The sequence below is a fragment of the Mercenaria mercenaria genome, chromosome 14 (assembly GCF_021730395.1).
Source record: "Mercenaria mercenaria strain notata chromosome 14, MADL_Memer_1, whole genome shotgun sequence".
NCBI lineage: Eukaryota > Metazoa > Mollusca > Bivalvia > Venerida > Veneridae > Mercenaria > Mercenaria mercenaria.
The window spans coordinates 59999089-60071177 of NC_069374.1; the positions used below are offsets into that span (position 1 = coordinate 59999089).

The following is a 72089-nucleotide window of genomic DNA, read 5'->3' on the forward strand; positions in this document are numbered from 1 at the left end:
TTCCCTATTAAGAGTGGTGTTTACCAATTTGAAAAAAAGATACTGTCTGAATGGCAAACAGTGCAGGTCACAACCAAAATGTATGGATGGACAGGATGATCATGATTTACACTGGTCGCAAAGGCAGAATCAACTGAGTCCAGTATGATAAAGGTTAAAACCTATTGTTTCGAAGATACAGGTTTCCCTCTGAGGTGACGATATGTATTGTTGTCAAATGCTGTCAATCTGTTTACTTTGTCTACGTTTGCATAGTGTTTATCCTAATGTACATAACCATACTTACATTTTTTTTTAAATATCAAAAAATGGAAGGATTTTGTTTAATAATTCGCAGATTCAACCCATGACTTCGGTCAGCCACCAAACTCAACAAGGCTGCTAGACAACAGTTTACTGGTAGATACACCGGGAATAACTGGCCATGTGCATTGAAACACCTTGCGAAACGGACAAAGCATTAACTCATTCTTGGATTTGAGAACTAAACACACTGGGTCCCATTTTAAGTTGAACAAAAGCGACCGAAGTCACTCACCTGACCTTGACCGTGTATATATAACATTTTTAAAACCTTACATTCCGAGAACTAATCATACAAGACGTGTCTTTCAATGCGCTTTTCAAATAATAATGTGTATGGGAGAAAATCAGCCTACAATATGTTTTGTAGAATAGAACACTTTTGTAAACGTGTATGTACAATTTGTATATGCATCCTTTGCCTAAGCAGACTATGTACTGATAACTGTGAAGGTGCATCATACGTAAAACAAGCAAATTCGATTAAATGGTATCCCCCGCCGAAAGGGTTTGTGGTGGGAATGGCAAAAAAAAATATATCCGGCAAAAAGTTAAGGATGTTACTAAGAAGCAAATAATTTCAGTAGTCACAATCATTTTCAGAGAAAATGAATATTTGTGTGTGGTGGTGGGGGGGGGGGGGGGGGGGTAGAGGACCACAAGGAAATGCAACATACCAAATATCAAAAGCATAGGCCTTGTAGTTTCAGGCAAGAAGATTTTTAAATCTTTTTTCCTATATAAGTATATGTAAAACTTGAGACCCCCGGAGCAGGGCCTCTTTTTACCCCAGGGTTATAATTTGAATAATTTTCGTAGAGGACCAAAAGGCAATGCTACATACCAAATATCAAAGGCCTAGGTCCTGTGGTTTTAGACAAGAAGATTTTTAAAGGCTTTTTCTATATAAGTCTATGTAAAACTTGTGACCCCCAGGGTGGGGCCTCTTTTCACCACAGGGGCACAATTTGAACAATCTTCATAGTGGACCATGAGATGATGTCACACGCCAAATATCAAGGTTCTATGCCTTGCGGTTTTGGAAAAGAAGATTTTTAAAGTTTTTCCTTTTGGTTGCCATGGCAACCAGAGTTCTGCATGGAATTCAATTCTTTGAACAATTTTGAAAGGGGGCCACCCAAGGATCATTCCTGTGAAGTTTGGTGTAATTCTGCCTAGTGGTTTTCAAGAAGATTTTTTTAGGAAATGTTGACGGACGGACGACGGATGACGGACGCTGAGCGGTCACAAAAGCTCACCATGAGCCTTTGGCTCAGGTGAGCTAAAAAGGAATGTATTTTTTTGGAGGGGGAATGGGGTGTGACCAAGGCAAGGTGGTGACCAGCTGTGGGTACACAACATCACATGTTTATAATAAAATGTTCATGGAAAAGAATGAAAGAAGTTTAATGAAATTATACCAATTGGTTGGTTTAAATTGTTATGTACAAATCTGTGGATTTTTAAACAATTAAAGGACAATAACTCTAAGGGAAATTGAATAAAAAAAACAAACTTGACGGGCATCATTGCAGTATGCTTGTTTCAAGTTTTATGAAATTCTACCTGCTAGTTACTGAGAAATGGCTGCGGACGGACATTTCTGGGCATTTTGCATTAAATGAGGGGCAATAACTCCAAGGGAAATTGACCAATCCAAAAAAAAAACTTGACGGGCATCATCGCAGTATGTTGTTTCATGTTTATTCAAAGTTTCATGAAATTCTACTTGCTAGTTACTGAGAAATGGCTGCGGACGGACGCCATTTCAATACCCCCTCCCGATTTCATCAGCGGGGGATAATGACTGAGATGTTTCTTCTCTATTTTTGCAAGAAAGGAGACTTTATCCCGAGTCAGGGGTTCTATTTCTGTCAAGAAAAAAAAATAGCATGAATTGATCTTCCTTTCTTCATAATACTGACGCCGTTTTGTGGTAATATTATGGCTTCCAAACATTGGTAAAATTCTGCCAGTCAGATTTTTTTAATTTCTTACAGTTTGTCTCTGGTTGGATTTTTTTTTGCATATTTACAAGCCCGGACTAAAGTACATTTCAACTGTAAAGTTCTTAGTTTTTACCGATAAAGTTGGAAGATTACAAATAAGTCTGAACCTAACATACAAAACAATGGCTGTTTATAAAATAGGTATGCCCAAATGACGTCCAATTTTCACCCCGAAATCGCCATGACCGTGTCCAAATCCAAGACTCTAGTAACCTCCCCATTACCCCCCCCCCCCCCCCCCCCCACAGTTAAACCACAAGTTGGACTATGACATTAGCCTTTAATCTCCTATTCAGTTTTGTGGACTGTGGGCCAAAAAGTTCTTTTATTACAGAGCTGAAATTGTTCAGAGTATTTCAAAATAAATAAGTGAATCTTCAGAGCAAAGGCAATTCCTCTATGAAGTTTAAAGGTAGAAGGTCAAACATTTTCAGCCTTGACGTCAGTGTCCTTGACTTTTGACCTTCTATCTCCCAAAACAACAGGGGCCATTATACTGGCACAGGCATTGTCTCATGAAGATTGACGATCGTTTCGGGCACAATGTCACTCTTGGTATCAAATAGCACAGTTCTTATAGACAGGAATAAAATACAAATGCAGTCGGAAGTTAGTGTGCACAACTTTCTATTTGGGTTACACAGTGTAGGTTATATGGCGCCAAACGGGACTACAGGTTTTGGTTTCACATCTCAGTTACATCGAAATAAAAACGTTGAGGTATGGAATCAAAATTTGCATACCTGCTGGAATCACAGAGTTACAGCAAAACCAAGTGTTAAGACCCTATTAGTCGCCTCTTACAATCACGCAAGGGTAAGGCAGTGGTTCCAATTCTTACACAGATCGTCCCAGAACCACATGGGGCTCATTACAGGATAAAAAGCCACACACTCACATCATGACTTCACTGACCTTGTCAACTGTGTAGAGATACAGTCGTAGTACCTGTTATGGACTGTAGACTGCTCCTCAGCCAACATCATCAGCATGGAGTCCGCCGTCATCGGTTGTTTCGGCCCTGAAATCCATGAACACTCTCGTGGCGGGTGGGCCCACAGTGGTGATCAGTCACTGCGCGTTGGTTGATTGCTTCTATCTCTTCTCCTCCCGTCTCAGCCACAACCAGCTAGATGCACGTTCAGCAGATTGGCTAAGTCTCTGGATGGGCTTCCGTCTCTCTCTGCCAGTAGTTCCGATTGCTGCCGTCAGTCGGCGAACGGACTGTGAACAAAACCCTCTCACGCCTACTTCAACAGGGAACAGCCAAGTACACCAACCTTGTTGCCTGCAAAGGTTCAGAAGCTCTGTGTACTTTGCCTTCTTCCTCTCGTAGGCCTCCTCGCATCTTGTCTCCCATGGTACTGTAAGCTCTATGATGATGAGCTTCTTCCCCGACTTGGACCACAGGACGATATCTAGTCTCAAAGTCGTCTGGACAATATCTGGGAATACAAGTCTCCTTCCGAGGTCAACATCCATGTTCCATCCGGTAATGCCGTCTAGGATTGATGCTTGCTGTGAATTGTCTCTCTTCGCAGATTCATCCGGCTTGACAAAAGGCGATATGACTTTGATGTGGGTTACTTCTGCGTTCCTTCTTTCTCTCTCCCTCCAGCCAGTCTGCTAACTCCCTGAGGACTGAGTCATGTCTCCATCTGTATCTTCCCTGTGTCAGAGATGTTGAGCAGGATGAAAGTACATGCTCTAGTGTACCTGGTCTGTCACATAGGCTGCATTTAGGGTCAGCTGTGAGTCCCCATCGGCAGAGGTTCGCTGGTGATGGCAGATCATAGACAGACCTGAGGAGAAACGAGAGTCTCAGTGGTTCGTACTTCCAGATGTCTCCCCAGGTCAACTTCCTGTCTGTGGTGTTCCACGTAGTCCATGTTCCCTGTGATCCCATTTCCACCGCCCTCGCTTGTCTAGCATGCTCTTCCGCTCTCCTGACCTCTAACTGGATCATGGCTCGCCTCTCTTTCTGGTCTGACCTGCTCCACAGTACTGTCTTGGTGGCACCAATACCTTGACGTCCGACAGCAGTCATCCCGACAATGTCTTTGTGTCTGAGTGAGCTCTCTGCCTGGCTCACAGTCTCTGATGCTGACCATTTCCTGCCAGTACGAGTTACAATCCCTGCTTTACGGATAAGTTCATCCGGAGAATCTCTCAAAGTTAGCACCAGTCTTGTCTTGGCTGTCTTGAATTCTTCTACTAGGGCAGACAGTGGGAGCTGTAGTTTGTTGCTCTTTCCATACAGTCCTATGCTGGTGAAACTTGGGGTATTCCTAGCCACTTCCTCGGGTGACGGCTGGTGAGCCTCTCAAGGGCTTGCTCGTACAGCATCAATGGCCAAATCAGCCTTTGAAGTAAGGCATGCTGGTACAGCCAGGCTTTGAAGTTGCCGGGTAGTCCGCAACGGTCTATCTTCTTCAAGCCGTCCTCTACCTGGTTCTAAAGCTTTTTTTGACGTTGTCCCTATCTTGTAAACTAGCATCAAACCACTTGCCCAGGCACTTAATCGGACTCTTCACTATGGATGGGATCTCCTCGTTCTGTACTTGAAGTCTGAACCTCTCTGTTGTCTGTCCCTTCTTGATAATGAGAGATCTGGATTTAGAAGCCTTGAACTTCATTCTTGCCCATGAGGCAACGTCTGTCAGAACTGTCAGCATCCATCTAGCTTGTATGTGACTTGTTGTTGTCAACGTGAGGTTGTCCATGAAGCCTCTGCTAGATGGGAGATAGATCCCTGATTCAGTCTTTGGTCCACGAAATAATATGCATAAAAACATTAACCAGATATTCCAGGTAACAAGAGCTGTCCGTAAGATAGCGCTCTCTACTTTTCTCAGTGCTTGACTCTGAATGAGAGCTTTGCCAGTAAAAAAAAATCCAAGTTAAAAAGGGACATAACTCTGTCAAAATTCAAATCAGAGTTACGGAAATTGTGTGTCCTGGTGTAGACTTTAATAGTAAATAACTATTCTGAGTTTCAAGTAAAAAGCTTTAATAGTAACAGAGATATTTGACTTTATCAAAAATTTTAACAAAAATGTCTAAGTTAAAAAGGGACATAATTCTGTCAAAATTCAAACCAGAGTTATGGGGATTGTTTCTCCTGGTGTAGACTTTGATGGTAAATAAGTATTTTAAGTTTCAAGTCAATAGCTTTGATAGTAACAGAGATATTTAACTTTATCAAAAACTTTAACCAAAATTTCTAAGTTAAAAAGGGGCATAACTCTGTCAAAATTCAAATCAGAGTTACGGGAATTGTGTGTCCTGGTGTAGACTTTAATAGTAAATAACTATTCTGAATTTCAACTAAAAAGCTTTAATAGTAACAGAGATATTTGACTTTATCAAAAATTTTAACAAAAAATTCTTAGTTAAAAAGGGGCATAATTCTGTCAAAATTCAAACCAGAGTTATGGGAATTGTTTCTCCTGGTGTAGACTTTGATGGTAAATAATTATTTTAAGTTTCAAGTCAATAGCTTTGATAGTAACAGAGATATTTGACTTTATAAAAAACTTTAACAAAAAATTCTAAGTTAAAAAGGGACATAATTCTGTCAAAATTCAAATCAAAGTTATGGGGATTGTTTCCTCTGGTGTAGACTTTGATAGTAAATAACTATTTTAAGTTTCAAGTCAATAGCTTTGATAGTAACAGAGATATTTGACTTTATCAAAAACTTTAACCAACGGCGACGCCGACGCGAGTACAATACATGTAGCTCTACTTTTTCTTTGAAAAGTCAAGCTAAAAATGGGTTGTAATTCATGAATTTTGTCAAAGATTAAATCGACATTGTGTCATATGATGGCATTAAGATTGAGAAATAACCTAAAGCGAAATGTGGGACTTTGCTGTTTTGGCAATGTTTGTTTGTGTTGGGTTTAACGCCGTTTTTCAACAGTATTTCAGTCCTGTAACGGCGGGCAGTTAACCTTACCAGTGTTCCTGGATTTTGTACCAGTACAAACCCGTTCTCCGCAAGTAACTGCCAACTTCCCCATATGACTTATCAGAGGTGGAGGAAATTGTTTTATCAAGATTAAAATCTCAACAAATGTGTGCACTGCTTTTATAAGTACAACAAGCTTTGTGTAAGTTATTACCTCTGTGTCATATCATTATACAATGTACATATTTTAATGGAAAACAATCAAGATGATACACAGCATAAGAAGCAAGATATATTATTTTATTTCCAAAAAGCAATCATGATAATTAACAATGACATTTAACAATTCTAATACAAAACGTGAGCACCCTGATGTAAAGTAATCTGTACTGAAATATATCTGTGAATACAAAAGAAAACATTAATATCTGTAAAATGTGGCAGTGAAACAAAATGTTTTCTAAAGTTATTTTTGAATGTCATCTATTGAATACAATACAATTTGCTGCTCTATATTAATGCTTTTAATTTAGCTAGTGGATGCATATCAAATTTCGAAATAGAATTATTAACAATTATTACCAATTCAAGAAGTAATTAATTTATCAGACTATTACTTTTCTTTTTACACAATAAACACTGAATAAATTAATCATTCCCTTTCTATCATTATTGTAAGCATTTAATGCACATGTCAATAGACATTCAATATCTCACAACTTCTTCCTGTCTCACATAGCCTAATTTCTTGACAGTAGTTATCTTTGAACTGGAGTATAAATTTTCAGTCAAACTCGTTAAAAATGGAAAATTACGCATAAACGATCTTTGAGCTCTTACGAAATCAATAATCAATTTACTCAATTGAAATTTTCCTTAAAATATATGAACACATATGTTAATCACTTTTCTGATTTTTTCTGTCCAACAGGTCCAAACCTATGGCTTGTCCTTGTTCTACGTCCTACACCTGGCAAACTTTGTAGCAGAAGTTTTGTGCCGTCTTTCTTAGTTTGTACTTTCTTTGATGCTGCACGTGTTGTGCGGGTCATGATGCCCCGCCCCTCCTCGCCAGAATCACTTTCCCCCTGCATAGGGCTTATCAGCAAAATTTCCTCTCTCTCCTTGTATAACCTTTTTGTTCTGAAACAGGAAAACAAATCTTAGAAGTTCAATGATCTGTAAGGCTATTTAAACACCAACAGTACTCAGTTACATGTAGTTACAAAGGAATCCTAGTTTGAATAAAAAAAACTCCTTGAAAAATAATCTAGCATATCTTGAAGGCTCATAATGCATTTGTTTAAAATATGACTGCTGCATTTTCTGTTAAGAACATAAAGTACATTATTATTATAAAATCGTATTTCTGATTACTTTCTTCAACATTTGTCAAAGGTTTGAATATTGCTGAATATACTAGAATATTTTACTGAATCTTGTTTTTTATTACCTCCCTTTATAGCTCTTACTATAGCAGTTCATATGCAATATTAGGAGTAGTGCTTTTCTAACCATAAATTTCATAACATCTATTTGGAAAGCTATTTCATCTGTTTTTAAGATAAAAACTTAAAGCATTATGGATCTTTAATATGAACACACATGCTCTGCATCTATTGTAGGAATAGTTCTAGCACCATACATATACCAAGCTTAAAGACAGTTCCCTGGATAGTCAACTGCTGCCTGGGCTTTCACAATTATAAATACTATCACCGAAGTCACAAAAAATGAGCAGGCTAAATTCTTGTTTGTTTGTTTTATGTTTAACGCAGTTTTCCAACAGTACTTCAGCTAAATTCTTGAACAATTGGTTGGGTGTATGCAACCTTTATATGAACCCCATCCTCTACTAACATTCTAAATGTACATGTATGTCCAGGAACATGATTAGACAGGCCAGAAGAATAAGTGAAACAAGGAAAGGAAAAACATTTTGCATAAATCAAGCCTTACTTTCTTTTGGTCTTTTTCTCTGGTTTAGTATCTTGATCCTCTGTAACTTGTTTAACGGCTGGTCCTGGGGGCAGGAGTATTCCTTTCTCTGCTTCCTCCTTGATCACAGATCGTGTATGACTGATGGGTGGCGAGAAAATAAACGACTTCATCGGTGTAAATGGCTTTGGCGCTTCTGAATCTAAAATGGTGAAATATCAGAAGCTAATATCAGGGTTTAACCTGGTACACATGAAAATCTAGCTAAATAGGATATAAAAATTCTAGTATGTACAAAGCCTGTTATGTATATAACCTGTAAGTAAGAAGTCAACAATAGACAACAAATGCAAAACACAGATCAGAGTGCAATCAAAATAGCTCAACTAAACTCATTGTATCATATTCTATAGCAGAAAAGAGGGTGTGGCTCTATATTTTAGAGTATGGTTTGTAGATCCTGCTAGAAGGAAGTAGCAGTAACTTTCCATATAATAAAGTACAGAATGTCACTGTATTCACAAGTACTTCATGACCCTCACTGATTTTCATGTTTTTTTTTGGTTTTTTTGTTTTTCACAGAATCCAAATTTATTACCAATGAAAACTGCCAGCTGTACTTTTGTCTGTGTATATCTTTTTTTTCTTGAGTAACTGAACATTTTACTATCATTGAAAATAAAATGTGCAACAGCTTTTTCAATTTTTACTTATTCCATTCCTGGAGCCCATCCCATTTGTAAGCATTAGAATAAGATACTGGTTGACAGGGTTTAACTTTTTCGATAGCACTAAAATGTAAAACAGGTACCAAATAGAAAGTAACTGGTTTTACAATAGCCAAAACTACATCTATTTTAACAATCAATACCTCAACTGTTAAAATTGTCAGGAAACTTAAAACAAATGCATATTGACTAAAAAATTAAAGGAAACGGACAGTAGCTGGAATGTTGCTGACATAAAGACATTGGCAATCCCTTTAACAATATACTGTAACAGCAAAACTTTTCGCAGTCCCTAACCTCACGAAAATATTTTCCATTAGTATATACTATGTCTTCACTTATGCAAGTGGGTCTAACACCATCTAAAGGTAACGTTTTACCATGTGTAACTTTTATCAAACCAAACTTATTGAAAAGCCCAAATAAGCAGATTTATTTTATGTTTTCCAGTGAATTATAGAGTTTTCTCAGTGAAATAAAAGTGATAATCCACAGTTTTGAAACAGTAGATTATCATTTTATTTTTCACTGTTTTTGCCGAACTAGTTCCGGTCCTCCGTCGCGATTGAAGTCAAATTGTATACCGAGCGTTATGAATACTGGGGACCATAATGACGATGACGTCGTTAAAATGACGTCATTTGTGTTATGCTTTCTGTTGATCTTTCTCGCGATTTTCGACATTTAATAAATTACGCAACAAAAGTAGAGTTTTACACATGAAATAAAAAGAAAATTTGTTTGTGTCAGTGAAATATCAGTTTTATTTCACTCGTGAGTACGCCACTCATGAAAATATCAGTTTTTGATGCTCACTTGTGAAATAAAATTGAAAATCTATTTACATTTTTTACAATTTCGCGAATATAAAACCTCGAGAACAGATATTTTAAATTCCCAAATTTTTTTTTGAAAATTTTAACCCTGCGAAAATATGTGCTTTTACAGTAATCTATCTAATCGTCCGAAGAAATTTTATGCCCACAAAACTAAATACGGTATACCAATGACAGGAACATTTTCTTAACACACCTGGTGTATCCACTAGCATAGGATTAGAGAACTGGAAACTGCTACTTTGTATATCATACACATCTGTAAAATAACAGCAAGTGAATCATTAAATGCTTCAACAAATGATTTGATAAAACAAGAGGACCATGATGGTCCTGAATCGCTCACCTATCCCCACATGACCCAGTGTTGAACTGAGTATGACGTCATTATTTCTATTATTTGACATAGTGACCTAGTTTTTGAGCACACGTGACCTAGATATCATCAAGATAAAAAATTCTGACCAATTTTCATGAAGATCCATTGAAAAATATGGCCTCTAGAGAGGTCACAAGGTTTTTCTATTATTTGACCTAATGGCCTAGTTTTTGAAGGCACGTGACCCACTTTTAAACTTGACCTAGATATCATCAAGGTGAACATTCTCACCAATTTTCATGAAGATCTCGTGAAAAATATGGCCTCTAGAGAGGTCACAAGGTTTTTCTATTTTTCGACCTACTGACCTAGTTTTTGACCGCACATGACCCAGTTACAAACCTGACCTAGATATCATCAAGCTGAACATTCTCACCAATTTTCATGAAGATCCGGTGAGAAATATGGCCTCTAGAGAGGTCACAAGGTTTTTCTATTTTTAGATCTACTGACCTAGTTTTTAACCCCACGTGACCCAGTTTCGAACTTGACCTAGATATCTTCAAGGTAAACACTCTGACCAATTTTCATGAAGATCCATTGAAAAATATCGCCTCTAGAGAGGTCACAAGGTTTTCCTATTTTTAGACCTACTGACCTAGTTTTTGACCGCACGTGACCCAGTTTCGAACTTGACCTAGATATCATCAAGGTGAATATTCTGACCAATTTTCATGAAGATCCATTGAGAAATATGGCCTCTAGAGAGGTCACAAGGTTTTTCTATTTTTAGATCTACTGACCTAGTTTTTAACCCCACATGACCCAGTTTCGAACTTGACCTAGATATCATCAAGGTGAACATTCTGACCAATATTCATGAAGATCTCCTCTAGAGAGGTCACAAGGTTTTTCTATTTTTAGATCTTCTGACCTAGTTTTTAACCCCACGTGACCCAGTTTCGAACTTGACCTAGATATCATCAAGATGAACATTCTGACCAATTTTCATGAAGATCCATTGAGAAATATGGCCTCTAGACAGGTCACAAGGTTTTTCTATTTTTAGACCTAATGACCTAGTTTTTGACCCTACGTGACCCAGTTTCGAACTTGACCTAGACATCATCAAGATAAACATTTTGACCAATATTCATGAAGATCTCATGAAAAATATGGCCTCTAGAGAGGTCACAAGGTTTTTCTATTTTTAGACCTACTGACCTAGTTTTTGAACCCACGTGACCCAGTTTCAAACTTGACCTAGATATCATCAAGGTGAACATTCTGACCAACTTTCATGAAGCTCTTATGAAATATATGGCCTCTAGAGAGGTCACAAGGTTTTTCTATTTTTAGACCTACTGACCTAGTTTTTGATGGCACGTGACCCAGTTTCGAACTTGACCTAGATATCATCAAGATGAACATTCTGACCAACTTTCATAAAGATCCCATGAAAAATGTGACCTCTAGAGTGGTCACAAGCAAAAGTTTACGGACGCACGGACGCACTGACGCACGGACGGACGACGGACACCGCGCGATCACAAAAGCTCACCTTGTCACTTTGTGACAGGTGAGCTAAAAATGTATAACTGACAATCAGAAATAACAAAAGTGATATTATCTAAAGAAGAGTTCATAAGGACAAACAAACTACTGGCGATATATATAATCAATCAAATTTTTTCTAATGATTTGACCTAGTGTCCCAAGTTTTTCACCTAACTGACCATGTTACAAATTTATCCTAGATTTTAAAACAAGCAGGCATTATAATTATCACAAAAATCAGGCAGAAAATTTGGCTCTCCTAGTGTTACCTAGGTTTTTTTCTTTAATCTAATGACCTACTTTTTGACCAGGATAATCTAGTTTCAATGCTAATATAGATTTCATAGAAACAAACATTCTGACAAAGTTTTATGAAAATAAATGATAAATTGTAACCTCTACAGTGATAACAAGGTTTTTCTATGATATAACCTTATGACCTACTTTTTGACCTCCGGAAACCCAATTTTCAACTAGAGACTTAGAAGAGAATGTTGATACAGATATATGAAGATCATGCAGAAAATGCAATCTCTAGAGTGTAAATAAGGTTGTACTATGATTTGATCTAGTGACCTAGTTTAATAACTGAAATAACTCGGTTTTGAACAAGAGATAGATTCATAGAAACAAACTGACAAAATTTTATGAAGATCAAGTACAAATTTTGAACATGAGATTTCTATAATTAGACCTAGTGACCTAGTTTAGGACTTCAGGTGACCCAGTATTGAACTTCATATGTTTTATGGAGACATTCTGACAATTTTTTTAAAAGATAAAATGGAATATGTTGCCTCTAGATTGTTAACAATCTTTTCTATGATTTGACCTAGTGGCCTAGTTTCTGAGCTTGACCTCATCTTTTTTCCTCAGGTAATCCAACATATACTTCATTGAGACAAATATTCTGACAAAACTTTATGATATTCAAGTAGAAAATAAGGCCTCAAAGAGTTTTAACAATGTTTTTCTACCATTTGACCTACTCACCTAGTTTAAGATCTCGGGTGAAAAAGACCTAGATTTCACAGAGACACACATTCTAATAAAGTTTTATGAAGATCAGGTAGAAGAAACCAGATGACCAATCAAGTGAGTGAGTGAGTTGGGTTTTACGGCGAATCGACACAAAATGGTCATTTATCACCGAGGACCAATCAAAGATTGCATCTGTGACTTTATGTGGGGTAACATTCTGATCAAGTTTCATCAGTAAGACAAGGCCAAAATTGTGAATTCAAGAGTGTAATCTGAAAAAATGTATTTTTAAAACCTAGATGTTGATTTTTTTGTTACAAATATTACCAGTAAATTACAGGATCTATGTCAATGTCAAAACCTGAGAGTAGTGGACGGTTTTACAGTAAACAAATGACTTATTTTTTTCTTGTGTTTTAAGGCACATCAACACACTTGAGGTAAGGAAACTTTCCAGCTTTAATGTGAGAGGGAGACCCCAAGTGCTCCTCTAGAAATTATTTCAGGCACAGACAGACATCTGAGTAGAACCACCAACCTTCAAGAAATCAGCTGGATGGCTTCCTCACATGACGATTCAAGCTGAGCCAGAACCCACAGAGGTGTGCAGCAAGTGATTCAAAGTAAGTGACCTTAACCATGCGGGTACGGAATCCCCAATAAAACTATGAATGTATATACCTGTAGCTGTGGAAAGATCTCCACTTTTCTTATCTGTATCATGACTTCTTGTATGAGCTGCTGGAGATCCACTGTCTTCTTGTTTTCTTCTCTTATTTTTAGATTCTTCCTGTTTCGTATCTGCAAGTTTTTCTTCCGATTCCGACTGCACTTTTTTCCCCCGTCCCCTTCGAGGTGTTTTCACCTTAGCGTCATTCTCTGTTTCATTCACAGATTCTTCAGTTTTCTTTTGGCGACCTCTTCTAGATGGTGTCTGCTTTTCAGTTTCCTCTGATTTTATTTCCTTTTGAGCATCTTCTTCTGACATTTTTTCATCTTTTAATCTATCAGTACGACCTAAACTTTGTCTACGTGTTGGAGTTTTCACACTGACTAATTCTTCATTCAACTTACTATCACGACCTAAACTTTGTCGACGTGTAGTTACTTTTTCACTTTTGAATTCTTCACTGATATTAGAATCGCGACCTAAGCTCCGTCGACGTGGTGGAGTTTTTGTACTTATTTCACTACTGTCTACTTCACGTCCCAAACTTCGGCGCCGTGTAGGAGTTTTTGCAATTTCATTGTCTATTACACTTTTTTTACATGATCGCGATAATGTTTCCCTTCTGGAAGGTGTATTTTCTACATTTTCTATATCTTCAAATTCTACTGGAATTTCAGATCTACCAAAACTATCTCTTCTGGATTCAGCAGTATGTTCTTCTTGCCCCTTTGACTTCCTTAATGGTGTATTTGGTTCAACAGTGGATATGACTTCTATGATGGATTCCTCTTGTTTACGCCGTCCCCTAGTTGGAGTTCTTTTAATATGAGCACTTTGAACAATTTCTTTCTCCTCCCCTGATGGGGAAACTGATCTATTGTCATTTTTATTTTTAGCTGGAGAGTTTAATTCTGCATCCTCTTTTTTCTTTTGACCTCGTTTAGGGGTAGCAGCTTTTTTAGATTTCTTTGCAGGTGAAACACCTTTAGTTGTCTGGCTCCTGTCTGATCTACCAGGTGTCACAGGAGCATTTTCATCATTGTCTGTGTCTTCGCTCCTACTTCCTAACCTTGTAGACATTCTGGTTGGAGTAAGCACTTCTTTATCACCTCTTCTTGATCGTGTTGGTGTTCTGGCTGGCGAAGTTGCAGCTTTATCTTTTAATCTGGTCATCTTGCCAGGTGGTGATGCCATTCTTTCCTTCAACTCTTCTGATATCTGTATAAGAGACTCCTGCACTGCTTCTCTGGCCTTTGGACTGAACGGTTTTGGTGACTTTGCTGTAACTTCTACCAAATTTTCCTCAGGCTTTGCTTCAGTTTTCAGCGTTTTTCTTCTAGATGACCTGCTAGGTGTCACAATTTCCTCTGTATGTTTTGCCTCACGAGTTGGTGTCTCAGCTTCCTTTTTCTGACGGTGACGTAATGACCTTGTCGGAGTCACAGCTTCTTGTTGCCGTGATGGCGAAGCCTCTGCCTCTTTCTTCTGTCTACCTCTTGTAGAGCGACTTGGTGTCAATGCTTCTTCTTCATCACTCCCTAACTTTTTGGCCCTTCGTGAGGACCTAGTGGGGGTTACTGGAGCTTCAGAATGAACAGGTAACTCTGCCTCTTCATGCCCTGTTCCCATGGACGAGGTTGTTGGCTCCTGCTCCATCTTTACTGGGGACAAATCAAATTTCCGTCTTGTTCTAGTGGTCTTTCTATGTTCTGTATTTTCATCCTCAGATTCCAACTTAGCTTTGTATTTAAGATCAGTCTCTTCAGTTATTGGCGATTCGCCAAATTTATCATTTATTTCAGTCATAATGTTATCTATAAATGCTGGGGAAGATTTTTTCAAGAGATCACTCTCAACTGAAGTTGACTGTACACCATAGTCAGAGTCTGGCGGTGAGTCTTTCATTTTGAAAACAGGACTCTTCTGTTGTGCTGGTGGACTCAGACTCTTTACTGACAATGGAGAACCCTGAAACATACAGGAACAAATATATATAGCAATTCATGTTTTTTTTCTATTTCGAGCCATGGCAACCCTTAAGGGTTGAAGCGAAAGAAACTGATAAACAAGAGGACCAAATGGTCCTAGGTCGCTCACCTGAGAACAGCTTGATCAAATTTAATGAATATCCTGCTTAAAATGTAACCCATTTTGCATAGGCAAGGTATTTTTTTTATTTGACCACGTGACCTTGTATATAACCGTACATGACACATTTTTGAACTCGACCTAGCTTTCATCAAGACACATTTTGATCGATTTCATGAAGATCAACTGAAAAATGCAGCCCCTACTGCATACACAAGGTTTTCTTTGATTTGACCTAGTGACCTAGTTTTGGACCCAAGATGACCCATTTTCGAACTTGACCTAGATTTCATCAAGGCAAACATTCTGACCAAATTATATGAAGATCAACTGAAAAATACAGCCTCTATCACATACACAACCTAAATGTTGACAGACAACAGTCATCGAGCAATCACAATAACTCACATGAGCATTGCTGAGGTGAGCTAAAAAAGGAAATAACGGATGTCCATAAAACAGCGCCTAAAAGATCAGTTTTGGCAAAGACACATTAAGCCTATTATGAGAACAAGCTGTTAAAAAGATTTTTATTTTTAGTACTAGTGACCCCTAAAATGGGTTGAGCTAAAACATTTTGAACAAACTTGCGAGTAGACCACACAGGGATGTTACAGACCAAGTGGTTCTTAAGAAGCAGTTGTTTCAAGGTTCTTGTATTTTTAGCCCTGGTAGCCCTTAAAATAGGTGAAGCTGAACCATTTGAAAACTTACTACCCTTGCCTATTATCTATTCAGAGAGGACCTTATAAGGATGCTACAGACCGAGTTTGGTGAAATTTCACAAAATGGTTCATGGGAAGGTTCTTCTCAATTTGTAGCTCTGGTGGCCCCCAAAAAAGGTCAAGCTGAACCATTTGAAACACATGACAGAGTACTTTTTAAGGATGTTACATACCAAATTTGTTGAAGATACTTCCATTAAGATTTTTCTATTTTCAGCTCTAGTGTAAAGGGCAGGGCTAAACCATTGAATAAAACCTCAGAGAAGACAGTACATGGATGCTACAGAATACGTTTTGTGATAATACATCAAGCACATGGTTACAGGGATATTTATGAAAACATTTTTTTCAAATTTCAGCTTTAGCAACCCCTGAATGTGGTCAAAATGAACCTATTTATTTAGATAAAGTTAAAGGAGGACCTTACACGGACATGACAGACTAAAGTTTGTGAAAATCCATCTAGCAATTTAACAGAAATTGTTTCAATATTTTTTCAATTTTTATCTCTAGCAACCCTAAAAGGAGGTAAGGTGGAATCATCTGAATGAAACCGAGAAAGGACTTTCTCGGGATGAAACATATCAAATGTTATATGAAATTAGTAGTTTCAGAGATGTTAATGTAAATTACAGGACAGGACCATCCACCTATACTATAGTGGAGTCATTCTGAATCAATGGTTCATGCTGCTTAAAAGCACCGGTAAGTAATGTAAAATGCTTCTGATGGTACTTTGATAAAAAACAAAACCTGTGAGAGTAAATATGACTTGAAAAACATAAAATCCCTGCCAGAAATGATCGTTTTAAACTAAGTGTCTTACCAATCAATTTCATGAAAAGAATTTGATACATGTTGTATTGAGGGTGTTGCCGTCTTTATTACTACTCATGAACATGACTCAATCAAACCCAGTTTGCTATTATCTCGCTTGGTTGAATTCTGCACTAATAAATTATATTCTTACAGATTTATGTAGAGTCAGTGTACCCGGTTTCGCACTGTACGCGGTTTCGCACACCCAGTAAATTCATGTACTTTGTGAGAATAAAACAGACAATTTAACAATTCTTTGTTATTGTTTCACGAAACTGAGTTATTCCCTACATAATTTGACACAAGGGGTTCTTCCCCACTGGAGCCTCGTTCTGGTAAGTGCAGACGAAAACAATAACAATATCAATGGAGACCAGTAGGTCAGCTGAAAAATATTAAGTTTCATGAAAAAAATGACTATGCAAACAACAACAAGGTGCAAAATAAATTGAAAAATCACTATCTATCATACAGGTAAGTATTTACCTACTACTTTACCTAAATGAAAAATATTTCAACAGTTATTGAAGTTCTCCCAACTTGCAAAATGCCTTCAACTTGATTGTTTGCTTTACGTTTTTATTAAAACAGAGAACTTAATCGAATAATTAGAGTGTGGGGGTCTTTTGTGATTCAACAGCTTCTGTTGTTTTATGTTTGTTTCATGTATTCAGTTGTTTAGCCTTTTCTGCTTTTAGAAGTAAAAACATGGTTTGGTACCTAGCTTTCACTTTCATAACTGCTTTTAAATTTCACTTTCAGATGTTTTATTGGAAAATACATGTTTAAATTGAATTATATAAATGGTTAAAAAGTTAATTAATATTTTTCTGTTGAGTAACTGCATTGTTATCACCGAGTTCTATAAATAGCAGGGTGTGCGAAACCGGGTACACTTAAATGCAACAACTGGTCAAAATATGTTATCCGAATCAAGTACACTAAGATGTATGACGTCATTGTAGTGGGAAGTGAAAGTAGCGTGTTTCAAACCGAAATAAGTGTGTTTATTAAAACATATAGAGGTAAATTCAAATTTAATCATTTTAGCTAGATAGGAAGGTATTCTTAGGAAATGTGTGCGAAACCGGGTACACTGACTCTATGTTTAAAAAGTGAACAACGCAAGGAATATAATGTATTATTCTAACTACCTGATCTTCACTGCCACCAACAGGTGGTGCTGGTGGCTCTAAGTGTCGGACTGGTTCAGGTGGAGCTGTGAAAGGCTCATCTACAACTTCCTGTTTCACAGACTGGTTTAAAGGTGCTTCATCAGCACTTGATGACACAGTCTCCATTTCTTCTATTTCAGCTGGAGGATTTATCTCCTCATACTCTTCAAATATTTCTGTAGTGTTTTTAACATCAATTTGTTCTATATCTTTTTCTGACTGTTCAACTTCCATTTCATCTTCTGCTGTTAAATCAATATGAACATCCTGTGACCCAGTCTGATCATCAACATTTTCAGGCAAAGAACCAGTCTGAGCATGCTCAGTTGATGTAATTTCTGACTGAGCATGCTCAGTAGAAGAAGTGAACACAGATACTGGTGATTTTGAAACTTTGACTGTTGGTGAGGATGGATATTTTGTTGGGGATTTTTGAGGACTGAGAGCAAGAGGAGAATCTGGCTGATCGATCTGCTCCCTGACTGTAGCTACGGAGGATATGGAAACATCTCCTGACACAGACGAGGCAATGCCAGATGTGTAACTCTCTTCCATCTCTTCAACTTCCTCTGCAAAAAGAATCAAAACTGTATACAATATTCCTATCACAAGGACTTTTACTGACTATAAATTTCAGGACATTGCAACATCTGTAAAGTACTTTATTAGAACCAACATAAATTTGTATTAAGGATGGAGTTAATCTAATAATTATGTTTGTTTAGGTTTAATGCATTTTCAATAGCTTTTCAGTTCGAATGTAATGTCATTCAATTAACCTATCTGGTGTTGAGAATTTTGTATCGGACTGCCAGTTCTGATTTGTTCTCAGAAAAATTGACGTTTTTCATCACAATTCTCATTATGCCTTTCTCTGAAAATGTTTGTTTTAAATTAAAGCCTATTTTCAACTGTATTTTGAATCCATAAAAGAAGTTTGGTAATAAACCTGAGGTTTCTAAAATACTGTGCCAATACAGACTTTTTTCCGCAAATAACTGACAACTCCTTCATACAAGTCAGAGGTACCGGATGAATGACTTCAGACAAGTCCGTCAAATAACCAAAACATAAATGCTAAAATTACCATCACTGATATCATCATCACTTTGCTCTAAACGTAGTACAAGATCATCTTCTGTTTCAGTTGGTGGATTTTCTTCTTCAGCTGGTGCATCTACTGGCTGATCTTTAGGTGGAGTGTGGAGGGGACGTCTCTGTAACTGATCGAGGTTGTCAGCGAACTTGGGAGACTTTTCACTGCTACAAGAAACAATAACACTTTTCAAGTAGATAAAAAATTTAACAAGTCTTGAACTCATTCTTGGATAAAATGCAGTTCACAGTATTTGTTACATGGTGGCATCAGATTCACACAAACATGTTTTCATACAGTATGATTACTACATTACTATAATCTAAACTTGTGGTCTATAAGTTGACAACTTCACCACATGAAACTCTCATTTAATCCTTATCATGCTGGACATTTGCGACCAGTGTAGATCATGACCAGCCTGCATATCCGTGCAGTCTGATCATGATCTGCACTGTTCCCAATTTAGCAGTCTGATCATGATCTGCACTATTCCCCATTTAGTCAGTATCTTTTTGGTAGGCACCCCTTTTGACAGCTAACAGTACTGTCCAAATTGAAAGATGGACAAGTTAATTACAGAAATTCAGCATGGTAAGGGTTAACTTTAAGCTGGAAAACATTAAAACAAACATCAAACTATCACTGACAATATCTACTCTGCTTAGGAACAAAAGTCATACCTCTCAGGTGTTGGACTTCTATCTCTGACGGATCTTGGACTTTCTTGTGTCGGAGACTTGGGCAAGGCTTGCTTTGAGGATCCCTGAAGCCTTGATATCTCTAACTGTGAAAACCGAAGCTGTTTAGGAGTAGACAGGGGCTGTAGTTTGGAAGCTGACTGCATAGATTTATCCAAAAATGAGACAAATTTGGGGGTGGTTGGCTGTGACACGCGGCTCTGTCTTGGGGTGATTACTGGCTGGACCTCTGGCGAGGAAGGTTCAAGGAAAGATACAGACCTGAAAATAATTCATTAGGTTATTCAAATGATTTGTGTTACAATTTAACAATTTTCAATGTTTAAGGGAGTCAATGAATTATTAAAGTGAAAATCAGTGTCTTTTCAAAGGATTAGAAAGTCTGCAACACAGTGGGCAAGAACTGCATCATCAAAACACAGCTGTTAACAATTTATTACAATGATATCCTACAAAATCTCAGTTTTGACCAGAACTTTCTAGTATCTTTGTCTATCAGAAGTATTTCAGTTATATATGTAGCATCCATAAGTTAACAAAACCAGTGTTCCTGGATTCTGTACCAGTACAAACTTGTTCTCTTCGAATTATTGCCACTTTCCCCAATAGTTATAGAGTATTCTATCATATGATAAGCTTCTCTTGAGATTATACATGTGACCCTTGCACTCAAATGAGCTAACCAGGTAGGCTTTTTCTTGTAACAACTTTCTACATATTGAAATAATTCAAGGATAGCTTTCATTTAAGTTAGTTTCTTACATATTTTTTAAGTTTAAATACTGTGTCATATACCAACATTAGTTTCAAGGTAAATGATATATAGAACTCCTTTAAAAGACTTTTAACCAAAGGAAAGTTTGGTAACTTGAAAAGGATGCACTTAACCTGTTAAATAATGTCTTATTTTGTCTTAAAAAGATAAACATGTTTTGTTTTAGAAATATATCATATGGGAAACATTTAATTAAATATGTAAACTAACTTTGGTGATGAAGCCTGTGATCCTGGCTGACTTCTCTCCCCTGCCAAATGACGAGGTATACTTGACAGTGGTGTGGTGCCTGCACCATATCCTAGTTTCCTTGGCAATTTCTTACTACTGCCTTCCAGTTCTAAAAAAAAGATTACATAAATTGACTTTTAACACATCAGTAATTTTTAACACCCTATGTAAAGATATATAATAAAGACTTAACAGAGACACTAACTTTCCCACTATGCTTTCATGAAGAAATTTAATTTCGTATACCATCAATATTTTGCCAGCTCCAAACAGAACAATTTTTTTATAATTTTAACAAATAAGAGTTATGATAGTTTGCTTAAATTGATAAATCACAACAGCAACTAACAGTAATTCACTTCAATTTCTACAGAGACGCAAATTTAAAAAAAAGTCCCTTTATAGATCTTTTTTTACTGTCAAGGGCCATAGCTTTGGTCCCTCAAAGTGAAATCTCAAACAAACCCTCAGGTGTACAACCTCATATGCTGAATAACAATCATATGATGTTTAATAACTTATGTAAAATGCTTTTCCAGTTAAGTACAATACATTTTTTTCTTTTCATTTTTTTTTTGAGGTGTTGAGGGGTGGGGGTGGGGGTGGGGGGGGGGGGGGGGGGGGGGAGAAAAAGGGGCACAACTCATTTTACTGTTATAGGGAAAACAATCAAAGTGAGCATTTACATTACTTCTATACCTTGTGAGTTTGGTGTGGTGCTGGCACTGTGTGGACTGGGAGATGTTGTTGCTATCATGTTACGCACTTTCAATATAGACTGTGGAGTGATGGCATTGGTTGAGGACATTCTATTCTTCTTGGGTGTAACTCTCTTCACTGATGGTGTTTGTAACATTGACAAACAACTCGCAGAGAAAAATCGACTTGTCCTGAAAAAAACAAAAACAATTCCACTGCTATTCAAAGGCAAAATAATATATATAAAATAATGGAAAGATCTTTTGGAAGCAGCAAAATAATAGCAGACTCGGTCTGAACGATACTGTTCACGACAGTAAATGGAAAATGTTAATTAGCATTGGCTTAAGAAGCAATATTTTACCATTCTTCATCTGGTAGAACTATACTTTAAAATCATTGCACAGTATTTCTAAGAAATGATTCACCATCTTACCTATCACCTGCCTTAGTTGGGGTGTCTGTGTTGTTAAACATGGTCAATGACTTGTTGAGTGTAAGACCAGCGCTTGTACTGATATTACTGGCAGATTCTGGATACACTGTTGCTGGTGTGTCCCTGCAAAATACATGTAGTAGGATAATGTCAAAAACAATACAGATCTGTTCAAGGCTTTACAATGCACCAATACTAATCCCCCTCCAAAGTAAGTAAACTTGAGTTTGGAGCCCAGTCTCTAGACTACAGCGTCTGATTAGTTGTTTTTTAGCACAAACTTTAAACTGACCAATAGCAAGGCTGATACTTTCGACTGGTTTCCAACCTAAATTTTATAACACTGACCATGGCATTTTCCTTCAAGGCAATTTTTGGTATACACAACATCCAGAATTCTTTTGCTTATCAAATAAAAAAAACTGACTTCACTGATCAGAAGTCAAGACACGACAATATCACATTTTTCAGAAAAACATTAAGACAAAGAAATGACAACCCTATTAGCAGACACACTTGTCTTCTGTATGTTATTGTGACAGCTTCAACCTTAACTTACAGTGTAATTCACATGAACACCAGCAAAAAGCCATGTTTTCCATATGTAGCTCTTACGTCAATCTTGACAATTTGTCTACTGTATAAATACATGTAAATAATCTACATGTGTATCATTTTAACTGTAAACAAGAGGACCATGATGGTCCTGAATCGCTCACCTCTTCCCACATGATCCAGTTTTGAGTATGACGTCGTTTTTTCTATTATTTGACATAGTGACCTAGTTTTTGAGCTCATGTGACCCAGTTTTGAACTTGACCTAGATATTATCAAGATAAAAATTCTGACCAATTTTCAAGAAGATCCATTGAAAAATATGGTCTCTAGAGAGGTCACAAGGTTTTTCTATTATTTGACCTACTGACCTAGTTTTTGAAGGCACGTGACCCACTTTCGAACTTGACCTAGATATCATCAAGATGACCATTCTGACCAATTTTTATGGAGATCCATTCACAAGTATGGCCTCTAGAGAGGTCACAAGGTTTTTCTATTTTTAGACCTACTGACCCAGTTTTTGACCGCACATGACCCTGTTTCGAACTTGACCTAGATATCGTCAAGATGAACATTCAGACCAACTTTCATGAAGATCCACTGAAAAATATGGCCTTTAGAGAGGTCACAAGGTTTTTCTGTTATTTGACCTACTGACCTAGTTTTTGACGGCACGTGACCCACTTTCAAACTTGACCTAGATATCATCAAGATGAACATTCAGACCAACTTTCATACAGATCCCATGGAAAATATGGACTCTAGAGGTCACAATGTTTTTCTATTATTTGACCTACTGACCTAGTTTTTGATGGCACGTGACCCACTTTCGAACTTGACTTAGATATCATCAAGGTGAACATTCTGACCAATTTTCATGAAGATTTCATGAAATATATGGCCTCTAGAGAGGTCACAAGGTTTTTCTATTTTTAGACCTACTGACCTAGTTTTTGACCGCACGTGACCCAGTTTCTAACTTGACCTAGATATCATCAAGATGAACATTCAGACCAACTTTCATACAGATCCCATGAAAAATATGGCCTTTAGAGAGGTCACAAGGTTTTTCTATTATTTGACCTACTGACCTAGTTTTAGACGGCATGTGACCCAGTTTCGAACTTGACCTAGATATCATCAAGGTGAACGTTCTGACCAACTTTCATGAAGATCTTGTGAAATATATGGCCTCTAGAGAGGTCACAAGGTTTTTCTATTTTTAGACCTACTGACCTAGTTTTTGAAGGCACGTGACCCAGTTTCGAACTTGACCTAGATATCATCAAGGTGAACATTCTGACCAATTTTCATGAAGATCCATTGAAAATTATGGCCTCTAGAGAGGTCACAAGGTTTTTCTATTTTTAGACCTACTGACCTAGTTTTTGACGGCACGTGACCCAGTTTCGAACTTGACCTAGAATTTACCAAGATGAACATTCTGACCCATTTTCATAAAGATCCCATGAAAAATGTGACCTCTAGAGATGTCACAAGGAAAAGTTTACGCACGCACGGACGGACGCACGCACGCACGGACGACGGACACTGCGCGATCACAAAAGCTCACCTTGTCACTTTGTGACAGGTGAGCTAAAAAAAAGCCCTATTGTTGATATGAAACATATTTACAAAACAATGCAAAAAGTACTTCCATAAAGTAAGTTAAAAAAAATCTCATAAATCCTACCTCTGTGACCTTCTGGCAGGTGTAACTGGAGTACAGATGAACGGTCCTACAGATCTATCAAACACTTCAGTCCTATACACGATAATGGTGGATTATCAACAAAATAGATTTAATGCATACAGTCAGGACAAAGTACATTTAATGGGTCAGTACTACAAAGACGAAATACACAATTTCTTGGTTTGAATAAGTATTCTGATACTATCAAAATTGCAGGCACTCCAATAATTACAGTTGAATCTACCATAGTGGCTACCAGACTGTCTTCAGCAGTAAAGTCAACTAACTTCCTAAATGGACTACATTTTGTATTTTATTCTAAGATAAACAAGTCTTTAGCAGCCAGACTGTGCTGCTCCCTAAGCTTGCTACTTAACCTTAACCCAGTTAAAATTCTAAAATGGACAGATCCATTATTCAATTTCGGCAATACAACTTAACTTGAAAGGGTGTTCAATGAAATTTTATTGACTGAATACCAAACAGTGCAGACCATGAACAGCCTGCATGGACGTGCAGGCTGTTCTCTGTCTGTCTGCACTGGTCGCAAATGCAGAATCACTTACCGGCAGCAGGCTACAGGTTAATACATGTTTGGCAGGATTACATTGATCAAATGTTTTATGGACAATTACCGGTTTTTTTTTCCGTTTTTCTATACTAGATCTACTATCACTGGTAGGCAGTACAGCCCTTACCTAATCTTAGCAGCAGTTTGGCTGTCTACTAGTATAATACAATATGACCAAAGTGGTATCCAGTATGACAGCTTATTTTATCTTTGATACAGTAAAAAGAAAAAACTGAATGATTTCTGTACTTGACATCTAGATATATATTCTGGTAATGATCCCACTTACTGTGGTTGTTCAGTTTCTATTTCGTCCAGTTTCTCCATGATTGCCATAATAAATGCTGACTGTGACATCGCTTTAGCCTTGTTCTTTGTAACCTTTGTTGACAGTGGTGTTGGTCGACGTACTGAAATGAAAACCAACTAGCTTAAACTAAATTCTCTTTAGGTCAATTTACAATATCTTTCATGTCATCCTCTTTGGTAAAGCACGTCTCTTAATTACATGTTCATGAACATAGTGAAATTAACAATTAAAACTAGGTCTAATGTCAGTAACTTAAATAACTAAGCAAGAGAGGCCACTAAAAGGAGTTCTGCAAAATGAATATACATGAAAATCATTTAAAGCAAATTCCACTAAAGTAGTAATACTATTTCTTATCTACATGCACTTCTACATCAACTGAGAAAATAAAGAACAATTTGTCCTTTAGCTGTAAGAATCAAGTTTGATGTTAACATAGTTACAACCTGGATATAAATCCTGTTTAAGAGTATTTAAAGTGAATGGAGGCCAAAGGCCATAACTTGTATTCCAAACTGTATATCCAGAAACTAACTGTATAACCAAAATCCAGTCCTTATATTTAGATTTTCCATTCTTTCACATTGACTACCTTGATACAATGTTGACTACTTTTAAAGAAATAGATCTCTGAAATAGCACAATCAACTAACTATAGCTGTTCAAATTGTAAACATTCTATCATAGCATCACAAAACACACTTTCCGCAGGCAGCTCTGGAGAAAATGCACATTTTTCACATGATTATTTCACAAATTGCAAATATTTATGTATACCTTCCCGTCTCCACTGTATATTTTTCTTGGGTACATGTATTTGCTCAAACATTAGTCTTCGTTGAACATGAGGAAGAATACCAGCGTAACTGTCAACTATAGCATTACGAGCAGCAGCCCTCTCCCGAGCCTTCGAGCTTGCCTCAGTCTGTAATAACATGTAACTTTTTCATGTCAAAACATGTATTTACAAACAGTAATTAACCATACATCTCCTTTACAAAACAGTAAAACTTTGAAAAAATATTGTAATTACAACAGCAGTATTATGTTTGATGATGGAAATTGAATACATGTACCAGTATGTACCACAATTCGGATCTAAAATCTTTATCTTTTATCACTCATGAAAAGTAAATGGTTAAAACAAATCTTTAGATATAACTTTACTACTGGTATGTTATCACCTGTAAAAAGTAAAAAAAAAACATAAACTTTCTAAAACATGTATGATACTAGAAAGATCAATATAAACACGATATTAACAATACTTTCACAGTTTATTGGTATTTTGGCACTATGACTATTTTTGTAAAGATATATTGTACCAAAACCGAATGTTTCAATTTCTCATTCAGCTGTATGGCCTCTACAAATCTTGCCCTCTGTAGATAATGCATGACCAGTAACTCTTGCGAGTGAGGTTCCGAGCTTTCAAGCAGATAGTCTACAAGAGTTGTCTCCTCCTCATTGGTTAATGGTAACTGTAACAATCTGCCAACTGTCTTAGCTGAAACCAATTTTAAAACGTATGTACAGGTATACAATATAGGTTAAAATTTTCCAAAACAGAAAATTTCATAAAATAGAATAATTCTAAAATTTCTTGGGATTGCGTAATTTTTATGAAGTAAAGCATTTTGTGTTACGGTAATGCACCTATAATGACACTGCAATTTCCACGTGATAACATATTTTGATCATGCAATTTGGCACTCTTTGGACATACAATAGCTTAAAGCACACGTAACTGTCTGTAAAAACAGGAAAATGCAGAAATCACATAATTATGGAAAGTATGTAAGTTGCCAATGTTAAAACATATTACTTTTGATGCTATGAAATTTTGTAGTTTTATAATATGTTGCTAGGTGTTATTTATGCCTTTTCTGAAAATTGTCTTCCAGCAAGTCTAAATTGGGACACTAATACGCATAAATCTTCAACTGGCTCTTCCAGAACAGCTTATTATAAACTGTATTCCAGTCAAAATACATTATTTCATTGAAATATTAGTTCACACGAGTACAAAAATTGTATGGTCCCCTTATAACTTTAGCACATCAAAAAACAGGCCTAGCCGCCTTGGATTCCATTTGAAATTCTATGCCTAAAAGCCTACTTTCTAAAACCTGACAAGTCATTTTTTCAACTGAGTTATACAGGGCAATTCTTGCAGTCAATAACCTGAAATAAGCACTATAACTCTTAAAAAATCACAGGCCTGTAAAAATGTAAGCATGCTTGTAAAGTATATAATATATGACCTCTGTTTTGCTTCATACTATGTACTTTTGTCTCTTCAGTTTTACTACTTACTTTGTTGACAGCCGAGGAAGAGATGAGAGAGTAGATCATTCATGTTGTTCTTGTCTCGACACATCCTCTGATACTCCAATGCTTCTGCTGTCAACCTAATCATAATAAATACACGCTCTGTAAGTCAACATGTTAGGCCATTCCCTTGTCTAGCCGCTTAGTTTAGGTTTGGCTGAAGAATTTCAGTTTGTTCAGTGCCTATTTCTTTAAATGTGAACTATACTGATATAACACTAATAAATACTGATGCTAGAATTACCTCAAATATTATCTGAAATACTTTGCAAACTTTATCATTAAATGGTTTTGAACCGTTTCTAGGGACTAAATTTCTTTTAAATAATGCTTTTTAAGTCATCAACTGTAATACATGCATATTATAACTTTCAAACTTGCACTCATATCCTATTACTTTTCGAGTTAGTGAATTTAAACAAGCAATGCATATACAACAGTAATCTTTTATTCAATAAACTTACATTGACAAAGATTTTTTGTAGGACATGCAGGTCATCCAGAAAACAATACAATCTAACCTATACTGTCAAAGACTCTAAACAACGCCAATATTTCACTGTAATGTTTGAAATTTTCTTCCTTCAAAATAAATTACTAGTAACCCCTTTAAAGCAAACCCTCTGTACAGTAAATGCATTTCACTGTATACATTTGCTATAAACAGAGTTATAACATTTTGAATATCTGTCATTCTACATGTAAGTCTATTTTTAAAGCTTTAAACATTGATGACTACCTAGGCTTCCCTGCTGTGCACAGACTCATTGTGTACCACAATACTTTATTCTGTTTATTCCAAATTATTCCTATTTCCACTTACTCATTAGCCAGCAGAACTGTCAGTTTCAGTTTCACCTCCTCCGGTGTTGTCAGGGCAGGCTGTACGCTGGTGATGTACCTGAGGGCCATCTTGGCATCACCTTGGTACAGCAATGCCTTGATAATCCTCTTGTGCTGCCACCTGCTGAACTCCGCCCTCACCATCGGGTCCAACATCAAACTTAATGCTTCCTGTAGCCAGAAGAGAACAGGTAATTATATGAGCATAATCTACATGATAAGAATATCTCGTCAAACAACATGAATCATGTCATGGCACAGTAAACGACCAAGGCATACAGATGATGTAAAATTATTTAGTCTAATGAAATTTGCAATACTTTTATAACCTAGTTCAAAGAAATTATCCATTCCATGTGAACAAAAACATGAATATATTTCAGCCTGTGTCCAAAGACCAAACATAAATTATGCATTTATAAAATATTAAAATTTTGTTTCCTTGGAAACATTTCATTTGTAATCACATTGATACAATTTAAGTCATATTGCAAATTTCCAGCATTTGGTGGTTGACAGCCTAATGTTGTTTTTTGTTGGGTTTAATGTAGCACCGACACAATTACCGGTCATATGGCGAGTTTCCCGCTTTGATGGTGGAAGAAGACCCCAGGTGCCCCTACATTCATTATTTCATCATGGGCGGGCACCTGGGTAGAACCACTGACCATTCATAAGTCAGCTAACATGAAGAATGCAATGCCCCAAGTGAGGCTTGATCCCACATCGTTTAAGTCAGTGACCTTAACAACTTGGCCATGGAGGCCACCTCCCAGGAACAAAAGATTAATGAAAAGGAGCTATAATAGAGCATTATCACGATCAGGCAAAGGTAAAACTAAAATAACAGATCTGGATATTACCTCAAAATCTCTGTGGTCAAGCAACCAGAACGCCTGCATTAACTTCACTAGTGTCTGTGGTAGGTTGAATCTACGAGCAAATCCACTCACTTTCTCTGAAAACTGTAAATAGTTCATAGGTATATAGACTAGTAAAGGTAACTAAAATTATCATTTGTTCATAGTTCTGGAAGGAAGTATACACTCTGAAAGGTTTAAAAACAGAAAACTAACATGTAGAGACTTCAGAAATTGATATTGTTTACCTTTTTAGAAAACAAAACCACATCAGAGCAAACATGGTCTATGTGTACACAATGAAGAAGCAACAGTTCTGCTCACACACATTAATATGTTATTCTGCACACAAAAAAATAGGCTGTTGCTGAAGGACAGGGAAAACAGTCCTAATATCAATCAACCCTCACAACATTTTGTAACATGTTCCCAGACCCTAGCTGAATTTCTTTCTCCCCAAAACCCTGAACATCAACTTCTAAAATATTTTGAAATGGATTTTAACTGAACAGTAAAAAATATCACACTTAGAGAAACTTCTGTATGACCCTGTGCTTATCTTTCCATATAAAGTAACCAGAATGTAAAAATTTTTCCTTCAAAAGAAATGACTTACTGTTTCGTTTTCATCAGAGCTGTCAACAGACACCAAGTCTAGGAGTAGGTAGAGAACCAGGCAGTGTTTAGACAGCATATCACAGTTCTCAAGCAGGTATGATGATAACAATGCCTGAAAATGATATATATCATATCTATATGAAAACATGCACTGACTTTAAGGTCTTTATTTAGAACTCCAGACATTTTAGCTAACAACGATAAACAAGAATTTCGCAAAGTCAAGTGTGTTTGGTTTAGACACTGAACACTTTTTTCAATACCATTTCAGTTATGCCACAACAACTGTGCCTATAGGCCTAAGTTCATCAGATTAACCTTTAGTCTGGTGTCTGCAAATGATTTTGCCTTTGCGACCAGTGCAGACCAAGATTAGCCTGCATGTCCTGATCATGGTCTGCACCGTTTGCTATTCAGTCAGTAAATTTTTAATGAACACCATTCCAATAATAAATGGAATAGCCCAAATTGAATGATGGACCAGTCTATTTTAGAAATTGAGCAGACAAAATGTTTTAGTCTGAAACTTAAGTCTTAAGAACAGAAAATATTCAATTTGCCGTACCTTTTTAAAATAATTAATACTTGTGAAGTTTCACAGAGCTGAACGTAGTTATAGAATACACATTTAAACCAAGTTATATTATGATATGTGATAAGTGAACAATGATATAACTTAAAGAACAGTTAGCAATATAAAGTGTAAGCTTAAATTTCAGACATAAAATTAAGATGAATATGGATTTTGTATTCTGTATTGGTACCAAAGTCAGCATCACATGTATAAGTGGTGCAGGATGAATGATTTCACTTACAGTTTTCTGTAAAACATTTACTATGCCCAGGAGTCAAAACTCAATTGCAGTACAAATTAAAAAGTATAACATTTCTTTTTGTATTGTAGTAGTCAAGTTGATAAAACTGTACAATTCAAAGGAATTACTCATTTGTTTTCAACTTTAGGAAGATTTCATTTATAAACGAGTTTACCCGTAGCTTTATCTCTCAATGTGTCATTTTACCTTTCATCTTACTACCAGAACTACACAATCAGAATACCTACATGTAAGCTAGGTGGAGGATATAGACCAGTGCCTCCTTCTCTCTCCCACACATCCTGTACACCCATTGTCTCCACCAGCCCGTCTATCATCAGCATGTTTGTCTCATCTACTTCACTATACAAACACAATAAGTTATACTGTTTGTTAGTTACATATGTAGTTTCTTCATATAAAATAATCATCTTCAATTGTATCTTTTTCCAGACATCTGACATGGTTAAGTCAGGATCATTTTTTCCTTCATAAATTTACATAACAATAGTTGCAACTTCAAACAGTTTCATAAACACATAACTTTGAAGGAACGTTTCTGAAAAAAGTATTTCCTTATTCCTTAAGACGGATTTTACTTTTGACATATAAGCCAGCAAATAGTATTGATTTTGTTTGTTTTGGGTTTAACGCCGTTTTTCAACAGTATTTCAGCCATGTAACGGCGGGCAGTTAACCTAACCAGTGTTCCTGGATTCTGTACCAGTACAAACCTGTTCTCCGCAAGTAACTGCCAACTTCCCCACATGAATCAGAGGTGGAGGACTAATGATATCAGACACAATGTCGTTTATCAAATAGTCATGGAGAACATAAGCCCCACCTGAGGATCGAACTCGCGACCCTGAGATCCGTAGACCAACGCTCTTACCTACTGAGCTAAGCGGGCGGCCGCGCAAATAGTAATGAAGGCCTTCACAGAAATGATTCATATCATGATAAACATCTCCAGATCATTTCTAGCATAGCTGCATTTAAGACAAGTGAAAGCAGATTTCTGGTACTTCTATTGAAATTTTCAATCAGTTCAGCTCCTAATTAGTTACACTGAGCCATTTTATAGTGATAACTTGCCACAGAAAAACTTCCAACTCGGAAATTGAATATTTTGGACCTTTCAATATCTTAAGTTCAATAGTATGAACTTAATCTATGTATACCTACCTATGTATATTCTGCAGCTCGGTTCTCCTATTTTTGTAAGCTGTCATCAGACTGGTTGCCGGGTAACAGTAAAGTCCACCAAGAGTTACCTCAGTGTCTGAAATATCATAGCAACTTGAGCATAGCTTTCTATATCTTACTTTAGTGCCATGTTTTATTTTTGTAAATAAAGGAGTGACAACATGCATTTACCTAAGCTAAAGTGACATAATGTGTTTATTTCTACATTTTTTAAACAAGTATATGTTGTGTATTAACATAAAAAGACACAGGCTACATTCTACATTAAACAGATCTGGAAGAGCCCAGGTACCCTTCAAGCATGACATATCTAGAGGAACCCAGATCACCTCCAAGCATGAACTATCAAAATTTCAAAAACAAACTGGCTGACTTTTTTTCAGTTGAGCTCCATGTCCAGTGAAAACCCACAATGAGGAAGGGTAAGTGATTCAAAGTCAGCCACATTAACCTCTCCACCAGTTGCCCTTTAACCCTTACCTCGTTGAATTTCTACAATGAACATGTCCATCTTTCAGTCTGGACAGTACCAGAACTGTTAAAACAGGTGCATACTAAAAACATACTGACTGAAAAGTGAACAGTGCAGATCATGATCAGACTGCACAGATGGACAGGCTGATCATGATCTGCACTGGTCGCAAAGGCAGAATCTATTGTATCCAATACGATAAGGGTTAAATTAGAATTTTTCACAAAGTTAATAACACAATTTTCACTTCATCCTGAAGTTTAAGATACATAAACAGAAAGAGATCAATAACTTACCATCATCCTCGGGTAGAAGTCCTGCTCCTACAAACCAGAGAACTACACTGAGGTGTTGTGACAGCAGACTGGTCACTAGTATCTTACTCTGTAACTCCGCCTCTCCTGAAAACATATACAATGTCTCCTCTGTTAATCACACCTCCAAACTGTAAGCCCCTCCCTACATTGTCAGTTGCTTTCCAGTTTATATTTCAGTAAATTACCATAACCTCTTCATATATGCAACAAACCGTTAATCTTTGCTCCAGCAAGATTGCACAATATAAATATTTACACAAGAGACAAAACATGAAAAATTATAACTTCCTAAAAGTATTTACGATTAATTTTGTAGAAAAAATGTCATAATTTGTCAATGATGCATGATAAAGACAAAAATAACTTCAAATCAATCATAAAGCAAAATAACTCAAACTGATTTTGTATTTTGCAGGAATAGACTTGTGTCAAGTTGTAAACACTTTAAACACGTTGGAAGCTGACTCAAGACAAGTTCATCAGATATGCTTATCTAATAACTGCCATGGCAACCAACCATGGACGACAATTGTTTTTTTGTGTCATTCAATGTCAACAATTTATAACCAAGCCTTTAGAACAATGAAGTAGTGGTGAAGTAGTGGTGGCATTACTGTGTTAACAATTTTAAATTTACTAAGCCTTAAAACCGATGTTTTTATCATCAAAATGACTTTACCTTGCTCTGTGATAGGCCCAGTCTGTGTAAGGAATGTCTTGAAGAGAGACACAAGGTGTGCAAGTCGTTGATTACATAACACCAGTGTCTGCAGGGAACGCTGATCTAGATTCAACCCAGAGTAGTTATACAGGGTAACACCTACAATATTATAGTTTAAATGCAATTATAACAATATTACAGCCAACCAATTCAAGCATAATTATGCTGTCAAACTTAACAAATGCATATATGTCCAATGTCACAGGGTGAGAAAAATGTGCAGCCAGACTGGGACTCGAACCCGGGGCCTCAGAATACTGTTCCGATGCTCTACCAACTGAGCTACCCAGCCGCCTACTCATTTTCTCCCCGTTTTAATATTCAAGTTCTATTACGTGACATATTCCCTCACCATTTTGAAATTCGTCCTTGAATTTCAGCGGGTACTTTATATATAAGCAATTACAGGCGTCAGAGGCTAACCATTGTAATACTGTCACGGTCCCATGTTGGGCGCCAAATGTCACTGGGTGAGAAAAATGTGCAGCTAGACCGGGACTCGAACCCGGGCCCTCGGAATACCCTTCCGATGTTCTACCGACTGAGCTACCCAGCCGCCTACTCATTTTCTCCCAGTTGTAATATTCAAGTTTTATACTGTGACATAAAAAAAGTTCTAAAAGTAAATGGAAGTCTGCATACATGAACAATAAGAAACGGATATATATAATTCTGGATGCAATATGCTTCAGAAGGTTTACAAGTTGTGGTATCTATATAAGAAACTAGCTGTACTTGGGTTACAACTCAAGATAACACTGAAATTCTATAATCTTCAGTTTGTATTTATTAAACCATTTTATAACATTAATAGTAATTCAGTAGGTATAATGTTCTAATCATTTCTGATGGGAGTTTTCATTTGGTCCATCACCCTTCCATTTCTTCTACATGCCAGCTACAGCAATTTTGCTTTTGAAAGAAGGGCTCAATCTCACAATTGCCAGGGCAATCCAAATTTCAGAAAGTGATCTTTATCATTCTGCCAAGGACACTCAATATCCAAATCAAGTGTAAAAACAGCTACATAAAATGACACCTGAGCCTTGTACTAATGAATTTAATGTCAAAATAAAAACTGTAAAATAAAATCCATAAAATATATTCTAGGAAATGAAGAGCTATCTTACAGATTGAATCAATCTTGTGTTTTGTACTGGAGACCATTTCCCATGCCCAGTCCAGCAAGAACTTCAATGTACAGCCTTGATTCTCGTATTCTAAAAATACAAATATGACATAATACTGTTCATACTGTTGTAGAGGCCAAATATGAATAAATCCATAAAAACATAAATATAGTCTAATTATCGCACAGTCTTAATTTTAAACATTTATTGACTCAGTGAGTACAAACATACATAACAAAGGCTAGACAAAAATTTCAAGCTTCTACAGTGGAAAAGGAGAAATACTGCCCATTAAAGCCATTATTTAAAACACAAGTCACATATCAGCAGATGAACAATAGCTTATAATCTGTATAGCGTGAATGCAATACACAAGAAGAAATCAGGTCTATGCCCTCTGGACTGTGTAAACCAGTGCATTCAATTATCGAGAAGCCAAAGGGACCCCCCAAGAGATTTTTGATTGGCTTTAATGTTACACAATTGGGAAGTAATGCTGTTCAATATATGTAGGTGTCTCATCATCCAACTTGACTGGCTCTTTCAGTATGGGAAACACCTTAATTTACTTTACTTATAGGTCAATTTACAACTTTAAAGCTTAATATGGCGGAGTAAAGCCCCAGGTCCCCTCAGGCATTATTTAAGGCATGTAGAGGCAACTGGGTGGTATCATCAGCCTTCTGTAAGCCAGCTGGATAGCTTTCTCAGACACATGAACGAATTCTACACCTTAAGTGAGGTTTTAAACCCAAGCTGAGAGGGGCAAGTGATTCGAAGTAAGCAACCTTAATCATTCAGCCAGGGGGGTCCTAAGGGACCCAAAAAGACGTTGGTATGTAAGTGAGCACATATTACCTCCTGCTGCCCAGGTTGTGACACATGTCTTCAGGAAACTGATCATGTTATACTCTAGTGCCAGACCTAGCAGTAATTCTCTCTTAGCAACCTGAAACAATATAGCTCAATACATTAAATATCTACAGTATGTAATAGTTCTCACATTCAATCAAAATTTCCAGCTCAGTTACCAAGTTACCAGTAAGTTACTCTTAGGTGCAAATTTTGTACCAGTGATTCCACCAAATTCATCAGCAATTTAAGATTGGCTCTGATTTTAATTCTCATTTTCTGTATTTTATGAAACTCAGCTAAAATAAACAATATTTATACTTTCCTGCACAGATTAATTCTTGAATTATATCAAATAGATTACATATTACTCCACTGTCACCAGGTGATCATGAAACTACTTAAGGCTAAATATTAACCATCTGTAAGTTTGCACAAGGAATCCATTGTCTTGTGAACCATTGCAAAACTGCAGGTCAGAAGTTCTATAAGCAACCTAAGAAAGTCTGAGAACTCTCTTTAAAGCTACAGATAAGCTTACTTCATAACTCTTCTTATTAATCTTACACATAAACCCTGTACTTAAAACAAAAAATATTGTACCTGTGACATAAAACTTATAACATACAACATTGTATTTATAACATAAACCTTGTACTTTCGACATAAAACATTGTACTTTCAACATAAAATACTACTTATTAAGACAAAACACTGTATTTATAACACAAACTTTGAACTTGTAACATAAACTTGTACTTATCTTTTACTTATAACATAAACCTTGTACTTGTAACATAAGCATTGTACTTAAAGCATACACTAAGTACTTATAAGTAACAACAAGAGGACCATGAAGGTCCTGAATCGCTCACCTCTTCCCACATGACCCAGTTTTGAGTATGACGTCGTTTTTTCTATTATTTTACATAGTGACCTAGTTTTTGAGCTCATGTGACCCAGTTTTGAACTTGACCTAGATATTATCAAGATAAAAATTCTGACCAATTTTCAAGAAGATACATTGAAAAATATGGTCTCTAAAGAGGTCACAAGGTTTTTCTATTATTTGACCTATTGACCTAGTTTTCAAAGGTACGTGACCCTGTTTTGAATTTTACCTAGATATCATCAAGGTGAACATTCTCACTAATTAAAATATGGCCTCTAGAGAGGTCACAAGGTTTTTCTATTTTTATACCTACTGGCCTAGTTTTTGACCGCACATGATCCAGTTTCGAAACTGACCTAGATATCATCAAGGTGAACATTCAGATCAATTTTCATGAAGATCCATTGAAAAATATGGCCTCTAGAGAGGTCAAAAGATTTTAATAATTTTAGACCTACTGACCTAGTTTTTGACCGCAGTTGACCCAGTTTCAAACTTGACCTAGATATCATCAAGATGAACATTCAGACCAACTTTCATACAGATCCCATGAAAAGTATGGCCTCTAGAGAGGTCACAAAGTTTTTTTATTATCTGACCTACTGACCTAGTTTTTTAAGGCATGTGACCCAGTTTCAAATCTGACCTAGATATCATCAAGGTGAACACTCTGACCAATTTTTATGGAGATCCATTCAAAAGTATGGCCTCTAGAGAGGTCACAAGGTTTTTCTATTTTTAGACCTACTGACCTAGTTTTTGACCGCACATGACCCTGTTTCGAACTTGACCTAGATATCATCAAGATGAACATTCAGACCAACTTTCATATAGATCCCATGAAAAATATGGCCTTTAGAGAGGTCACAAGGTTTTTCTATTATTTGACCTACTGACCTAGTTTTTGAAGGCACGTGACCCACTTTCAAACTTGACCTAGATATCATCAAGGTGAACATTCTGACCAATTTTCATGAAGATCTCATGAAATATATGGCCTCTAGAGAGGTCACAAGGTTTTTCTATTTTTAGACCTACTGACCTAGTTTTTGACCGCACGTGACCCAGTTTCGAATTTGACCTAGATATCATCAAGATGAACATTCAGACCAACTTTCATACAGATCCCATGAAAAATGTGGCCTTTAGAGAGGTCACAAGGTTTTTCTATTATTTGACCTACTGACCTAGTTTTTGATGGCACGTGACCCAGTTTCAAATTTGACCTAGATATCATCAAGGTGAACATTCTGACCAATTTTCATGAAGATCTCATGAAATATATGGCCTCTAGAGAGGTCACAAGGTTTTTCTATTTTTAGACCTACTGACCTAGTTTTTGAAGGCACGTGACCCAGTTTCGAACTTGACCTAGATATCATCAAGATGAACATTCTGACCAACTTTCATAAAGATCCCATGAAAAATGTGACCTCTAGAGTGGTCACAAGCAAAAGTTTACGGACTCACACACGCACGGACGACGGACACTGCGCGATCACAAAAGCTCACCTTGTCACTTTGTGACAGGTGAGCTAAAAATAAGGTACTTAAAACTTAGATATTACCATATTTGGATTGCTTGATACAATATCTACAGGCCTAGGTAGCAAGCCGACATGTACACACAGGTTATAGAGATCTAGAGGTTGTATGAGAGTGCTGGGTCCCTTTGTCTCCATACTTGCCAATACCTGACGCTGGGAACCAAGGAACTGGGCTTCAACTATTCCAGTCTCAAATATCAAAGAAACATCTGCAAAAAAAAAAAACCTTCTCTTTACCACACAAAACCATGACTCACTTTTTTATCAAAATATTTAAATCATACAACATTCCATAAATTTTCAATCTCTTAAGAATATTAGTTTGCTCTCCATAGTAATTTTGTTGGGTTCTGTATCACAACTGCATGGCCACTTTCCAGTTTTTCATAGTGGAGGGAAAAATTATGTGCCTTTCCATTAATGATTTCAAGCATGGGAGAGCACCTGGTTACAACCATTTCATAAGCCAGCTCGATGGTTTGTCACAACAACCCACCATTGTCAGAGGCAAGTGCTTAAATGAGTGATACAAGAATAAACTAGAAATGTGTCACAGACACGGATGCTCCCGCAACTTGAGAAAGGTCACAGGCATGGCACTGTTCACAAACTAAAGAAGGACCCTTGGCCCTACTGTAAACCTAGAAATGTTCGCGGATCTATGTTTCGCGTTTTTCAAAACGTGGACATTTTCGCAGATACAAACATTCGCGGAATCAAATCCATCGCGAATCCTGCGAAAATGAAGTCACAAGTAAACATATTTAGTATACTAAGATAAGTATCACAGCATAGTTGCATTGGTAGTATTCTCGAAAACGTTCAGTTTTTTGTATCCTTTAATTATAAATGTACCCCAATCATTTTCATCCAGATCAACGGTTATTCACACCCTCGATTATTGACAGTCAGTAAATTGCTGTTATTACACTGTCATTTGTTTGCCATTTAAAGCAGGCGATTAAACCACACTTAGCAGAAACAGACACAATATTTTACTTACAAATAATATATCGCATTGGCTGTCGATAGATGCATATTGTTTCTGTTTTTATCCCGTTTGCCTGACGGGTCGATATTGAAAACTTTTTTTTTAAGGCTGTTACATCATACAGAAATAACTTGTCAATCAATTGGGTTAATGTAGATTTGTGCACTCATTTTATACAATTATGGTACTAGAATTTGAGTTATTAATATCCAGGTATGTGTAAGTACAGAACCATTTTATAGCGATCTATTTAAGCTGAAGCTAGAATCTTTCGCGTTTTTGTTAGATCAGTTTTTCGCGGCTATTTAATTTCATGGAAATATACTACCCGCGAAAGCCGCTAATTTAAAAAGCGCGAAAACATTTCTAGGTTTACAGTATTTATTTACCAAAAAAAAAAAAAATTGTAGGAAAACCAGAAAATTTAGTAATCTGTTTATGTAGTGAAAATTGGCTAAGTTCAAGCAAAGACTGTGACCTTGACCTTTGAGATAGTGAAATGGTTATTGCGCAGAACACATTGTCTATCCATACTTATCATTTATGTTAAATTAATTTGAAATCGGACAATGCATGTCAAAGTTATGGACCGGACACGAAGACCACATTATCAGTATATATGTAGTGAAAATTGTCTAAGTTAAACAAAGGACTGTGACCTTGACCTCTGAGCTAGTGCAATGGTTTCCCACATGACATATCATCTATTCATGCTGATCTTTTTTGTCAAATTATTCTGAAATTGGACCATGCATTTCAAAGTAATGGCCTGGACATGAAGACCACTTATGTAGTGAAAATTGGCTAAGTTCACCCAAGGACTGTGACCTTGACGTTTGAGCTAGTGAAATGGTTTTGCGCATGACACAGCGTCTATCCATGCTAATCATTTGTGTCAAATTATTCTGAAATTGGAGCATGCGTGTCTAAAGTTATGGCCCGGACACGAACACAACCCTTTCCCGAACACACAAACACAGTGTCACACACATAAACACAAACGGACAGGGGTAACACTATATGCCTCCCCAATTTTATGGCAGGGGCATAACTACTGTCTACTTCTTGCATATAAAAAATTAAAAAGAAATATCACATTATATTGCCTTAAATCTATTCTCGACAGATTTTTTTTGGTAGATTCTAAACACACAAAATCAAATATACCAAACAATATAACATTTCCATTTATTTTATCTGCAATGTACACCTAAAGGGTTATTTTGGTAGAATCTAAAAAGCTTGATTTCAACAAAATTAATATGTTTTTAATCATTAGCCTGCTGCAGCAAGTGATACTGCCTTTGCGACCAGTGCAGACCAAGATGAGCCAGTCAGAAAATTTTCAGTGAACACCCCTTTTAATGATAAGTGGTATTGCCCAAACTGAAAGACAGACCAGTCCGTTTTAGAAATTTAACAGGGTAATGGTTAAGAAAAGAAGATGAAAATATAAACTTACTGAAAGCTAGAGAAGCAGGGTAGAAGTATTGATCTGGTGGAACAGGGGAGTTGTTGCTGAATTTCCTCAGTCTGTCTGCACTCACATGTACCATCTGTAAAATTTACAGAGCTAATATGCCATTTTCTCATAAAATATTGAATATTTAAAGACAACATTTAACATAAACTATGTCAGAATGTCAAATTATACAATGTGTTTCTGTTAACTTTTTCTCAAATTCAATTTAACATGAAAATAAAATATATAAAATTCATAAAGAAGCATATCTTTGTGAAATTTACATATTCAACAGCAATTCTCTGTATATCCTGACTATTTCTCTGACGAAAAACAAGCATTATGGTTAAACCATCAAAAGATTTGATCCTGCATTACCCACAGACCAATAAACCAAGAAAATCCAATTTAGAAGAGTGCTTAACATTTATCAATTCAGCTTCTTTGTTTGAAGACATATCTGACAGCTATTAACTACATACTACCAGTATGTCACTGGTAACTACAGCTGGTCTGACCTTATAAAAGGAATTCAGCCAGCTAACTTCAAAAATTTTCTTATAAGCCAGTACAATGCCATCCCTGTAGAGCAATATCACAGAGAATATGGAAATCTGTTTGTTAACCTCAGGTGACTGCTCTAAGGGGGTAAATTTACAAAGCAACATTTCTAAAGGAAAATAAAATTTCTGTTTTTACAGGGAGGTATCTTATCTCCACAGGTATCATATTACCAAGAGGTTAGATTGTATTACCAACAAGCTGTCATTGCCTGCCCTCTCAGCTGCCTCGTCTAGTCGACATGAACAAAAGTACGCACATGTGTCTGTAGATCCACTTGCATATCTGTAACACATGTAACATCATTAATCAGCTTCTGTAATTACTACTTGACAATTTACATGCAAAATACAACTCTCCTAAAACTGATAAAAAGAGAAAACGTATGTATGTTATTGTTTTATTAATTCAATAATAAAGGAAAACAAATTTTCAGCACTAAGATCAGTATTCACCAAATATTTCAGCACAAAAGACAGCCCTTATTTCATTATATCTCAACATATTTTGATGCACAATCTCCAAGTATCGCAAAATCATACATGTGTTTTAGTATTTATTGTTGAAATGAGACAATACCTGATTGATGAAGGCATCTGAGCATGATACCATCTGTTGATGTCAAATATAGCAAGATGACGTCCAACTTTAGAGGATAGGTTTCCTTCTGTCGCCTCCCATACAAATACACACAGACTTAGGTCTGGACCTGGGCTACCTAGAGAGTGAGAGCATCAAATATAATGCATAACATGCAGACCATTTTTAACTACGGAGCTTTCTTCTGAAAATAAGTCTTTCATTTCGGTGGTATTGTAAGCCAGGAAGTATCACTTTTTTAAATTTTTTCTTCTGCATGTTATGGCATTTTTCTTGAAAGCAGACAGGACTCCATGCATAAAATTATTATCTTACAGGAATTACCCTGGCTCCGAAGTTTTATTGACTTCACTGCTTCAACTTTTTATATGTCCTGATTTCAGACCTAGCTTCTGACATGGCCAAGATTATGAAAATCAGACCAGCTTTTATTGAGTTTTAATGAAAGCAATGTGCATGCATCTTCAATGACAAAATAGCAAGAGAAAAATAATGGTAGTTTAACAGAACTTCAAATAGCAATATAACTTACTCTCTTCAAATGATTCATTTTCATCCAATTTAGTGGGTGCTTGATAATGTGGATCCATTAGCGTGTAGCATGAGACCACACGACTTCCACCGTCATAATTTGTACCAAACTGTACAAGTTTGGAGGTGAGTTCATGATCCAACCGAAGACAAACAGATGTCAGTTCTTCATAGTATACACCATAGTTACTGTAATAAATCTTGTGATTAAAGGCCAGCTGATACATGGATATACAGCTTACAGACTCCAACCCCTGACTGAAAATAAAACATACAATATAAGGTCAAAATCCAAAATCAAGAAAACAAAACCTGAAAATAAAACCACAGTCTCTGTGGTATGGACTTGCATCAGCTGAAATACAGCTGCAGAAATAACCTGAATATTAATGAAAGTAGTCCGGGCACAGGTCAAATATGAAACTAGATTTCAACCTGGCCTTACATAGACTATGATTTCTGTCAATATGTATTTATTTGTGAAATACAAGTCATACTTTGATATATCCAAAGATACAGGCATATGATACAGAACAGAACAGTCTGCTTTAATGCCAAGCACAGCAATAGTTAGTTTAGAACTAAAGCCCAGAGTAGTTTATGCCTGATACTTAATTTTAGTTATACTCAGCATTACAATCTTTGGTTCATTTTTTACCATTGCATTCAGTTTATGGACACATATGAGAATCTCGGATAATAAATCAAGAAGGTTGCAGGCTTACTCTTCATTCTCCTTCTGTCCCCTGGCAATCCAGATATAGCAGAAATTTTTGGGATCATTTTCTGGTTCCTGGTACGTTACATGCGTAACTGGCATGGGTTCCGGCTCAAGTCTACTACTGTACCTATCAATAAGAAAATATAATCTCAAAATGAGATGTGTTTACTTGGACTGGAGGCTTAAGATTGCTGATTTTGTTTTTTCTTAGAATGAGGCAAACACAGTCAACTGGAAATAGATTTTTTTTAAACTTTACCATCATGATCAAAAGCTTTTTTGAACAATTCCTACTCCAAAAATCTTTTTCACTGCAAGGAAATTTCTTCTAAACAACTGAAGAACTACATGTCAATTTAAAAGGACCATGATGTTCAGTTTTGCTTTGTAGTAGTCTGTCCAGAAAATACTACTCTACTACTGGCTAAAGGTGAAGTATTTCACCTCTGCATAAAAAGTTGACTCAATACAGAAGTGTCAGTCTTGTTCAAATTCATGTGCCCTGTTTTTTTCTTTACATGTAATATATGCATACTTCTTATATTTAAACATAGCTTGCAAGTATAAAAAGAAATACATACTCTAAAACTGGAATGTTTAGTTTCCACAGCTGGTAGCAGCCAAAGCTAAAACCTACAACCAGTAAACCTGTCTGAGGAATGTACTTGAGACAGGAAACTGTGACACAGTCTGTACGGAATGTTTTCATAACCAGTCCATCTGGCTTTTGGTACTCAAATCCATTTCTGTTTATCATACTCTCTAAAAAAGATACATATGATAAAATTCAGACAGAAGCCTTGATGAAAAACAGAAACCCCTTGAAATCTACATTCTAATGTCTGAAATCTCTTATCTCTTATATATGCAAGTTCTGGCAATCAAGGCCAGAATCCAGGACAAGTCTGAAAAATCTCAGGTCTATGTCATAGTCATACATAAAGTGAAGGCAACTTGAAAACAAAGTCCCTTAAAATGCACAACTACTTTGAAAGGCATAAAGCGTTAGATAGTTTCATAGTAACTCACACTTTCTTTGTATTTAGAATCAACATGTTTCAAAAGTTTAAGCTGATCTACAAGCTAATTTGCATGTTTTACACTAGAGAGCCTGTAAGTGGCCAATAAGCTGCATGCCATTGGATACCGATGGGTCCATAACATATCATCTGATTACTTAAGTGTCATAGTGAGCTGAAGACCTTGAGGTATACAGTAAAATCTCTGCTTCCCTTTTCACAGTTCAAATTTAGCAAGATTCTCTTCTTGTATATTTTCTCTGATACATGGAGATAAACTTACCATGTGGTTTTACTGCGAGAAGCAGACCTTGAGACAGCGAACCTGTCAGTTCTCTATATCTCTGAGAATTTGTATTGACATGAAGACTGGGAGACATATAGCAGAACTCTCAGTTCTCTTTATCTTTCATACATGGATGCACAAACTTACCATTGAGTGTCATAGCTAGATGTAGGCCTTGAGACATACAATGAAACCTTTGGTTCTCTATGTCTCTGATACGTGGAGAGATAAAATGTAGTTTGCTTGGAACTTCTTCATCTGAGAAAAATTCACTATCATCTGTACACATGTCTGAAAAGGAAAACAATTTGTAAATGGTAAACTACATGTAATTGATTACCTTTTCATTAGCTATGATTTCACATTTTAGATTGTTGAAATCAATGTTCATGAATAACATTACAAGGCGGCTAAAATCGTATGCCTTCTGCACAGCCTGTTTTGAAACGTGTTGTAATAATTTTGACTACAGTTGATTGTAACTCACTTACTAGCACATGTACATGAAATAAGTACTGTTTAAACCAAGCACAGCGTAGAATGACTGCAAACATTTTCTCTTTATTATAATTTAGTGAAGGAAAAGAAACAAAACAAGACGAAGCATGATCAAACATCAGACATAAAATGAACAGAACTTAGGTTCCAGAGTTAAGCACAATGTCTGAAATAGCTCAATATCAGTAAGTAGATGAATAAATTGGGACCATATGATACTGACACAGGCCCTACATTCTACCTTACCAACAAGATAGACTTTTCCTGTGTTAGTTCCAACAGCCACGAGTCCACAGAAATAACGAAGATGTTCGCTGAGAGCCCATCTTGGCACGTGGCTTGCTGTGTATGTAGACACTACCTCAACCTCTGTAACCTGGTAATGCAGAAACAAAAAACAATTTATTTTATCAAATTCACATTAGATTTTGTTAAACTTTCTTACAAATGTCCTGTCAAAATAAACAGTTTTATAACAATTTTGGTGAAGTAACAAAGGCATATTCCTACACAGTTCCAGATATGACAAAAACCAACAAAAAATTCATTTAACAGTTTTGAACATCTTTTTTTTACATTAGAAAAGTTTTCCTTTAACAGACAGCCCTGCCTATAAGTATCAAAGATACTAGGAAAGTAGAATAATGTAACTAGGATTTAATTTTTAACTCACTAATGGCAGTTCTATTATCGCAAAACAGAAAACAGGGACTTACGGGATGTGGTATTTCAACAGCTTTGATCACTTTGGACAGAGAAACATCAAATACACACAGCAGGCCAACTGGCGAGGCATTACAAACTCCTACAAGCAGCTTCAATGTCTGACCCACCCCAAACTCCTCCACGCATGTGACATTGGTGTGTTCATCACTGAGGATACGCCCAAACTGCCAGGCAGCCAGACGTTTACCTGTGGAGACATCAACCACCTCTAGCAACGCTCCCCTCACAATCCACCCACACTTGCCATCTGAAATATACACAACTTCAAATGAATATAAACAACTTTAAATATTCAATACATTATGTAAGTTATTATAAGCAACTTCAAGCCTGAAACATACTGTGAAATCATTAATATTTGTGGGGGACTAATTTTCGTGGATTTTGTGGCAGAGTCAATCCACAAAATTTAATCCCAACTAACAAGTAAAATTCCCATTCATTTTATGTTCAAAAGTTGAAATCCACGAATTCATATCCCAATGAAATTGCTGTTCTGACCAAAACCACGGAAGTTCATGCACACGAAATTAAATGATTTTACAGTAGACTTAGGAATGGCAAACATTCAATTTCCCATGACTTGACCTATAGCATAATCATACTGCTGAAATGTTGCTGATAAATCTTTGCTGCAAATAGAAGATTCCTGTCAAGCTGATAGTGCTCTTTATACACTGTTGATAGTGTTTGAGAAAAATGAAAATTAAGCATATTATCAAAACCCAAATTTCAGACTTTGAAAAGTTATCCTGTAAATTTCAACATCTGTTTACTTTTTAAACAGTATTTGGCAGCAAAAACTGCATACAACTGTCACCTTGAGAAACACTGCTACAGCAACTATAAAGCGAAGAAAGAATAACGTGATACAAGTCCAGCCTATTCTTTTCCCTAGCATTTGCCCTGTCTATTAGTTGCAATTTCAAGAAGTGACCATACATTGTGTGCAACACCTAAAATACCAATAACCACCTCTATAATCCTAGAAATATTATACTCAACACGATTAACAAATTCTCTGGTATCTCTTTGCTACTAATCAACAGATTCCCTTGACCCTACAAGCATAGAAATGTGCTAAAAGTATATCATTTCATCAGACACTGAAGTTACAAAAGAACCACCGACAACTGTTTTACCTTTTGACACTCCGGAAAAAGCACCAGCCGGCTGATCTTCTAAACATGCTAATGTTGACAGCTGAAATGGTTTCACAGCTGAGACATGGTGAGGCTCAAACCCCGGTCGCATTTTAACCCTTTAAAACATGAAAAAAAGCCATTCACAGGTCAAATTAACAATTAAAATATATTGTTACATTTGTAACATCATTTAATTTCAATAGTAGTATACAATTCTGTGATTTCAGCTTGTTTTGGGGGACATTATTTTGTCATTTTTCATTACAAAACTAAAGGAAATTTTATCCTCATTGTTGGATTCCAATTTTGTTAATTGTATGAAATCAACAAAATATGACTCCAAACTATGAAATTAAACAGATTTGAAACTCTCACAAAAACATAGAGCAAACCAAATGTGATATTGTATACCAACAAGGTTGCTTTTTTTTTTTGCTCTTACCTTGATAAGTATCTAGATGACTTATAGACAGAACAGTGTTCTTTCCACTATTTTGAGAATGGGACTGGGGCCTAAATACTTTTGGGGAAACAAGAGGGCCATGAAGGCCCTATATCGCTCACCTGACCTATTGACCAAGTTTCATAAAGATATGGTCATAAATGAGATCTCTAAAATGTTAACTAGTTTTTCCTTTGATTTGACCTGGTGCCCTAGTTTTTGACCCCACATGACCCAGATTCGAATTTGACCTAAAGATCATCAAAATTAACATTCTGACCAACTTTCAGGAAGATACAGTCATAAATGTGGTCTCTAGAGTGTTAACAAGCTTTTCCTTTGGTTTGATTTTGTGACCTAGCTTTTGACCCCACCTGACCAAGATTTGAACTGGACCTATAGATCATCAAGATCAACATTCTGACCAAATTTCATAAAGATATAGTCTTAAATGTGACCTCTACAGTGTTAACTAGCTTTTCCTCAGATTTGACCTGGTGACCTAGTTTTTGATCCTACATGACCCAGATTCAAACTGGACCTTGAGACTATCAAGATTAACATTCTGACCAAAATTCATGAAGATATAGTCATAAATGTGGCCTCTACAGTGTTAAAAAGCTTTTCTTTTGATTTGACCAGGTGACCTAGTTTTTGACCCCAGATGACCCAATATTGAATTCGTCCAAGATTTTACTGGGGATAACACTCTGACCAAGTTCCATTAAGATTGGGCCAAAATTGTGACCTCTAGAGTGTTAATAAGCTTTTCCTTTGATTTAACCTGGTGACCTAGTTTTTGACCCCAGATGACCCAATATCGAACTCGTCCAAGATTTTATTGAGAGTAATATTCTGACCAAGTTTCATTAAGACTGGGCCGAAATTATGACCTCTAGAGTGTTAACAAGCTTTTCCTTTGATTTGACCTGGTGACCTAGTTTTTGACCCCAGATGACCCAATATCGAATTCGTCCAAGACTTTATTGAGAGTAATATTCTGACCAAGTTTCATTAAGATTGGGCCAAAATTGCGACCTCTAGAGTGTTAACAAGCTTTTCCTTTGATCTGACCTGGTGACCTAGTTTTTAACCCCAGATGACCCAATATCGAACTCGTCCAAGATTTTATTGAGGGTAACATTCTGACCAAGTTTCATTAAGATTGGGCCAAAATTGTGACCTCTAGAGTGTTAACAGTCAAATTGTTGACGAAGGACGGACACAGGGTGATCACAAAAGCTCACCTTTGTGCTCAGGTGAGCTTAATATGCGTCATAAAATACCTAAATTCGGATTTTTTTATATCAGGATAAATTAACTAGCAATACTTTTTTTTATAAGTTTTATAAAAAAATATATTAAAGTTATATTTACTCACTGAAAACAAATATATATAATATATTCCACAAGAAAACATGTATCTCTGATTGAGACATGACTATGTTGTGTGTTTCATTATCACTTTGACCATTGTCTTAATGATTCCACCCTCTTACACCCTTACTGTAAGTTAAACTGCTTTAAATTTCTATATTTTTACTATTGGTTTCACTTAGACTAGACAATGTTAGATATAGCTGTTGTATTAGTGTGGTAATTTGAGCAGTAGACAAATCTGTAGTTTTAAGGTCTGTCTGATAAACAACACATTAATTTTTGGCATACTCTTCGCATCATTTTTATTGATTTTCTTAGCATAATACTTACTTTTGTAGACGATACATGTTTACTATCGACAGATGTTGTCGTTTCAAGGGCAATAACTCTGTAATAAGCGCAAAGATTCTCAAGAAGAATGCCAAGTGTGAAAGGCAATATGCATTCTTCCAAAAGATGTCATCCAGTATTGGTGACACTACATCGTCACAAACAGATAACTGTGATTGTTGAACAGCAAAATATCCCACTAATTTGTTTGTTTGTGCTGCAACAATGTTTTTTTCCTGCAACCTCTTTACATTTTATCAGCGTAAAATTGTTTACAAAGCGTCCAAATAACACCGATCAGCTGAAAGAATGGTCCTGTGATTTTTCCGATAAATTGCAACCTGTTCTGCGGGGCTAAATTTGGCGAATCAGATTGACTGATAATCGTTCTTGCGTGGAGGAACGCTCTAGTGACTCGGCGAAGTTTTAAATTATGCCCCGAGGTGTAAATCGATATTGACACGTTGTGTTTTGTCTTCGTGTATCAGATGATCCGTTAAATTGCGTCATTGAGAAAGATCAGATCGACGATTATCTTGTAGGCGCCAATGAAATTCGCCAATTGAAGATTTTTAGTGCCAGAAATTACAATTTGTCGCATTTGGCGCCATTGGCGACCGACAGCGGGAACCCTGAAGGGGCAGGACTTTCGAACTTAAGACGCATCAAAAAAATTTCCGCGAGTCAAGCCGACGCACGAGGCACATAATGTGTGGGTCAAATACGAGTTTTTTTTGTTTTTTCGTGGGTCAAAACCCTGGAACTCGGGTCAACTGAATGCCTGACACTATCTGGTAAACTGGGTCGTCTTTTTTACGGAAATTATACCGGCGGGCGGGGTTTATTCTTTTACATCAGAATGAAGGTTTTGTAGTGGGAACGTAGTTAGGGTTAGTTAGGTCACTGTAAGAGGTCACAGGAGAACCAGCCAATCAGAGAGGAGGATTCCCATCACATGGCCAGGAGGACCAATCACCGACGAGCAGCATCGCTTCACGACCAGACTCCATTATATCAAGTTGCATAATATGTTGATCCACCGAAATCCAGGGCCATCTGGGTAGTAAGTGACCTGTATTGTAGTTATATCTGCCTGTTAGGGTTAGGAACTTCTTCTGCCTCTAATAGGAGTGTCAACTCCTGTATAGCGAAGGCCATTTTCGCTATATTGGTGTCAGAAGTAATCGCGAACATCTCGCCTGGAAATTCCCTAGTAGGTCCCTGTCCGTTACGTAGTAGAAGGCGAAAGCCTTTGAACTGTCCCTTCGGCCAGGTTTTTTTCTGAACAGGATTCCTGTGTAAGATTAGTAAGGGTTATTTCTATAATTTTTAGCCCGGTTTATACAGCCTGCGGACTGTCAAAAAACTGGGAAAATCGCCGTAAGGCTCAAACGACTATTCTTTTGGGGTTATATCGATTTAGTTTGAACATTCTTTTAGTGGATTAAATTTTCTTCGACAAAAGAAAGTGTTTTGTCATATTTTTCAGAAGTTTAGGCCTCGCGCACGGAAAACGTGCCAAACTGAAAGTACTTTCATTTTACGCCGGAAGTTCCGGTAACAACAACAACCGGTGACTTGGAATTTTTCAAAATTATTCAAAAAGTTATTTCATTCCATTCTATTCAATTCAAGGATAGAAAGATAGTAAGTGTTACTGTGTACTGTTTCTTTTGGTTCATTTGTGGAAGGTATCCTTCCCTGTACATATCTTATTGCTGTTACACCAAAGGTCAAAAAGAATAAAAATTAGAGAGGGTGTAGGGATATTGTCTGTTATTGAGGTTTTCAGAATTCAAGAAAACAAATAGCAAAACGTAGAGTATTTTAATTTACAACAGATATATCAGCTTTATACTTTATATCTAAGGTTATGGCTGAGAAAGTAAGTACCCCTTGCAGCAATACAAAATCCCCAGGTAACTTGGGTGGGGCTGGGCCTCAATTGGGATGTTACCCGCCTATGTGGGGATATGGTGGCCTTCACCGGGAGGGGTAGCCCCTCACACACCGGACATGAGGGCCAATTGGGGGTTTGGATATTGGTCCCCAGGGCGTTATCCCAGTTCACACCAGGCATTACAGCCAATAGACAATTAGAATATTTTCCCCCTGAGGTGGTATCCCCTCACACACTAGGCGTGACGGCAGAAGATGGGCATGGGTGGTCTTCACCAAAAACAGTAGTCCCCCACACACCATGTAAGACGACCTATGATACGCCACCTGTGACACCAGTGCCGGCTGCATCTCCGGTAAAGGTCTTGAGCCAAGGTCATGCTAATAACCTCCCGTATCTCTCGGAAACACATGTCGGGTATCCCGTGACTTTTCCTGTAACTCCCCATGGGGCTAACTGTTCCTACAATTCGCCAGTACGTAAAGAAAGTTTATCACAGAGAATACAAGTTCTGGAGGGTGAAAATCAAGAACTAAAATACCAGAGGGATCGCCTCCAAAAGAAAGTAGATACATTGACAGAGAAATGCGACATATATTGTGTTTGTGTGGAGTATCTGATGACTTGTACACGAATTCTAAGAAATAAAAATAAGTCCCTGAATGACAAATCATCATGGTGGAAGAACTACTCCGACGAAATTGTTGAGTCTAGTTTAAAGAAATTTAAGGAAGATGATGAAGTCATAGGAGCCCTTAAGTCAGAAATTAATCTCCTGAGTGAGTGTGTGCTAAGGGAGGAAGCCTCCTCACACTTCTCCAAATCTGAGATTTCCCCTGAAATGTGTGAGGTAAGTACCTCAACGGAATTGGGGGATTTGTCCTGTGATACTCTAGTTAAGGATCAGGGTAGTGTGTCATGTGTCCCCCTGGTTCCACTAAAATCAGATGATGACCTTGAACAAATCATAGGAGCCCTCAAGTCAGAAATTAATCTCCTAAGGGAGAGTGTGCTAAGGGAGGAAGCCTCCTCACACTTCTCCAAATCCGAGATTTCCCTGGAAATGTGTGAGGTAAGTACCTCAAAGGAATTGGGGGATTTGTTCTGTGATACTCTCGGTAAGGATCAGGGTAGTGTGTCTTGTGTCCCCCGGGTTCCAATAAAATCAGATGAAGACCTTGAACAGTTCTTTAACTTTCTGGACTTTGCAGAGCAGGATTTGTCCCAAGTTACTGAATGCAAATCATCAAGCTCTTTTAGAAGTGGGGAGAGTGTGGGGGAAAATGATAGTAGTGCTCTCGTGTGGGGAGCATGTATGAAACCTTGGGGAGAGCAGGCAACTAGCTCTGGGGTTGTTAGTTCTTTATTGAGTCCAGATTCCAGTCTTGAGGGAGTCAGTGATGAGTTTCTGCAGAGGAGCAGTAGACTGACCAGCAGCCAGTTTGATAACTCTGCATCAGATAATGGTGGGAGTAATTTTGCTGACACCACTAAATTACTGATTCCCAACAAGTTAATTAGTGAAGGAGACCAGTCACAATCAGAGACTGTACCCACTCATGATCTTCGCACTATGTGTGTTGGTTCAGATACCGTACTTAACCTTTCTCTGAGCGCCCCCAGTAATTTAGAAAATACGGCTACCGTATTAACCCTTAATGCCAGCACCCAATGCAATATGGGCAGTAATGCAAATACTGTACCTACCATTTTGTCCAAATCCAGGTGCAATATAGACTATGTGGATGCCAGCATCCAATGCAATATGGACAGTAATACAAATACTGTAACTACCATTCTGTCCAATGCCACGTGCAATATAGACAATGCGGATACCGTAGTAAACCACCAGTCTAGCACCCCATATGAATTGGATGGTGTTATGGATACTGTACTTACCTTTCCTTCCAACGCCATGTGCACTATTAATGACACCGGTACCATATCAGCCACAAAAGCTAGCGCCCTATACCATAAAGCAGATACCGTACTTACCATATCTTTGGATGCCCCAGAAAGTATGGTTACCCTAGTCACTCCTGTCTCTAGCGCTCTGTATAATAAGGCGCATAATGTATGTAACACTTCTCCTAGTTCCATGTGTGCTATAGACAACATGGATGCTACATTCATCCCCAGCTCTAGCACCCCATGTGATTTACACATTAATACTGATACAGTATCTTCTTATCCCCCAAGGGCCTTGTTCAATTTAAACAATACGGAAACCGTATTCTCTCCTGATCCTAATGTCCAGTTAGCTTTGCACCAAAGCATGAACATTGCAAATACCCTGGTTGCAACAACCCTGTGCAAATTGAACACTATGGGTACTCAATTAGCTCCAGTGTCCGAGTGCCCTGCAGATTGTGACAATAACAAAGATACGGCTTTTCGGGAGCAGTTATCCAATAATGTTCTTGAGCACAACACTGTGACTCTTTTTAATACTGGCCTGTATATTTTAATGGTAATTCAAGAAGATAATTATAGGAACTGCCTTACAATAAGATATCCCATAAGTGAAATTGATGTATCTCTGGTGGCTAAAGGAAATAGGCAAAATGGTACATCAGATTTGCCCAACTCGGAGACTGGTTTTTACAAGAGTAACTCTTTTGACAGCAAATCTGGGACTTCAGACTCTAGGGGTGAAGGCCATGACCAATGTCTTCCACTAAACTCCTCGCCAAGCTTATGCCAAACTAAAGCCCAGTTCAATACAAAGTCATCTGGACCTCTAGTGGCATCTGGGGAACGTAAGGTCATAGATGAATCGGGAATAGGAGGGAATCTTGTTACTAAAGGTCAAGGCACCGGTGGAAAGCTCAGAGGCCATTGTATTCCAAAGGTTTGCGGACCTGATACTAGCAGCTATGTTCAATATCAAGAGCTCGGTAGGGTATTGCACTTCAATCATTCTGGGAAATTGCCGCCTTATCACGTTGGAGAACCAACAGTTAGCTTATTCCTATCTGACTTTGCCCATGAAGGTTCACTTGCTTGGGGGTTGCCGCCACCAGCAACCTTGTCATTGTACTCTGTACCACCCCCTCCCTCAGGGTTCCCTTTTCCGGTAATTAACCAGAGTGCCTGTACATTATGTTATTCTCCAGGGCAGCAACTATGGAACAAGTATGGGTTTAGCGATTCTTGCTCTTGGTCACAAAGTATAGTGTCCTTTTCTGGGAATCCGTTTTACTCGCCCCTTCATTCAGAGATAGAAAGAGAAAGTTTGTTCTACACTTTCCGTTCACAGTCCGGGGTAATAATGTTGAATTCTGACAGGTTCAGTCAGGGCCTCAGTGCCTCTGCCGCAACAGTTTCACATCATTGTGGAAATACTGAAAGAGAGGTTTTTGGTGTAGGGTCTCTGGGATGTGTTCAGGTCTCCTGTTCAGATGGACAGAACTGTAGGGGCATGGTGTGCCAGAGTCTCACTTGTGGGTCTGATTGTATTTTGGTATCACCTGCTAACATTCCTAGTGTGAGACCAAAGTCTGTGCAGCCATTATTTAACCACAGCATCCTTTGGGCTGTAGCACAAACCTCTTCCAGATGGGATGGGGATTCCGGGATCTGTCACAGGACCGGTCTGGTCTTAGCAATAGAGATCCTTGGGCTAAGGGCCTGGGGAAAGGGACTCCGGGTCACGGATCGCCTACTTCAGATCCGTTTTCCTATACGGATCAGTAGAGGCAATGCCTCGTCCTTCAATAGACGCAGAAACTGTCCCATCTTCTTGGGGTCTCCCCAGCCTCCTGGTATCCCGGTTTATCCTTGTTCTAGATGTAGAAATTGTCCATCTGCTCAGTGCCACCCCAAGCCTCGTGGGCATCCCAGGTTATCATTGGGATAACTTGTCCTGATACTGTCAAGTGCTAAACTATTTCCATAGACTATAAATTCTATTGGGTCTCTTTAAACCTTAATGCAGAATGGTCCAAACTTTAGACAGCTTTGCTTCTTAAGATCAATATGGGGGTCCCATGATCTTAAATGAGGTATTTCAATGACTGGGGAGTTCTCAGATCTGAATGTTTTGCTAGGTAAATTTTGTGGTATGTCCTGGTGTACTGCAGTATGGGTATCCCATGATACACTTTGATAAGACAGTTGTTCCGCAGGGTATCCCAGCACCTTAATGATTTATTATGCCTTTCCGGATAACCTTAAAGTTATAAACTGATGTAAGTATGTGTAGTTCCTGGTATGCATTAGTATCGGTATTAGTTCTTCCCCTGGGTATCCCAGGACCTTAATAATTTAATATGTTTATCTGGGTTACCCAGAAAATGATGAACTTAGGTCAGTATGGGGATCCCATGACCTTAATTCCAGTTATTAAAAGAGATGTTTGGAACAACCACTTCTAAATGACAATCTCCTATGGGGGAATCTCATCCATGATTTCAGAAGTCCTTGATTTCTGGTCTGTTTTGCACGAGATGTAAAATCGTTATTGGTGAAACCTCCATGATTATTATTAAGCAGGGTATCCCTGTTATGCCTGTCTCTGTGAGGAACCCATCTATAGCCTCCCAGGCCATCTCTTTTCTGTGTGACTCACACAGACCCTGGTAACCAACTTTATAGAACGGGGGGGAGTGTAGTGGGAACGTAGTTAGGGTTAGTTAGGTCACTGTAAGAGGTCACAGGAGAACCAGCCAATCAGAGAGGAGGATTCCCATCACATGGCCAGGAGGACCAATCACCGACGAGCAGCATCGCTTCACGACCAGACTCCATTATATCAAGTTGCATAATATGTTGATCCACCGAAATCCAGGGCCATCTGGGTAGTAAGTGACCTGTATTGTAGTTATATCTGCCTGTTAGGGTTAGGAACTTCTTCTGCCTCTAATAGGAGTGTCAACTCCTATTAGAGGCAGATATATTCGTTCTCAGATATATTCGTTATATTCGTTCTCAGCCTCGGGCGTTTTGTAAATTTATACGATACAATCAGTTTGTCTGCGTCATTTTGGAATGAGAATTGGGAAAAAAGATACCTTTTTCAATTGGGAAAAGGTCCATTTACCGGACCTTTATAAAGAAGGAAAAAAATCGCTGGCCATGTTAAAAAGGCATGCAGGAAACACTACATAGGTGTGTATTGGCGACATCGATTCAAAGAGAAATTTCTATCAAACCTATATGAAAAATGAGTGTTTCCCTCGTGAGAAAACCATGCATAAATACCCCACCCGCTTATTCACAAGGCATCAAATTTTCAAACATTATTCAGTTCAGTATGTCTGCGTAACTTGCAACAAATTTTGGCCTGAAAGATCAGTATATATATAGGTTCAAAGAAAAAACGAACTAAGATCATATCTTTTACATACTTAGACAGGAAAACAGCATCAAAATTGTTGTGAACACTTTTCAATTCATGGTAACCGCCATTTTCCCCGGCTCGTGACACGCATGCGCAATGATAATTTCGGAAATGCCATTTTTATGCGGTCCCAATAGGTCCTACTACATAGATCTGACAGGTGTAACAGACTAAGTAAAATCCCGAAGGATAGCATAATTTGGCTCCTCGGAGACTTCAATTATGTTCATTGGTATAAAACAGATGGCCCGTATTGTATTCTATATAAATACCAGTCATTAAAGTGCTTGAATGTAGTACATTTTTGGTATGTACATGTATTTTAATATTTATAATCATTTTAAACCAAAAACACATAATATATTGCTTTAATAGAATAATAATCACTCATGTTTGGTATTTACCAGTCTGTTCACGGACATGAATCAGATCGCCGGTCATCTATTTCAAATAAATTAAAAGCATTAATATGCTTGTACGTCAGAGCGTCGGGGCAGTCACGAAATTTTTCAAGCTTTTTTTTTCTCGATTATATTCTATATTCACATCTTTAGACTATTGTACCACCTAAAATTTGTTGGGTAACAGGTAAAATTAGTATTCCTGTCTGTAACAGGTAGTCCTGTCCAGTTTCTTGAGGGAAAACTGAGTTTTCCGTGTGGCCGGATACTAGTCCATCCGAGTATTATATTAGTACACTGAGTACTCTTCAATTACTTCCGTTGTTTCCAAAATGTAAACAACGTGATTTTTCGCTGATTTTTACCAATTTTTGGTTCAAGTTCCAACAAATTTTTGGTATATTATCAATTGCATGCCTTTTTGCACCCTTTCTCTTTCATATTACTAATACCGCTCATTTGTTTGTGTACCATTTAGTCTCAGTGGGCAGCGGCACTGAGTGAAGATAACATATCATCTGTGTCTAAAACCTTGTTCATGTGATTTGTCTTTTGTGTATTTCCAAAACATGCATCTCTACTTATTCTCCATTATCTTATGTTTGACTTGTATAAAGTCAACTTACATAAACTCAAACTATGACCAAAATAAAACACAAGTAGGAACATATTTTCACGTCCGATGACAACAGGACCGAAACATCATCCTGCATCGTCTCCCTCAGTAAAGTTATGAAACAGACACATCTGATAACATCACAAGAGTAAACTACACTGATATACATATTCATTCTCCTGATAAATCAATCCTCAAATGTTAGTCCAACCCAGGCCCGCAGTCATCTATGTGAACCCAGGATTGTCCTGTGTGGCTATTGCACAAAGAAGTCACTGGACCAGAGTGGGATCACTGCAGGATTGTGACCAATGGTACCATGCGTCATGGTAGGGACAGGCAGCACATACGAAAAACTCTCCGATTCTCGGCTTGTCTGGTTGTGTTTGCGCTGTGGCCTCCCTAACTATTCTGGACGTCTGATGGACTCGTTGAATACTCTAGCAGATACCAACAGCTTTTCTGTTACAGAACAGCATTCCTCTAATATCACACCTGACCATCACATATCAGATCCCAAAAACATCTCGGAACATACTAAATCACCAAACAGATCATACCAGCATATGAAACCTAAATTTACATCAACGCCTAAAAATACTAAAACCATACCACAACCTTGTGAAAAAGCTAAAACAAATGATAACAGTATCCCATATAAAGTTAACACAGGAAAAGTTAATGATGAACGTGTAACCATTTTGAATATAAATTGCAGATCTATAAGAAATAAAATTCCAGAATTTCACCTTCTATTAGACCAGATAAAACCTGATGTCATCGCGTTCACTGAAACATGGTTGAAACCAGATATTTCTTCTTCTGAAATTTTTCCCGAAGATAACCAATTTCAAGTTTTTAGAGATGATAGAACCAGTGGTAAAGGGGGTGGTGTAATGTTAGCTGTTTCCAATAGATTTGTTTGTGAGGAACAACCTGACTTAAAGACTGATCCAGATTGTAACATAGTATGGACAAAATTAAACATTCCAGGGGTCAAAACTATCTACTTATCAGCATTTTACAAACCGCATGAAAATGATCAAAATAGCCTGTTGTCCCTGTGGAACTCTCTACAGAATGTACCTAGAAATAGTATAGTTTGGATACTAGGCGATTTAAACATGCCTGATATAGATTGGACGTCTGGTACAGTTAGGGATTCTTGTAAATTTAAATCATTATATGAACAATTTTTGGAAAATCTTACAAATTTCAACCTGGATCAGGTAGTAAAAGAACCCACAAGAGAAAACAATGTTCTTGATCTATTCTTGACAAATCAACCTTCTCAAGTTCATTCTACCAAAATATTACCCAGTCTTGGATCGTCAGATCATAATACAGTCTTTCATGAAATGAACATTAAAACTGGTAGACCTCGTCAAGTAAAACGTGAAATCAAACAATTTAAAAAAGCTAACTGGGATTCATTCAAGTCTGATCTCAATGAATACTTTAAAAATGTTTTTGTTAAACATTCATCTAATGACCCAAACATACTGTGGGAAAAATTTAAAAATAAAGTCGATGAGCTATCAAGTAAATACATACCAACTAAAATGACTAAACCCAGAAGTGATCTTCCCTGGGTAACAAAAAAGATCATCAAAAGGATACATAAAAGAGATAAACTACACACTAAATGTAAAAACGCTAAAGGAAAAGAACATTATAGCAAAATGAGACAGCGACTTACTATTCTTAAAGCCACCATTCAAAGAGAAATACGCAAATCATACTGGGAATATTTAGAATCGGTAATCTTTTCTAATGACTCAGAGACTGGTAAAAACAAAAAGTTCTATTCTTTTGTGAAACATAAAAAAACAGACAATCATGGTGTAGCACCCTTAAAATCTGAAGGTAAAACTTATACCAAACCATATGATAAAGCAACAATTCTAAACAAACAATTTGAATCTGCTTTCTCAAAACCTAAACCAGTCAGTCTTAAACAACTTTGTGAATTAAATCTTTCTGAAAGTGACAAAATTCAGCAAGTAAATAAAACGACCGATATAGATATAACTGTAGAAGGTGTTTTGAAAATGCTCAAGGATCTGAATCCTAACAAGGCGTCTGGTCCGGATCAGCTGTCACCAAGATTACTTAAAGAACTTTCTCTCGAAACAGCTCCTTTTCTCACTAAAGTCTTCCAGAACTCACTGAGAACTGGTATAGTTCCAGAGGACTGGAAAACTGCTATCGTTGCACCTGTATATAAAAAGGGTCCTAAATATAAAGCTAGCAATTATCGGCCAATCTCCTTGACATGCATAGCCTCCAAACTAATGGAGCATATCATGGTCTCTAACATCATGCGCCATCTCGACAGCAACAATCTTCTCACACCTTTCCAACATGGCTTCCGTTCCAAACATAGCTGTGAGACTCAACTATTATCCTTTACACAAGAAATTTTTGACAATCTCCAATCTGGAAAACAAACAGATCTCATTGTAATGGATTTCTCGAAAGCTTTCGACAAGGTCGATCATCAACTTCTTCTCTATAAACTCATGAAACTTGGTGTCAACAAAACATCTCTATCTTGGATTCAATCTTTTCTTAGTAATCGCTCTCAATCTGTAGTAGTTGAAGGCTCACACTCTGATTCTCTACCAGTTCTATCAGGGGTTCCCCAAGGTTCAGTGTTGGGTCCTTGTCTCTTCCTCTGTTTCATTAATGACCTTCCTGACTCTGTTAAAAGTAGAATACGCTTATTTGCTGATGATACCATCATATACCTCACCATCGACTCATTAGTAGACTCTAACAAACTTCAAGATGATTTGACAAAATTAGAAGAATGGGAACGTAAATGGTCTATGGAATTCAATCCCGATAAATGCGAAATCATAAGAATCTCCAAAAAAAGAAAAAATATCATTTTTCCATATAAACTACATAATCAAGAACTAAAAACCACAGAAAATGCTAAATATCTTGGGATTACTATTAGTGATGACTTTAGTTGGAAAAACATATTGAAACTACATCTTCAAAAGCTAATAACACTCTCAGATTCATAAAAAGAAATGTACAATGTAATAACCGTAATATCAAAGAAACTGCCTATAAAACATACGTCCGCCCACAATTAGAATACTGTAACACCATATGGCATCCATGGCAGAAAAACTTAGCATATGAGATAGAGAAGGTGCAACGAGCTGCAGCCAGATATGTTATGAATGATTACTCATACCAAAGCAGCGTAACATCAATGCTTGAAATTCTTAAATGGCAGACATTAGAACAGAGAAGAATACATGCATCTTTAATTATGTTGTATAAAATATCACACAACCTCGTCTCTGTAGATCATAACCACCTGACAGCCTCTAGAAATTTAAACTTTATCATTCCATCTTCAAGAACACAATATCATATGAACTCCTTTTTCCCCCGCACGATCAGATACTGGAACGCCTTGCCTTATAACATCAAGGACAGTGTGAACCTTCAGTGCTTCACATCTGACCTAGACTCGCATATGTACTAATGTCATCATCCCGTTTTTATTTTTAACAAAGCTGTACATATTACTGCTTTTACTCTCTTAACACATGCATATCATGTATCATGTAACATAGCAACATGTTTTTAATAACTGCCCCGACCTCCCAGTTATGATCAGAAATTGATTGTTGGGAGTAACCCCGTAGATGTAGATGTAGATTTTAAATAGTTTTGGTATGCACTAGTTTTCTAGCATCATGAAATAACCAACTCAAATCACAAAAACGTAATATATTGCTCTAATATAATAACAATCGCTCATGTTCGGTATTTACCAGTCATGTCCGCGGACATGACTCATGTTCGGTGTTTAGACATACCGGATATCCACAAACTCAGCAAATACCCAAATCAAGCAAAGCACCAGAAACTGAGGTCCCTAAAATCCTATATACAAAGGCAAATAAGAGCCTCATATTGGTCATACGTGGAAAATGTCATTTTTAGCCATGACTCCCAACCTGGTAGGAATAAGAAGATTTATGGCTACATAAAACATAATAAGAAGAAAATGCCGACATAGCCCCTCTCAAATCAGATGGCATGACCCATACTGATCCAGTCACCAAAGCAAACATCCTTAATAAGCAATCTGAAGCAGGCTTCTCCCCACCTAAGCCCCTAAGCCTTAAACATATGTGCTCCAGACTGTTATAACATCCCCTTCTTCCCTAATGGACCAAATAAATGTAACTCCAGAGGGTGTTGACAAAATTCTCCTTGGCCTATCCCCACATAAAGCGTCGGGGCCATATGAATTATCCCCCCGTGTTCTCAAGGAACTTCATCAAGAAATTGCCCCGTCCTTTGCCACATCTCCAATTTATCTCTAAATACAGGCATTGTCCCTAAAGACTGGAAAAAGGCAACAGTTGCACCAGTTTTCAAAGAAGGTCTCAAATCAAAACCCAGCAACTATCGACCAATTTCTCTGACCTGTATTGCGTCCAAACTCCTTGAGCACATCGTGGTCTCAAATCTCATGTCCTTCTTTGATAAACATAAAATTATCAGCCAGTTCCAACATGGTTTTAGGTCGGGTCATAGTTGCGAAACTCAACTTATTAATTTTACACAGGAACTTTAAAGCAATTTAGAACAAGGTCAACAATCTGACGTCATCGTTATGGATTTTTCTAAGGCATTTGACAAAGTCGACCATCTGAGGCTAATTCACAAGTTACAATCCCTAGGTGTTGGTCCCCAAATAACTAACTGGGTCAAATCCTTCCTCTCTAATCGTACCCAGAAGGTCGCAGTTGAAGGTCACTTGTCCAGTGAACTTCCAGTCCTGTCTGGAGTTCCTCAGGGATCTGTTCTAGGGCCCTGCCTTTTCCTCATATATATAAACGACCTGCCAGACTCAGTCAAATGTAAAACCCGAATGTTTGCAGACGACACAATTGTTTACCTTACGGTCAAATCAAATAATTATAGCCTATCCCTTCAAGAAGATCTCCATAAATTAGAAACATGGGAAAGAGTCTGGCAAATGGAATTTAAAACTGACAAAAGCGGTGACCCTAGAGTAAGTAGGAAGAGAAATCCCATTATTTATCCCTACATGTTACACAACACAGAATTAAAGTCCACCTCATCAACTAAATACCTAGGAATAACTATCACCAATGATTTGAACTGGCCACAACATATAGAGAATATAACTTCAAAGGCAACCTCTTCCCTTCGATTTATCCAGAGAAATGTCAAGACAGACAACATAAAGGTTAAACAAGCCGCATATACCACTTACGTCCGCCCCCAGCTAGAATACTGTTCAAGTGTGTGGCATCCCTGGCAGAAATCTCTTACCCATAAACTTGAACGAGTCTAAAGATCAGCAGCTAGGTATGTAATGAATGATTACAACTACACAAGCAGTGTAACTGAAATGTTGAAATCCCTTGAATGGAAAACCCTCCAGTATCGTAGGTTAAACTGTTCATTACTTCTGTTTTACAAAATAAGGACCCAGAACGTCGCAATTGACCAAGGTTACCTGACCCCCATTAGAAATCTTAACTACTTGATCCCTTATTCCAGCACCCAATACTTTGCTAACTCTTATTTCCCTAGAACCACCCGTCTCTGGAACTCCCTCCCTACATCAGTCAAAGCTAGCCCCAGCCTCAGTATCTTTACAGAGAGGCAGGCGGTAGTCACTATGTAATTCTTCCATTCTGTCCTATTTTAACTGTAGCATACTGTCATTTTATCTTTTACTTTTAATACTGTAACATATTAAATTTCTTTAATAACTGTTTCTCTGGATGGAGTCGTTTTTTTTATTATCATCATTATTTTCAGTAATTGCGCCGCACTCTAGAAGTTTCATATAAAAAAATGACAACTTAAGATCGTCTTTATTTCTTCTTAATACTACACTCCGTCATAATAATAAAGATTATGTGTAGGCGCTGGTGAATTAAAAACAATTAAATATAGTGTTTGTATGTACGGAAATTATAGTACAAGCGCTAAAAGTTTTTACAATGTTAGGATAAAAAATTGCACAATAGACTGAATAGATTCTGTTAAATATCCTATGGTTGAGACAATAACAGGCACAGTGACGATGATTTTAAACATGTCAACTGTGGCTGCTTCATGAGCTGTACGTAATAGACAACATCTTCCACTGACTAACAGTCCTTGGAAAGAATGAGAATTTGTACAAGTCTTTTGATGTTCCAATGTGCCTAAATGTGTATATGCTACCATACCTTGTTCTTGAACCTGTAAGGACCAATAAATTATTATCAAGGTAAATAGCTACGACATGATGGACTATTTTATATTTAACATGACGAGTCTTCCTCTAGTTCTTCTGATTTCTAGACTTGGCCATTCAACTTATTTAACATGTCTGGAACTGAGCTAGTGTTATGATAACGGCTGGTGACAAATCTTGCAGCTCTTCTCTGGATCCTCTCAATCAGATTTATATGACTTTTGGTGCCTGGGTCCCAGGCAATCGAAGAGTATTCTAATTTTGGTCTTACTATGGCTTTATATGCAAGTTATTTCACCTTTGAGGAACTTATTTATAAATAAATTTCTACGAAGAAAAGCAAGTGACTGATTAGCCTTATTTGTAATGGAAGTGATATGTTTAGTCCTAATTTAAATTATTCTGGATTGTGACATGTTAGAACTATTTTGAAGATTCAACTTTTTCTAAAACATGATTATGTAATTTATAGCAAAACTCGAATCTTACGTAATTTTTTAGAACATCACTTTTTGCTACACCTATTTTTTATGAAAGCATTGAAATAAGTTTTCAAAGTAAAAATAGTGGGAACGAAATAAAAGCGTGATAGTGTTAACATACAAGGAAAAGGTTTTTATAGTGTAATAGTGGCCCCAGGTTCTTAGCATAACCTCGGACTGACAGACAGCAAGTGATCACAATGGCGTTACACGGACAGACGGACGGATAATCATGAACACACTTGTAGACAGTGGGACACTGGATGTTGGACACTGGTATTAAAGACGAACTAATATATAGTGACTAATATATTTTATTTAGTATATATTCAATTATACTAATATAGAAACTAGCTATTAAATGAATGATAATTATATTGTAAGTCCTAAATTTACTTAAAGAATTATACTTATATTAATTTAATTGAAAATATAATGATATGGCCGAATTTAATGGTCAACGATATTCGTTTATGAGCAGTGGACTAAGTCCAAGTTTAAATGTCAAGGCTAAGCCTTGTTATACTGACCTTAGAGGTGCAGTATTTAACCGACCGATACACTATTGTGTCTCGGTATATATACGGTCAGTGGTAGAACAAAAACAATTGATTGGTTAATCTAAGGAATAAACAAGTTCTTAAACCAATCAAATATGTAAACCAATGAAAATAGAATATAGTTAAATTCTGATCAATGACAGAAGGCGTATTATCTTAACATTAGGTAGAGTTTCCAAAATGGCGACTTCCATACTGAAAATGACAGAAAATTAATAACAAATAAAAGTGGTAAGAATTCTGTCCTATTACATTCCTATCTCCTATGAAAAATAAGATTAAGTTGAAAAATTGAAAATTTAAGTAAAATGAATTTCTGAAAAATAGCCAAATCGTCTGAAGTTATACTTAACAAAACCTACTTATTAACTTAAGACTAAACTTAAAACAAGTATTATTAATCGAGTTGTATGCTTAAGCAATATAAACTATACTTAAGCAAAAGTAACCAAAACCTAAATGAAAAATGAATAATAACTGAATTTATAAATTTATACTATTGAAATATATGTGTAATATCAAAATTATATGACCATATATTTTGATGTATCAATAACAAAATGAAAAATTCTGACACTAATAAATCCTAACATGATTTTTTTTTTGAGACGTCAAATGAGAAATAGCAACCTGAAAAACATATTTGTCACACAAAACAACAATAATTTTATTTATTCACTCCAATCAAGTTCTAGAAATCTGTCGTAATATAAATCCACAATGTCATTCATTGCCCTATTTCTTCTCTCCTCCGAATCCTTCCTCTTGCGTTCCTCCTTCTCTCGTCTCTCCATCTCCAGCCTCCTCTGTTCCTCCTCTTCCTGTCTCTCTCTCTCCATCCTTGCAGTTGTCTCCCTTTCTTACGCAGTGGGCAGTCTTGGTTTAATAGTATTCCCACTGGATTTGTAATATGAGTTTAACACTCTGTGTTCTTCGGACAAATGTCTGGCCCCTGCGTGATAAGTATGGCGACGAGCGTCGTACTTCCTCAAGGACACGAATCCACAAAATATACATTTGAAGACTGTTCTGCATGGCTCATGCGTGTTAATCCAATGTTGATTAAACTTTGTATACTTTGTGAAAAACTGTGTACAGCCCGACACTGGACATGTATCCCCGCCAACATTCCATAATGGACGTTCATTGTCTGGTCTCCTCAGCTGAGACTGAGCCATTGGTAGTTCAGCAGGTAGTAATTTGTATGGATACTGAAATTAATACAAACATTAGGATTTTGTTTTAACTTTATATTAAGTATATTTTAACAAATATTTTATATATATATATTTCTATACTAAAAGGCAGGTTCCTAGAATTTTACCTTGTGATAATTTTCATTTGTTTTATTTTAACCTTAAAGTGTTTTATTATAGACATGTCATTTTATTAAGTTTATCTCAAAGTTGAACTGTTATAAATCTATTTTCAGATTGTATATTTCTTTATAAAATAAGCTATAATAATCATTTTTTTTTTTTTTTTTTAGTTCATAATTTAAGGTATATATATATGCTATGCATCTTATATCTTAGTCATTATTTATCCATAACTTATTTATAAATCAATATAAATATAAAGTCACAATTTATTAACTTTATTAACAAAGAAAGACAACTCCACCAGTCTTATAGACTGTTCAGTAATACAATAGTTATCTTTCATGAACATCTCAGTTATCATGAAAACAATATATACTTCATTATTTATGCATGTTAAAGGTCATTTTACACCCAACTTGATGTAATAATGATTCTCCCTATTGTTGGAAGTTAACATTAATATATACAACTTACAATTTCACCAACCCATAACTTAGGTTATACATATATTATATCAGAATAAACAAACATTTACTTGAACAATACTTTAAATTTCATCAATATATATTTACAAAAGAAAGATAAAATACGTTTTTTATGGCAGAGCACAATTTAAAAGTTTAATATAAGTGTAGCTAACTATTCTACATCTGAATATTAAATGTTGAAAGTAATCAACATAGTGTCATTAAACCCAGTATGTAATTATCAAGTATTAATTACATTTAATTATACTTAAGCCTTTATTAAGGTGAATAAATTTCACGAGGCTTTACTTGTCTGTCTCGCCTTGATCTAGGGGCAAACGGTATACTTTTGTGAGATTCAGGCTGATTGCAGTTTTGAGTTTGAGATTCAGAACTCAAATAAGTACACTCTGACTCACAATTTTCTGTCTGATCAGCAGTAATTTCATCTTGAGGGAAAACAGTCTGTTTCACCCAATTTCGAGGGTATTTTTTCCCTTCAAATATCTTTAAATGATCCACATGTACAACAAGGGGTTTACTAAATTCAGACTTTTGAATTTTGTATGTTAAGTAAGTTATCCTAGATAACACTAGATATGGACCTGTCCAACCCAGTCCCAATTTCTGATTTGCAATGGGAGGGTACCATCTCCAGACCCAATCACCCTCGGAAAATTCTCTAGGTTTTAAACCCCTGTCATAATATCTTTTCTGTCTATTTGCAAACAAATTTAACTGATCGTAGGCAAAAGAGTAAGACTTTTTCATTGCAGTTTTTACCCATTCTACATATTCAATCGGGCATTCTGTTTCTGGCTGACCTGGCGGTTGACCTACCATTAGATCAATAGGGCTATCTACCTCACGGCCTAACATTAAAAGGTTAGGTGAGCAACCAGTACTACTATGTTGAGTTGCGCGATAGGCTGCCATGATATAACACAGATGGTCATCCCAATCTTTTTGATTTTCTTCAACAGACACAAACATAGACAACATTTGAAGTACAGTCCTATTGGCTCTTTCAATCATTCCGTCCGATTTTGGATTGTATGGACAAGTTCGAGTCTTATCTATACTCAAAAGTTTACAAATTTCAGAGAATAAATGAGATTCGAACTCTCTCCCTTGGTCAGTGTGAATTTGTAATGGGAATCCATACTGTAGAAACACATTTGTAATCAAAATATCAGCAACTGTATAGGCAGTATGATTTGGTACAGCAAATGCCATTTTCCATTTTGTGAAATAACAGCCGCAGACAATAATGTACTCATTATTTTGTTTAGTTAAAGGAAGAGGTCCTAAAATGTCTACTGCTATGATTTCCGTGGGGCGGGTGGCTCTAATTTGCTTTATTTGAGCTTTCCCTTTACCAGGACCTGGCTTACATTTTGCACACAACTCACACTGGCGTACCCACAGGGCAATATCATTGGACATTCCTGGCCAGTAAAATCTGCGTTTTATGGCTTCAATAGTGCGATCCCGTCCCAGGTGACCTGAATACCTGTGATTATGTAACTGATCAAAAATAAATGACCTGATCTTTTCAGGAGCTACTAATTGTAAAACAGTATTGTCAGAATTATCATAAGACTTATGATACAGTAACATATCCCTGATCTCTAAAACTTCCCATAATTGCCAGAGTTTAATTACATCACTATGTAAATAAAGCAACTGTGATTTTTCAGGTTTATCTGAACATTCTCTTTTAAGCCTGACAATTTCGGAAATAACAACATCCTTAGACTGCATATCAATAAGTTCCTGATTAGACCAATGAAATAGCCAGTTTGGTTCTATGTCTTTTGGTACATCATACTGTTCTTCACTTACATCATTTACACAAGTACAGTGTGTATTTTCATAAGAACTCTGTATTTTCTCATAACAAGTTTGATTTGTATTATCAGGCCGATAATTATCGGATATTATCTCAGACTTCTTACTCATGGTGTGCATATTAGGTTCTCCGTCCTCACAGCTTAATGTTGACAAATTTTGGCACAAATTTATGTCAAACTGATTTTGAGACGGTTTTGCTTTTGAATCATTTAACCTAACATTTTGTGTTTGAGTAGAGTTATTCTCACATTCAGGACAATTTGTTATTTTGCATGGCCTTTTTATCCGGCGCGTAATGCTATCAGCATTTGAATGTTTTAAACCTTCCCTGTATTGAATATCAAATTCATAGATACCCAAGATACTGATCCATCGTGCAAGTAAACCTTCTGGCTCTTTAAATTTCTGCAAATAGGTAAGACTTTTGTGATCTGAACGTATCAGGAATTTTCTACCTAGCAAATAATGTTTATAATGTTGTACAAAATGAACAATTGCCAACAATTCACGTTTTGTTGTACAATAATTTTGCTGGGCTGGATTTAATACTTTACTTCCATAAGCAATTACTCTTTCTTGCCCACTTTGAACTTGCGAAATAATTCCAGAAATAGTATCTGCACTTGCATCAGTATCCAAGATAAATTGACTGCCATTTTCTTCTGGAAATGCTAATACTGGAGGATTGATCAAACAGTTTTTTAGTTTTTCAAAAGCCTCATTTTCAGATTGTTCCCATTTAAATTTTGCTTTCTTGCGTGTGAGTTTTGTCAAAGGTAAGGAAATTTCTGCAAAGTTTTTTATCATTTTCCGATAATAGCCGCAGATTCCAAGCCATGACAGAATTTCATGTTTATTTGTCGGCGTTGGCCAATCTTTGATACACTGTATCTTTGATGGATCACATGTTATGCCTTTAGCAGAAACTTGATGACCTAAAAACACTATTTTTGTCTGGAAAAGTTTGCATTTAACAGGTTTTAATTTTAAATTTGCCTGTCTAAATCTAGCTAACACTAAACGCAAATTTTCAAGTGATTCTGAGAAAGATTTGCCAAGAATGCAGCCATCATCAAGGTATGCTAGACATTTGTCAAAGCCTTAACCATTAAGAACTGTCTCCATAAGTCGCTGGAAAGATGCAGGCGCATTGTTTAGACCAAATGGCATGACCTTGAAACGAAACTGGCCTTGACCTGGGATCCTGAAACTAGTTTTATGTGCATCAAATTCGTTTAACTTCAACTGCCAGTAGCCACTTGCTAAGTCTAATAAATGATAGTAATGACTGTTAGCTAACTGATCTAGTGTTTCATCTATTCTAGGTAAGGGATATGCATCAAAAATGGTAACAGAATTCAAAGCCCTCAGGTCAATACAAAATCTGATTGTGTTATCTTTTTTCCTTACCAAACAAATACCAGAAGCCCATGGAGAATGGCATGGTTCAATGACATCTTGATCTAACATTTTTTCAATTTCTTGATTTACAGATTCTTGTAAATGTATGGGAATTCTCCTAGCCTTGCACTGTACAGGTTTAGCATCACTAGTATTAATAAAATGTTCTGCTAAATTGGTCTGGCCTAATTTTCCATCAGGACCCACAAAAACATCAGAAAAAGAAGTCAGTAAATTTTTCACTTGTGATACTTGATCTTTGCTCAGATCTTGGGTAACAGACTGAAGTACAGGCTTTAGATGTTCAGGTAATACACTTTCACCTTGCATTTGCTGTAAAGTTTCATTGTCATTATTTTGATAAACTTCAGCTATCTGTGAAACTGAGCCTAGAATTGAATCTGTTTTTAACTTTACAGGACAACTGTTCACGTTCATCACAGAAAGAACTGTTTTATTTTCATTGACATCAATCAAAGATCGGGCCACAAAAAGTCCTTGGTCAACAAATTTCCGTGTAGGGTCTAAAATATTCAGCCTATCTTTACAGTTTCCATTTATGTAGGCATGTATAGGCATTTCTGACCTAGCCGGAATAGTAACTGTCTCAGCAACTTGTATTTTAGCGCATGAAATTGACTGATATTTATGGATTTTTACTTTGCCAACCTTAGTTTTCAGTAAACGTTTCGAGATTTTCAGGCAAACACTGTATTCTTCAAAGAAGTCCATGCCTAAAATACCTATAGTTTCTTCGATTTCAGCAACTATGAAGTCAAAACAGAAAGTAAGATGTTCAATCTCAAAATTAAGAGTACATTTTCCAGCAATTTTGAGCCTTACACCATTTGCTGTGGAAAGAGGTACACTTACAGACTCTAATTTGGGTTTATTTTCAAGTCTATTATAACAGGTACTTGAAAGTATAGAAACAGGACTTCCAGAATCAATGAGCATTCCACCTTTAACTTGCCCTAGAGCAACTTTTACGTAATAACAGGATGCTTTGTCTTTATTCTGAAGGTCTGAAACCAATTTGTTTTTTTCTTGGCCAAAATTATTTGACGAATTTTCAAAGAAATGTGTATCGACCTTGTCATCAGAATTTAGTAACGTAGAAGTACTTTGTTTTTCTGGAGCAGAACGATCTACATTATGACCTTCGCTGATCGGGAGTAAATGAACTACATTTTGACCCGCCTCGTTTTGATGATGTACTACATTTTGACCGTTACTTATTAAAGTGGGTCGCTCAGAGTGCGCTTGATTGTCTAAAGTAGTAGTCGAATCCTGTACCGGAGGAGTAACAACAATTTCCGGATTTTTTCTGTTCAAAGTTACTTGCTCATTTACAGTACTTGAATAAACTGGTGTTACCGGATTTGTAACTTGACTCAATGGGATCTTATCATTTTCACAAATTTCGGGCGTGCTAACATTTGTAACTTGTTTTACATCCGTATTTTCACATGTTTGTTGACCCCGTCTTTCACTAATACATGTAGGCCTATTTATACTATCGGTGACTGAAGTTTCGGCCACAACCTCAGTCCGATCTAGTTTTCCTGAGCGGAGGCATTTTGTTTTATCTGACAACGACTTTCAACATGCCCTTTCTTGTTACAAAATGTACAGATAATATCCCTAACACCAAAAATTCATGTTATTATTTGAGAACTGTGAACCTCTTTGTGATTCATTATGAAACCTAGGCCTGTGCGGGGAACCATACTGTACACCGGGAATGAGTAATTTGCATTTCCAGTATAATTATAACTTGGATAACCATAAGTAGGGCGTCCATAACGAGATGGGTTATTTTGTCTCGGTAGAGTTGGTCTCTGGCCATAATGCGAATTGTTATTATGCAACACAGACATTTTTTCTGACAGTTTTTGCTCTAACTTTTTGTCAAGTAAAGATGACATCATTTGTTGCAAATCTTCTAGAGTGCAATCTGTTTTCATTTTCATTGGCCTAAGGGACGATACTGGCGAAATGACATTTTCTTTTACTGACTGAGTTGTCTCCCTTACTATATCTGCGTCAATCGGTTTTGTAACTTTATCAAGCGACCCTTGTAATGCAGCATATTCCACCGCGGCACTAATTGCTTTGTCTAAAGTGATTGGGTGTAAAAATTGCACATGTTTCTGCAGTTCAAAGTTACCTAAGTGCGTATCCGTAATCGGAAACAGATTCGCCCTTATTGCGTTTCCTGTTTCGAAATTCACAACGATATGCCAGTTCCCGTTCTTGAGGACTAAATCTTTGAGTTAAGGCACGTTTGATTTCAGAATAGTCAGATATTTGAATGGGGCTCAATGACGAAAGTAAACGTTGAGCTTCTCCTCTCAGATTGATAGATAACATACATGCTTTCTGTTGTTCATCCCATTTATTCCATTGAGCAACTTGCTCAAAGTGTATTATGTAATCGGTCCATTCACTGGTAGAACCATCGAACGTATCTGGTTTTATGCCTTTAATCACACTAGGTTGAGCACCAGTAACATTCGTACAAGTATTAGTAACAGGACCACTGGTAGTCATAGGAATATGCGTGTTTATAAAACTTGCTTGGTTTGGCAACGCTTGGGGTACCGAATATGAGACATTTGTTTGCGGAGCATGCACCTGAAAGCCGGTATTTGTATGTTGACCTACGTTTCCAGAGTACATATGGGGCAATGTATGCGATAACGGGCCTTGATAAGTGTTTACTGTAATTGGAGTAGTCATTCCACTTAGATTTGGAACAGTACTAATAGGGGCTGAGATCCCAATGTCACTATGTTGCCTAACAGTCACACGCGGTGCTGCATATGATTGATTTATTGGCGAAAATATGCCTACATTTGGATGACCTCTACTATGAACATGTGGGGTTGACGTTCCTAGGCGTACATGTTGCTTTTTGTCAGTATTAGACAAAGCAAAGCCGTCACTGGTACGTAATAACCCTTCATTTTTCACATGTGGTGATTGAGCACGATACTGTGGTAATTCCGACCTATGTTGAAAATAATAAACCATTTCAGGTGTATTAAACTTCACTCTTT

The 72089-nt window shown here is 37.0% G+C and overlaps 2 protein-coding genes across 2 annotated transcripts; one reads left to right on the forward strand and one right to left on the reverse strand.

The window, feature by feature from the left end:
• Positions 1-6506: 6506 nt before the first annotated feature.
• LOC123527003 (protein ELYS-like) lies at positions 6507-55744 on the reverse strand. Its single transcript, XM_053523623.1, has 36 exons — positions 55676-55744; positions 46273-46391; positions 45121-45377; positions 44651-44780; positions 44054-44197; positions 43183-43363; positions 42606-42728; positions 41882-42138; positions 41329-41467; positions 40944-41034; positions 40189-40282; positions 37757-37944; positions 35303-35393; positions 34445-34534; positions 33273-33413; positions 32573-32677; positions 31784-31880; positions 30847-30961; positions 29782-29895; positions 29169-29270; positions 28286-28476; positions 27448-27542; positions 26457-26638; positions 25909-26056; positions 25111-25231; positions 24251-24322; positions 22000-22122; positions 21564-21754; positions 20844-20973; positions 19841-20119; positions 19149-19324; positions 18041-18630; positions 13266-15222; positions 9924-9986; positions 8185-8365; positions 6507-7368 (listed from the first exon to the last, which is right to left on the reverse strand). Exons 2-36 carry the CDS (start codon positions 46382-46384, stop codon positions 7128-7130), a joined length of 7311 nt encoding a protein of 2436 aa, XP_053379598.1. The 5' UTR covers positions 46385-46391; positions 55676-55744; the 3' UTR covers positions 6507-7127.
• Positions 55745-57011: 1267 nt separating this feature from the next.
• On the forward strand, positions 57012-58759 carry LOC128548207 (uncharacterized). The gene is made up of 2 exons (XM_053522658.1): positions 57012-58473; positions 58746-58759. The coding sequence occupies exons 1-2, from the start codon at positions 57012-57014 to the stop codon at positions 58757-58759; spliced, it is 1476 nt and encodes a 491-aa protein (XP_053378633.1).
• The last annotated feature ends 13330 nt before the right edge of the window (positions 58760-72089 follow it).

Excerpts from the sequence above, each read along its gene's own strand:
- LOC123527003 (XM_053523623.1), bottom strand. The coding sequence starts at position 46,384 with ATGCGACCGGGGTTTGAGCCTCACCATGTCTCAGCTGTGAAACCATTT. Across the intron at positions 26,639-27,447 it reads CTTCCTCGGCTGTCAACAAA|CTAAGACAGTTGGCAGATTG; the intron begins GTAAGTAGTAAA and ends AATTGGTTTCAG. Across the intron at positions 7,369-8,184 it reads GAGAAAAAGACCAAAAGAAA|AACAAAAAGGTTATACAAGG; the intron begins GTAAGGCTTGAT and ends TTCCTGTTTCAG.
- LOC128548207 (XM_053522658.1), top strand. The coding sequence starts at position 57,012 with ATGGTAGGGACAGGCAGCACATACGAAAAACTCTCCGATTCTCGGCTT.